At 48.9% G+C, this 71,822-nt stretch overlaps 2 protein-coding genes across 2 annotated transcripts; both read right to left on the bottom strand.

Moving 5' to 3' along the window:
- Positions 1-29,284: 29,284 nt before the first annotated feature.
- On the bottom strand, positions 29,285-38,825 carry LOC147083968 (uncharacterized). Its single transcript, XM_085979984.1, has 2 exons — positions 38,295-38,825; positions 29,285-31,106 (listed from the first exon to the last, which is right to left on the bottom strand). The coding sequence occupies exon 2, from the start codon at positions 31,006-31,008 to the stop codon at positions 29,965-29,967; it is 1,044 nt and encodes a 347-aa protein (XP_085836110.1). The 5' UTR covers positions 31,009-31,106; positions 38,295-38,825; the 3' UTR covers positions 29,285-29,964.
- An 8,901-nt stretch (positions 38,826-47,726) lies between these two features.
- Positions 47,727-56,764, bottom strand: LOC147083967 (uncharacterized). The gene is made up of 2 exons (XM_085979983.1): positions 56,607-56,764; positions 47,727-48,625 (listed from the first exon to the last, which is right to left on the bottom strand). Exon 2 carries the CDS (start codon positions 48,514-48,516, stop codon positions 47,854-47,856), a length of 663 nt encoding a protein of 220 aa, XP_085836109.1. The 5' UTR covers positions 48,517-48,625; positions 56,607-56,764; the 3' UTR covers positions 47,727-47,853.
- Between the last annotated feature and the right edge of the window lie 15,058 nt (positions 56,765-71,822).

Raw genomic sequence — 71,822 nt, 5'->3', positions numbered from 1 at the left:
GCAATCACATACTTCCTATAGTGTGGCGACCAGAACTGCACACAGTATTCAAGCTGTGGCCTAACTAGCGTTTTGTACAGCTCCATCATCACCTCCCTGCTCTTATACTCTATGCCTCGGCTAATGAAGGCAAGTATCCCATAAGCCTTTTTAACCACCTTTTCTGCCTGTCCTGCTGCCTTCAGGGATCTATGTATTCTATCAGGTGTTCCCCTGCACCTGCTGTCCTTGTTCTTCCAGGTAGAAGAGGTTGTCGGTTTGGGAGGTGCTGCCGAAGAAGCCTTGGTGAGTTGCTGCAGTACATCTTGTAGATGGTACACACTGCAGCCATGGTACACCGGTGGTGGAGGGAGTGAATGTTTAAGGTGGTGGATGGGGTGCCAATCAAGTGGGCTGCTTTGTCTTGGGTGGTGTCGAGCTTCTTGAGTGTTGTTGGAGCTGCACTCATCCAGAAAAGTGGAGAGTATTCCATCACACTCTTGACCTGTGCCTTGTAGATGGTGGAAAGGCTTTGGGGAGTCAGGAGGTGAGACACTCGCTGCAGAATACCTAGCCTGTGACCTGCTCTTGTTGCCACAGTATTTATGTGGCTGGTCCAGTTAAGTTTCTGGTCAATGGTGACCCCCAGGAAGTTGATGGTGGGGGATTCAGCGATGGTAATGCCGTTGTATGTCAAGGGGCGGTGGTTAGACGCTTGCTTGTCGGTGTTAGTCATTGCCTGGCACTTGTGTGGTGCGAATGTTACCTGCCACTTATCAGCCCAAGTGTTGTGTCTCAAGGGGTTTTATACCCTTATCTATATAACAATTAAGGAGGACTCCGGGGTGGAGAGTTTAGTTAACGGCCATTTTATTTACAATGTGCTTCTTCACTCTATGCACTACATTTCCCATAGTGCATTGCAAATCACCACTACGGTATCCCATGTGAGACAATTCTAATACACATTCAAAATACACAACATATTTCCTCCCCTTAAAATAGAATGTCCACAAAACAGAGTAACTGAAAATGACTATAACTTTGGAAGAGAGGGTAGACTGCCTCTACATTCCGCTAACCCTGGGGATTATTCTGCCCCATACACACAGGTTAGCACTAACTGTAACTAAGGCACTCTGGAGGCTGCCTTTCTCTTTGGGGGTAACGCCTAGTCTCAGGAGCAGGCTCTGGCTGGCTCTCCCATGACCCTGCAGGCGTGGCTTCCTCCCTCGATGGCACAAGAGTGGATGGTGCCACCATCTCAGGGTCGGACGACCAGTCCCTGCTGGAGCCCCCAGCCGGTCCTTGATCCTCTGTTTCTTGGGTTACCTGTGGCGAGTGTCTTGGCAGTAACTGGTCTACATGCCGTCTCCATGTTCGGTCATCTCTGGGACCCACCACTCCGGGGTGGTGTAGTTATGCGCGAGGACTTTGCCCCCCAACACCACAAAGTGTCGTTCTTTGGACCTCTGAGCTCATCTGCTGACTTGATCCTGCTGATTGGCGTGCACCACTGCTTCTGTGGACGTTGGCCTCAGCAGGTCAAGGCGTGTCCGTAGCTGCCTTCCCATGAGTAGGTAAGCAGGAGATGCTCCAGTCATAGCATGAGGCGTGTTTCGGTATTTCAGCAAGAAAGCATTCAGGCGCTGCTTTAGAGGAGCATCACTTCTTGCAGCTTTCAACGTGCATTTCAGCGTTCTGACAAATCTCTTCGCCAATCCATTCGTGGATGGATGATAAGGCGCGGAGAACATGTGCTGGATTCCATTGCTCTTGAGGAACTCCTCCATCTCCTGAGATGTGAACTGTGTTCCGTTGTCGGTTACGATCTGCTCCGGCAGACCAAATTGCCCGAACATCTCTCTGAGTCTCGATGGTTTTCTCCGTAGTGGTAGTGGACATTACTGCAACCTCCGGCCATTTGGAATGGGAGTCCACCGCGACCAGGAACATCGCTCCTTCCACTGGTCCCGCGAAGTCCAAGTGGATCCGTTGCCATGGTGTCGCCGGCCATTCCCATGGATGCAGTGGCGCTGCTCTTGGCGTATCCCTGGTTGTCTCGCATGATGGGCATGATTTCGCTTCAACTTCAATTTCATGATCCAAACCGGACCACCAGAAGTAGCTTCGTGCCAGCTCCTTCATCTGGACAATACCACAATGTCCTGAGTGCAGCTCGTTGAGGACATGTTTCCACAGCTTTGGTGGTATGATCACTCGCATGCCCCAAAGGAGGCATCCTGACGTGACAGACAACTCCTTCCCTCTTGACAGGTAAGGTAGGAGCTTAGGTGGTGCATCTGACACCCGTGATCTGTCTCCTCGTATCACCCGATCCAGCACCTTGGATAGTGTAGGGTCCACTCTGGTCTCTTTCTTGACCTGCCGGGCCATGACAGGGGCATTGCTCACCATGTCAAAGTAGAAACTCTTCTGCTCACAGCCTTCAGGGGGCACAGGCAATGGAAGTCTTGACAATCCGTCCGCATTGCCATGTGCTGCTGACCTCCGGTATTTGATGTTGTAATTGTGAGCGCTTAACATCAGCGCCCAGCGCTGCATCCTGCACGCTGCCAGGGAGGGTATTCCTGTGTGTGGACCAAAGATTGATGTCAGAGGACGATGATCCATCAGCAAGGTGAATTTCATTCCGAACAAGTAGTGATGGAACTTTTTGATTCCAAAGATGATGCCCAAAGCTTCTTTTTCGATCTGCGGGTATTTCACCTCTGCCTTGCTCAGGGACCTTGACACGAATGCAATCGGCTTCTCTTCGCCTGAGGGAAAGATGTGGGACACGAGTGCGCCGATGCCATAAGGCGACGCGTCACAGGCCAGCTGAATCTGCAACGGTGGGTCAAAGTGCGTCAACACTCTGGGGTCAGTCAAAGCTGCTTTGGCTTTCTTGAATGCAGCTTCGCACTCCTTTGTCCACGCCCAGGCCTTGCCCTGACACAGCAACTCATGTAATGGCTTCAACAGTGATGCCAGCTGTGGAATAAACTTTTCATAATAGTTCAGGAGACCTAAGAATGACCGCAGCTGGCCGACATTTGTAGGTGCAAGAGCATCGGCAATGGCTTTCACTTTCGACGGTGCTGTGTGTAGGCTGTCCGCATCGATGTCATGGCCTAGGTACTCCACTGATGGCTGGAAAAATTCGCATTTTTCCTTGCGAACGCGTAAGCCATATTCTTCAAGTCTTCCCAGTGTCTTCATCAGGTTCTGCAGATGCTCGTTGCCATCCTTTCCTGTGACAAGGATATCGTCAAGATAACAGTGTACCCCTGGAATGCCGCTTAAGATCTGGTCCATAGCCCGCTGAAACAATGCTGGTGCTGACGTTATATCAAAGGGTAGGCGGCAGTACCTGTAGAGGCCCTTGTGGGTGGTGATGATGAGGTACTTCTGTGAGTCCTCTTCTACATGCATCTGCAAGTAGGCTTGGCATAGATCAATCTTGCTAAACTTCTGACCACCTGCTAGACCCACGAAAAGATCTTCAATGTTGGGGAGGGGGTACTGTTCAGCTGAGAGCTCAGGATTCACTGTTACTTTGAAACCTCCACATAAGCGAACCATGCCATCCCTCTTCATCACTGGTACCATGGGCGTGGCCCACTCACTGTGCGAAACCGGCACCAGGACCCCTATCTTGACCAGACGCTCCAGGTCAGCCTCCACGTTTGGTCTGAGGGCGTAGGGAACGTTCCTGGCCTTCAGGAATCGTGGCTGGCTGTCAGGCTTCACCTTGAATTTGACCGTAATCCCCTTCATACTCCCCAATTCTCCATCAAAGACAGCCGCATGCTTAGTCAACACTGCCGCTAGCCCCGCCTCTTCAACTGACACCGCATTCACTTTTTTCCAATCCAGATGAATTTTCTCCAAACATGGCTTGCCCATCAGGGATGGATAGTCACCCTTGACCACGTAAACTGGCAGCATCACGGTTTGTCCATTAAGCTCCACCTTGACCTCCGTCTTACCCAGCATTGGGACTGTTTCCCCAGTGTAGGTCTTTAAGATGAGCTTGGCCGGCGTCAGTGATAGGTGATTCAGTTTTTCTTTGAATAGCTTCTCTGAAATCAAGGAGACAGCGGCCCCCATATCCAGCTCCATTTTGACTGGTATTCCCTCTAGTAGTGGAGTGACTCCATAGCCCGATGAGCCGCCATTCACCGTTAACACATGGAGATTCAGCTCCCCATCAGAGTCTGTGTCACTGTCTCCCTGTTCTTGTTTCACCATGTGTAGGTTTCTCTTTTTAGAATGCCAGTTGGATGTGTTTCCTTGTTTGTTTTTGTGTGTCTCTGTGTAGGATTGTTTGCTTTGCCCTTTACACACACGTTCAATGTGTCCTTTCTTTTCACATTTCCGACAGGTCAGGTCTTTACAGCAGCAGTCAGATGGCTGATGACCTGACCTTCCACATCTGTAACACTCTCTGGCGCCCCTTGCATGCTTATCTGGTGTAGCTGCTACCCTGTGCACTCTTGTTTCAGCCCCCAACAGCTGTGCATCTTTAGCTGCTAACTCCATAGACACAGTGAGCTCCACTGCTGATTTAAGTGACAGTTTGTCAGTCGTGAGCAAGCGCTTCTGTGTTGCTTCACATCTTAATCCACACACAAACCTATCACGGACAGTGTCATTTAGAGTTTCACCAAACTCACAGTGCTCAGTTAGCTTCTTTAGCACTGCAACATATTCGGCTATGGACTCACCCTCCCCTTGGCTTTGTTTGTGAAACCTGAACCTCTCGGCAATCAGCAGCGGCTTGGGTGCGAAATGTGTTTCCAAAACTTCCACAATCTGATCATATGTCTTGGCACCGGGCTTAGCCGGGTGCATCAAACTCCGTAACAAGCCAAATGTTTTTGCTCCGATCACACTGAGGAACGTTGCCACTTTCACGTCATCTTTAATGCAATTTGCAGTCATGAAAAATCCGAAACACTCTGTATAAGCACTCCATTGCTCCGCGGTTTCATCAAATGGTCCAAACGCTCCGCCGGTTAGCATAGCCATTTTTTTTTTTACAGTCCGTTTCCTCCACTTCGTTTCACTGTATCGTTACTCTCCCCCTTCTTATTTGTGTAACACACAAACCGCCACCTTTACGAGGCGATTGCATCAGCACTAAACTGCGGGCACGCCATTAAGGAAAGACAGGAACTTCTTACTTTAAACATCACCGATTCCAGTGCAAAGTGATGCGCAAGTCCGTCGTCCTCGTCGCCAGTTTTGTTGTGTGTCAAGGGGTTTTGTACCCTTATCTATATAACAATTATAAGGAGGACTCAGGGGTGGAGAGTTTAGTTAACAGCCATTTTATTTACAATGTGCTTCTTCACTCTATGCACTACATTTCCCACAGTGCATTGCAAATCACCACTACGGTATCCCATGTGGGACAATTCTAATACACATTCCAAATACACAACACCAAGCCTGAATGTCGTCCAGGTCTTGTTGCATGCGGGCATGGACGGCTTCATTATCTGAGGAGTTGCAAATGGAACTGAATACTGTGCAGTTATCAGCGAACATCCCCACTTCTGACCTTATGTTGGAGGGAAGGTCACTGATGAAGCAGCTGAAGATGGTTGGGCCGAGGACACTGCCCTGAGGAACACCTGCAGTGATATCCTGGGGCTGTGATGATTGACCTCCAACCACCACAACCATCTTCCTTTGTGCTCGGTCTGACTCCAGCCAGTGGAGAGTTTCCCCCGATTGATTAGCATTGAGGTAATAGTGAGAGTAATAAGGGAAGCAAAACAGGACATTAGAACTAAATGAGAGACAAGGAAAGAAAAACTAAAGATCAAAGTAAGAAAGAGACAAACGAAGGAGATGAGAAGAAAAGAATTTGAGGAGAAAGTGAGTGATGATAAGAAACATTGACATTTCAAAAATGAGACAGGAGAGAAGATAAGTACGAAGAAAGAAAGATCTTGACTATGTATCGCACCTTTCACAATTTCAGGACATCTCCAAGCGCTGTGCAGCAATTGCAGGACTTCTGACATGTGGTCATGTAGGAATGTAATGTAGCAGCCAATTAGAGAGAGATGTGGAGAGGAAAGGCAAGAAGAGAAAGAGCAGGAAAGGAAAATATACGGACAAAATCAGGGAGTTTGTATTTTTTTTATTCGTTCATGGGATCTGGGCATCGCTGGTAATGCCAGCATTTATTGTCCATCCCTAATTGCCCTTGAGAAAGTGGTGGTGAGCCGCCTTCTTGAACCGCTGCAGTCCGTGTGGTGAAAGTATTCCCGCAGTGCTGTTCGGGAGGGAGTTCCAGGATTTTGACCCAGCGACGATAAAGGATCGGCCGATATACTTCCAAGTCAGGATGGTGTGTGACTTGGAGGGGAACGTGGAGGTGGTGGTGTTCCCATGCACCTGCTGCCCTTGTCCTTCTAGGTTGGTAGAGTTCATAGAGTCATAATGGCACAGAAGGAGGCCATTCGGCCCATCAAGTTTGTGCCAGCTCTCTGTAGAGCAATCCAGTCAGTCCCATTCCCCCGCTCTATCCCCATAGCCCTGCAAGTTTATTTCCCTCAAGTGCCTATCTAGTCTCCCCTTGAAAACATTGTGTGTCTCCGCTTCCACCACTTCCGTCGGCAGCGAGTTCCAGGTCCTCACCACTCGCTGCGTAAAAAAGTTGTTCCTCACTTCCCTCCTGTATCTCTTGCCCAAAACCTTAAATCTGTGTCCCCTAGTCCTTGTACCATCAACTAGTGGGAACAGCCTTTCCCCATCTAGCCTATCCAAACCCGTCATAATCTTGTACACCTCTATCAAATCACCCCTCTGTGGAGGAGCCACAAGAGACTCGGAGTAACTTAGAATAATCCCCTTAATTGCATTGTAGTGCAGCCGGGGACTGCACCTTTAAACTGATTGTTACCTTTACTGTATGTACTTGCCTGTATCCTGCGTGGTGACATCATGACGCCGATCACATGACCGCCAGTGGCGCGAAGAGCATGATGACGTCATGACGTCAGCCGAGAGAACTTTCCAGCAGTCTTTGACTACCTGGCATCCTGAGCAGACGTATATTGAAATCCTCCTTGTATCTTCCAGTTAACTTTGTTATTATTAAATTCCAGTCTTTTGATTCATCAAGTTGAACTCAGTTATTTAGTTAGGAACCTCCGTTCCTACATTGGTGACCCCGATCTCGTCGAACAACCGTCGAAGAGAATTCAACATGAGCACAAATCCCATCGCCCTCAAATTGCCTCAGTTCTGGGACCAGCAGCCAAAAGCTTGGTTCCTCCAGACGGAAGCACAGTTCACCCTGCGGGATATCTCAGCGGATTCGACCCGTTATTTTTATGTGGTCTCTGCTCTCGACAGCGCCACGGCCTCGAGGGTCATCAGCCTCCTGAGCAATCCACCAGACGAGGGCAAGTATGAAGCTCTTAAAGCTCGTTTGCTGCAAATTTTTGGCCTTAATAAGTCGGAGCGCGCACGCAGGCTTATTGCCATGCCAGGCCTCGGGGACTCAAAACCTTCGGAATTAATGAGCCAAATGCTCACCCTGCTGGGTTTGGAAGCCCAATGTTTTTTATTCTGGGAACTTTTCCTCTGCCAGCTACCTGAAGCTGTTCAGACAGCCTTGGCCAAGTCTGAGATCACTGATTGTGCCGAGCTCGCAGCAGAGGCAGAAAAGATTTTTACGGTTACACAGCAGTGCTGTGCAGCCATGAGGCACCCTCCTCCTGCGCGTGTGAAGCCCAGCCCTCCTCCAGCAGGCTGGTGCACATACCACGCCCGTTTTGGCACCAAAGCTCGATGCTGCCGGCCCCCCTGCAGTTTCTCCCCCCAAAAAAATCCTTCAACAAGCCATCGTTGTTCCAAAGGGACGAAAAGGCCTGAAAAACACATTCAATTTGCCATGGCGGTCGGTTCAACAGGGAAATTACTTTATGTTACTGATTCCACAACGGGAAGACGATTCCTGTGCGACACTGGGTCCCAGTGCAGCATTCTGCCAGCTTCCAAGCTGGATCAACAATCCGGCGGTCGCGGTCCTGCACTCGAGGCAGCCAATGGCGCGGCTATCCGCATTTTTGGAAAGCGGACTGTTAATGTAACCTTCGGCGGTCAGCGGTTCCTCTGGCAATTTATCACTGCCACAGTGTCACAGGCCATACTAGGTGCCGACTTCTTTTGTGCAAACGGCTTTCTTGTCGACGTCAAAAACTGCCACCTCATTCACGCGTCCACTTATCACATGGTGCCCTGCCACCGCAGCACCGCTGTGTCCTGGTCGGTTGCCTGTGCGGTACCAGTGCAAGATGGGTTTACATGCCTATTCGGCGAGTTTCCAGAGCTCACCAGGCCTACCTTCTCGGCAGCAGTCACGAAACATGGTGTGGCACACCATATCACCACAAATAGTTCACCAGTTTACGCCCGGGCGCGTAGGTTAGAGCCCGGCAAACTCGCAGCGGCTAAAGCGGAATTCCAAACAATGGAGCGCCTCGGGATCATCCGACGCTCCGACAGTCCTTGGTCATCTCCACTGCACATCATCCCTAAACCAGGTGGAGGGTGGCAGCCTTGCGGTGATTACAGACGACTGAATGATGCCATGACACCAGACAGGTATCCAATACCTCATATCCAAGATTTCTCGGCCCATTTGGCTGGCAACTCAATATTTTCAAAAGTTGATCTCGTCCGCAGGTATCACCAAGTTCCGGTGCACCCCCAAGACTTTCCCAAGACGGTGGTCATCACACCGTTTGGCCTTTTTGAATTTCTCCGAATGCCTTTCGGGTTAAAAAATGCAGCGCAGGCTTTCCAGCGGCTCATGGACTCTGCTACGGGACTTACCTTTTCTTTTCATGTATCTAGACGATATCCTCATCACTAGCAAAGACTCCAAGGAACACTTGGTGCATTTATGCAAGCTCTTCACCCGGTTAAGCCAACATGGCCTCATCGTCAACCCAGCTAAATGCCAATTCGGTCTTACCAGCATCAACTTCCTGGGGCACAGGATCACCTCGGGCAGCACCGTTCCACTAGCCACCAAGGTAGAGGCCATTACAGCTTTTCCACAACCTCTCATGGTCAAGTCCTTGCAGGAGTTCCTGGGGATGGTTAATTTTTACCATCGTTTTGTCCCCAAGGCAGCTCAGTTGATGCAACCACTCTATGAAGCACTGAAAGGGAAATCAGGCAAAGACCTCATCGACTGGACTCCCCAGATGGACCAAGCTTTCCTGGATACCAAAGCAGCGTTGGCAGACGCAACCATGCTGGCACACCCCATTCCGGGCGTAACCATCGCTCTCACGACAGACGCCTCTGACTATGCCATTGGGGTGGTGCAGGAACAATGGGTCAACGGGACTTGGCAGCTGCTGGCCTTTTTCAGCCGGCAACTGCGCAAGAACGAGCGCAAGTACAGCACGTTCGATAGGGAGTTGCTGGCCTTGTTTTTGGCCATTCGGCATTTTCGGTTTCTGCTAGAAGGACACCCGTTCACCGCGTTCGTGGACCACAAACCACTCACTTTTGCAATGGCCAAAACGTCTGAACCTTAGTCAGCTCGGCAACAGCGTCACCTCACCTTCATATCGGAATTCACAACCGATTTACGACACGTCTCGGGCAAGGACAACCTCGTGGCCAATTGCCTCTCCCGCGCTCCTGTCCTGGCAGTTCACCTGGGTATCGATTTCGCTGGCTTAGCGGAAGAGCAGTTAGCAGACCCTGAGGTGCAAGCATACCGGACCACGCCTTCCAGTTGGCAAGTCGCCGACGTTAAGTTCCAGTCAGCAGGAACCACCCTCTTGTGTGACACGTCCATGGGAGTGCCTAGGCCCATAGTGCCGGTCGAATGGCGCAAGAAAGTCTTTCAGGCAATACATGGGTTGTCGCACCCAGGGATGCGGGCTTCACAGCGTCTAATGTCCCGCAAGTTCGTGTGGAAAGGCATGCACTTAGATGTCCGAGATTGGACAAACAATTGTATTGATTGTCAGAAAGCGAAAGTCAACCGGCATGTTAAAGTCCCATTGGCTGAGTTTCCAGTGCCAGAACGACATTTTGACCACATGCACGTGGACCTAGTGGGTCTTCTCCCCACCTCACGGGATTTTACGCATCTCCTCACAATAGTGGACCGTACCACCAGGTGGCCAGAGGCGATTCCATTTGTCGCTACCACTGCAGCTGATGTCTCCAGGGCATTCCTGTCGTCGTGGGTGGCTCGCTTCGGCGTCCCATCCGACATTTCATCGGACTGAGGTCCACAATTCACTTCCGAATTATGGAATGCCGTTGCACACAGCTTGGGTACCAAGCTGCACCGTACTACCACCTACCATCCGCAGGCGAATGGCCTCTGTGAAAGGTTCCATCGGTCGCTCAAGGCATCCCTTCGTGCCAGCCTGCGCGGATCCAACTGGGTAGACAGATTACCCTGGGTGCTGTTAGGGCTCCGGACGGCCCCCAAGGAGGACCTGCAGTCTTCATCAGCTGAGTTAGTCTACGGGCAGACCTTGCGGGTACCTGGTGACTTCCTACCTCCACACATAGAACCGTGGTCTGCAGCTCAACAGCTTCTCCAGCATCGCGAGGTGGCCAAGAACTTCCTGCCTATTCCGACCTCGCATCATGGCTTACAGAGGCCTCACGTTCCTGCGGACCTCATGTCCGCCGATTATGTCTTCATCAGGCAAGATGCTCACAGAGACCCAGTTAAACCACCATATGCCGGCTCATTTCATGTCATATCTGCTGGAGAGAAATATTTCACGGTTGACGTGGACCAGCTGAAAGCCGCTCATCTTGATCGCACTGAACCAATAGTTCCTGCCCAGCCACCTCGCCGAGGATGACCGCCGTTGAACGCCGAACCAGTGTTACAACAGCCCGCCGTTGAACTGCCTGCAGCTACCTCATCGTTGCCTTCACAGTCAGACACCGTTTTCGACGCACCTGACGCACCGCCACAACCACAGCCAAGCTCCATCTCATCTCCCGATGTTCCACTTCCGCCGCCTGAGGGTCGTCGACGCTTGGACAGAATCATCAAACCTCCTGCTCGTCTGACACTGTCCATTAAAGGGGATTCTGGGGGGGCGCCTGTGGAGGAGCCACAAGAGACTCAGAGTAACTTAGAATAATCCCCTTAATTGCATTGTTGTGCAGCCGGGGACTGCACCTTTAAACTGATTGTTACCTTTACTGTATGTACTTGCCTGTATCCTGCGTGGTGACGTCATGACGCCGATCACGTGACCGCCAGTGGCGCGAAGAGCGTGATGACGTCATGATGTCAGCCGAGAGAACTTTCCAGCGGTCTTCGACTACCTGGAATCCTGAGCAGACGTATATTGAAATCCTCCTTGTATCTTCCAGTTAACTTTGTTATTATTAAATTCCAGTCTTTTGATTCATCGAGTTGAACTCAGTTATTTAGTTAGGAACCTCCGTTCCTACACCTCAACCTCCTTTGCTCTAATGAAAACAAATCCAGCTTCTCCAACCTGTCCTTGTAGCTAAGATCCCCCATCCCCGGAACCATTCTGGTAAATCTACTCTGCACCAACTCAAGGGCCTTCACATCCTTCCTAAAGTGTGGTGACCAGAACTGGATGCAATACTCCAGTTGTGGCCTAACCAGCGCTTTATAAAGTTTCAGCATAACCTCTCTACTTTTGTATTCAATACCTCTATTTATGAAGCCCAAGATCCCAAATGCTTTGCTAACCACTCTCTCAATATGTCCTGCCACCTTCAGGAACCTACGCACATTAACTCCCAGGTCCCTCTGTCCCTGCACACTCTTTAAAACTGTGCCATTAAGTGTATATTGCCTCTCCCTGTTCCTTCTGTCAAAATGCATCACCTCACACTTCTCTGTATTAAATTCCATCTGCCACTTGTCTGCCCATTCTGCTAGCCTTTCTATGTCCTGTTGCAGTCGATTGGTACCATCCTCACTGTTTGCCACACCCCCAAGTTTGGTGTCATCAGCAAATTTAGAAATTCTACTCTGTATTCCAATATCCAGGTCATTTATATATATCAAAAAAAGCAGTGGTCCCAGCACTGACCCTTGGGGAACACCACTGTCTACAATCCTCCAGTTTGAAAAACAGCCATTTACCACAACTCACTGTTTTCTGTCCTTAAGCCAATTCCTTATCCAAGCTGCCGCTGACCCACCTATTCCATGAGCCTCAATTTTGATATCCAGCCTTCTATGTGGTACAATAGGAACTTTCAAAGGCAATTGGACATGTACTTGAAGAGGACAAGTTTGGAGGTTATGGGGATAAAGCCGGGGAGTGGGACTAAATTCAACAGCTCTTTCAAAGAGCCGACACATCACAATGGGCCCAAGAACCTTCTGTGCTGTAAGATTCTAGGAACAGTGTGAACTCGCTGGTGTCTCTTCAGGCTCTTAGAGCTTTTAAAGCTCTTCCCACAGTCAGAACATTTAAACAGTCTCTCATCAGAGTGAGCTCGCTGGTGTGTCAGCAGGTGGGACGGATAAACAAATCCCTTCCCACACACGGAGCAGGTGAACGGACTGTCCCCGGTGTGACTGCGCCGATGAACTTCTGATGGACGGGGAACTGAATCCCTTCCCACCAACCCCGCCTTTACCCGGTTTCTCCCCGGTGTGATGGTGAACGTGTCTCACCAGGTCAGGCGATCGGCTGAAACCGAGTCCACACACGGAACACGTGCAGTTTGTCCGCGCTGTGATCGCTGCTCTCTCCTTCCATGTGCAAAGGCCGATGATATTCAGGTCCCGATGAATCGAGCGATCTGTCAGATCTTAATGTCAATTCTGCACCTGCCCTGGGAGTGTTTGATGGGACAGTGTAGAGGGAGCTTTACTCTGTATCTAACCCGTGCTGTACCTGCCCTGGGAGTGTTTGATGGGACAGTATAGAGGGAGCTTTACTCTGTGTCTAACCCATGATGTACCTGCCCTGGGAGTATTTGATGGGACAGTTTAGAGGGAGCTTTACTCTGTATCTAACTTGTGCAGTACCTGCCCTGGGAGTGTTTGATGGGACACTGTAGACGGAGCTTTACTCTGTATCTAACCTGTGCTGTACCTGTCCTGAGATTGTTTGATGGGGCAGTGTAGAGGGGGCTTTACTCTGTATCTAACCCGTGCTGCACCCACCCTGGGAGTGTTTAATGGGACAGTGTAGAGGGAGCTTTACTCTGTATCTAACCCGTGCTGTACCTGCCCTCGGAGTGTTTGATGTTGACACCAGGTGCTGAGAATGTTAAAATGTTCCTTTCCCCATAATGACATCCAGAATCTCGATGAGCACAAAAATTCACCCCACGAAAGTAGCAGAAGCCACTCAGCTTCTCTCCTGGACACAGTTATTGAGGACAGGGAATGTCTGTAACAAGTCATCAATTGGCTCTCAACTTACCTTAGAAACAAGGACTCAATCGACTGTGTTTCTAACAAAACTGATTTATTGATACAGAATATAAAAATCCAGCCCAGTTATTGGGGGCTCTTAACATTAACAAGCCCCAGTTGCCTGAATTAACATGGTTCAGTTCTGGATGTGATTAAAGGCATCGGAAACAGTGGAATTGACCCACCGCAGTCACACTGTGGACACTCTGGTGTGTCAGCGGGTGGGATACACCAGGGAATCCCTTTCCACACACTGAGGTTGACTCTAATGATCGGGAGTCCCAGGGTTTCGGATACCAGATAATCGAGCTCACAAGAACACAAATTGTCTCTCCAGACTTTATTAAGAGCGCTGCATAACACAGATCAGGTGATAATTCCCTCAATCTGGAGAATAGAAGTACAGTGGATTCACGCGCGATCTTCTCGAGTCTGTTCCAACTGACAACGGCTTAAGTGGCCTGTTCTTATACACAAGCTTGGTTACTGCTCAGGAAATGGGATTGTTTGGACCCGTCTGTTGACCGCCTCCTGAACTCCTGCTAACTCAGGGAATTTAGTCCATCTGTGACCAGACTATAACCACAAGCCCGTCTGGTTATCACACCTATACGGTCCGTGAGGTTATTATTAGATTCACACCCAGACGTTGTGCCTTCACTTGTCTGGCACTTCATCCCATAACACGGGTACAGGGGCTCAGTAATGTTTCATTCATCAGAAAAAGACAAAGTACAACAACATACTGGTCAGCTTAACAGAATCTCATCATATTTATGTGGCTATAAATTTAAAAGTCACCAATAAATCCAGTAGTGAATTCAGGAGAAATGTCTTTACCCAGAGAATGGTGACAATGGGGAACTTGCTACCACAGGGAGTGGTTGAGGTGAACAGCACAGATGGATTTATGGGGAAGCCACACAAGGGAGAAAGGAATGGGAGGAGATGTTGATCGGGTTAATTGAAGTAGAGTGGGTGTGGGACATAAACACCGGCATGGACCAGTTGGGCCGAATGGCCTGTTTCTGTGCTGTACATTCTATGTAACACCATGAACAGTCAATCGAAGAGAATCATCAGCACAACAATCTTAAAGATTAAACAGCAGTACAAGATTTATAAAACATTCATCCATTCCATGTTCATGTCACCCCAGCTTTCTACAGGGCCCTGCGCTACAGAACAGTGTGAACTCGCTGGTGTCTCAGCAGATTCGAGGACAGAGTGAATCCCTTCCCACACACGGAGCAGGTGAACGGCCTCTCCCCAGTGTGAACTCGCTGGTGTCCGTTCAGATTCCTGGAGCTTTTAAAGCTCTTCCCACAGACAGAACATGTAAATGGTCTCTGATCGGAGTGAACTCACTGGTGTTGCTTCAGTTCCACGGAGCTTTTAAAGCTCTTCCCACAGACAGAACATGTAAATGGTCTCTGATCGGAGTGAACTCGCTGGTGTTGCTTCAGTTCCATGGAGCTTTTAAAGCTCTTCCCACAGACAGGACATGTAAATGGTCTCTCATCAGTGTGAACTCGCTGGTGTCTCAGTAGGTGGAATGACCGAGTGAATCCCTTCCCACACACGGAGCAGGTGAATGGCCTCTTTCCTGCTTTCTCCAGCTGGTGTCCCTTCAGCTCCTGGGACACTTGAAAGCTTGTCCCACAGTCGGAATGTTTCACCGGTCTCTCTCTAGTGTGAACTCGCTGGTGTGCCAGCAGATTCGAGGACCGAGTGAATCTCTTCCCACACACGGAGCAGGTGAACAGAATCTCTCCTGCTCTCTCCAGCTGGTGTCTCTTCAGATCCTGGGACCTTTTAAATCTCTTCCCACAGTCAGAACATTTAATCGGTCTCTCATCACTGTGAACAAGCTGGTGTCGCAGGAGGGTGGCAGAATGAGAGAATCGCTTCAAAAACACGGAGCAGTTCAACGGTCTCTCATCGGCGTGGACAAGTTGCTGTCTCAGCAGCACGGAGGGTGCAATTAATCCCATCCCACACACGGAGCGGGTTAAAGGTCTCTCCCTAGTGTGATCTTGCTGGTGTATCATCGGAGCCGATAGCTGAGTGAATCCCTTCTGGAACACGGGGCCGGTGAACGGGCTCTCCCCAATGTGTAGCCACTGGTGTCGCTTCAGGTGCTTGTAGATCTCGAAGCGCTTCCCACACTCAGAACATTTAAAAGGTCTCTCATCAGTGTGAACTCTCTGGTTCACTGGTGTGCCAGCAGATTGGAGGAGCGATTGCATCAGGTCCTGAGGAATCCTGTAACTCTGTCAGATCTTGACGTGATGTTAGGTCTCAGCCTCCTGTCTGTAAAGGTTCCACTTCTAAAACCCTGTGAAAGGAGTGTAGAAAGGGGTAAGAGGGAGAATGTGGTCTCCATTTTTTTAATATAATCATTCATAGAAACATAGAAGATAGGAGCAGGAGTCGGCCATTCGGCCCCTCGAGCCTGCTCCGCCATTCAATTGATCCCTTTAGCCTTCACGGGATGTGGGCGTCGCTGGCAACACCAGCATTTATTGCCCATCTCTAGTTGCCCTTGAGAAGGTGGTGACGAGCCGCCGCCTTGAACCGCTGCAGTCCGTGTGGTGAAGGTGCTCCCACAGTGCGGTTACACTTCTTTGTAGTGGTTTGGTACAACTGAGGGGCTTGCTAGGCCGCTTCAGAGGGCAGTTAAGAGACAACCACATTGCTGTGAGTCTGAAGTCACATCTAAGCCAGTCAGATTAGTGAACCAGATGGGTTTTTAACGACGGTTTCATGGTCACCATTACTAGCCTTTTAATTCCAGATTTATTTAATTAACTGAATTTAAGTTCTGCAGCTGCCGTGCTGGGATTACATGGAAACTTAGAATATAGGAGCTGGAGTAGGCCATTCGGCCCCTCGAGCCTGCTCTGCCATTCAATGAGATCATGGCTGATCATCCAAATTCAGTACCCTGTCCCTGCCTTCTCCCCATATCCCTTGATCCCTTTAGCCTTAAGAAATATATCTAAGTCCTTCTTGAATATATTTAATGAATTGTTAAATATATTCAAGAAGGAGTTAGATATAGTTTTCACTTGAACTCAATTCTCCAGATCACTAGTCCAGGCCTCTGGAGAACTAGTCCAGTAACATAACCACTATGGTACGGTACCTGTACTCATGTCCCCCTTTTCCCAGCCCAGGGGCAGTGAAGCTGATTTTCAGGCCCCAGCTGCTGCACAGGTTGGTTGAAAGGATCAGCAGTAATGGCGGCTACAATACCCACAAACCCCCGCGCTCCAGAAAGCGCTCCGGCTGCCGCGCTGAGTTGTGGCTGACCCCACGCATGCGCCACATGGCCCCGCCCTCTCCTGCTCCACAGGCGCCCGGCCCACACCGCGCATGCTCAGCACACACCCGGGGCCCCTGTCAATCATCCTCCCCCGCGCCTGTGCGCTGGGCCCGAGCTCCAGGCTGCCGCTCGGGGCTTTCTTTGTAAAGTCGGTGTTGGTGAAGAGTTGCAATCAGTGAGGGAAAGTGAGTTTTCCCCCAGATCTGATTGAGATCAGAGGAGGGGAGAGAATAAAGGGGAATCCAAACCTGAGAGTCCGCGGATCCGGGCCCCGAGCGGAGCTTCTTCAGTTTGACGGAGCGCACCCGTAAGACAAAGGTCCTCTACCAACCTGCCCCCACCACGCAGTGCTGCCCCCCGATTATCAAAATCCACGACAAGGCCTTGGACAACGTGGACCACTTTCCATACCTCGGGCGCCTACTGTAAACAAGGGCAGACATCGACAACAAAGTCCAACACCGCCTTCAGTGTGCCAGTGCAGCCTTCGGTCGCCTGAGGAAGAGAGTGTTTGAAGACCAGGACCTCAAACCCGGCACTAAGCTCATGGTCTACAGAGCAGCAGTGATACCCGCCCTCCTGTATGCCTCAGAGACATGGACCATGTACAGCAGGCACCTCAAAGCAAAAAATAAACCCTTTCCAATTTAATTTAAAATAAGACAATACTTTAGAAAATATGATTAAATATAAAATAAATATTCACAACCTCCGCCTTTTTACTTCAGACACACCCCTCCTCCAGCATTCATCTGTGTGAAAGGCTCAGAGGGTGCGGAATTCTTAAAGTGCATCCAGGAGAGCTTTTTGAGCCAGCATGTAGAAAGTCCTACAAGAGAGGGGGCGGTACTGGACCTAATTCTAGGGAATGTAGCCGGGCAAGTGGTAGAAGTGTCAGTAGGAGAGCATTTTGGTGACAGTGACCATAATTCGGTGTGATTTAAGGTAGTCATGGAAAAGGACAAAGATGGACCAGAAATAAAGGTTCTAAATTGGGGGAAGGCCGATTTTAATATGATAAGGCAGGATCTGGCCAAAGTGGACTGGGATCAGCTACTTGTAGGAAAATCCACATCGGGGCAATGGGAGTCTTTCAGAAAGAAAATAGAGAGAGTACAATGGCAACATGTTCCCGTAAAGGTCAAGGGTGGGACCAACAAGCCCAGGGAACCCTGGATGTCAAGGGACATACAAGAATGGTTTAGGAAAAAAAGGGAGGCTTTTGGCAGATACAAAGGACTAAAAACAGTGGAAGCCCTAGAGGAGTATAGAAAGTGGAGGGGGGTACTTAAAAAAGCAATTAGGAGAGCGAAGAGGGGGCATGAAAAATCACTGGCGAGCAAAATAAAGTTTAAGTATATTAAGGGCAAGAGGATAACCAGGGAAAGAGTAGGGCTCATTAGGGACCAAAGTGGCAATCTGTGTGTAGAGCCAGAAGATGTGGGTGAGGTTTTAAATGAATATTTTGCATCTGTGTTCACTATGGAGAAGGACGATGTAGGCATAGAAATCAGGCAGGGGGATTGTGATATACTTAAACAAATTAGTATTGCGAGAGAGGAGGTACTAGTGGTTTTAGTGGGCTTAAAGTGGATAAATCCCCAGGCCCAGACAAGATGTATCCCAGGCTGCTGTGTGAGGCAAGGGAGGAGATTGCAGGGGCTCTGACACAAATTTTCAGAACCTCTCTGGCCACAGTGGAGGTGCCGGAGGACTGGAGGACAGCTAACGTAGTATCATTATTCAACAAGGGTAGTAGGGATAAACCAGGAAATTATAAGCCAGTGAGCCTAACATCAGTGGTAGGAAAATTATTGGAAAAAATTCTGAGAGACAGAATTAGTCTCCACTTGGAGAGGCAAGGGTTAATCAAGGATAGTCAGCATGGCTTTGTCAGGGAGAGATCATGTCTAACCAATTTGATTGAATTTTTCGAGGGGGTGACTAGGTGTGTGGATGAGGGTCGTGCAGTTGATGTAGTCTACATGGACTTCAGTAAGGCTATTGACAAAGTCCCACATGGGAGATTGGTCAAGAAGGTAAGAGCCCATGGGATCCAGGGCAATTTGGCACATTGGATCCAAAATTGGCTTAGTGGCAGGAAGCAGAGGGTGATGGTCGAAGGTTGTTTTTGTGACTGGAAGCCTGTGTCCAGTGGTGTACCGCAGGGATCGGTGCTGGGTCCCTTGCTGTTTGTAGTGTACATTAATGGTTTAGATATGAATGTAGGAGGTATGATCAGTAAGTTCGCAGATGACACAAAAATTGGTGGATTGGTAAATAGCGAGGAGGGAAGCCTCAGGCCACAGGCCGATATAGACGGATTGGTCAGATGGGCAGAACAGTGGCAAATGGAATTTAACCCTAAAAAGTGTGAGATGATGCATTTTGGGAGGACTAACAAGGGAATACACGATGAATGGTAGGACCCCAGGAAGGACAGAGGATCAGAGGGACCTTGGTGTGCATGTACATAGATCCCTGAAGGCAGCAGGACAGGTAGATAAGGTGGTTAAAAAGGCATATGGGATACTTGCCTTCCTTAGCCGAGGCATAGAATATAAGAGCAGGGAAGTTATGATGAAGGTGTACAGAATGCTAGTTAGGCCACAGCTGGAATACTGTGTGCAGTTCTGGTCGCCACAATATAGGAAGGATGTGATTGCATTGGAGAGGGTGCAGAGGAGATTCACCAGGATGTTTCCTGGGCTGGAGCGCTTCAGCTATGAGGAGAGACTGGACAGGCTGGGGTTGTTTTCCTTAGAGCAGAGAAGGCTGAGGGGGAACCTGATTGAGGTGTACAAAATTATGAGGGGCATAGATAGGGTAGATAGAAAGGAACTTTTCCCCTTAGTAGAGGGGTCAATAACCAGGGGGCATAGTTTCAAGGTAGGGGGCAGGAGGTTTAGAGGGGATTTGAGGAAAAACTTTTTCACCCAGAGGGTGGTTGGAATCTGGAACTCACTGCCTGAAAGGGTGGTAGAGGCAGGAACCCTCACAACATTCAAGAAGCATTTAGATGAGCACTTGAAACGCCATAGCATACAAGGCTACGGCGCAAGTGCTGGAAAATGGGATTAGAATAGACAGGGCTTGATGGCCGGCGTGGACACGATGGGCCGAAGGGCCTCTTTCTGTGCTGTATAACTCTACGACTCTAACTCTGAGCCAAAGTTCCTCGAGTTCCAGACACTTCTGGTCACCACACTTTAGGAAGGATGTGAAGGCCCTTGAGAGGGTGCAGAGGAGATTTACCAGAATGGTTCCGGGGATGGGGGATCTTAGCTACAAGGACAGGTTGGAGAAGCTGGATTTGTTTTCATTAGGGCAAAGGAGGTTGAGGGGTGATTTGACAGAGGTGTACAAGATTATGACGGGTTTGGATAGGCTAGATGGGGAAAGGCTGTTCCCACTAGTTGATGGTACAAGGACTAGGGGACACAGATTTAAGGTTTTGGGCAAGAGATACAGGGGGGATGGGAGGGAAAACTTTTTTACGCAGTGAGTGGTGAGGACCTGGAACTCGCTGCCGACGGAAGTGGTGGAAGCGGAGACACTCAATGTTTTCAAGGGGAGACTGGATAGGCACTTGGGGGAAATAAACTTGCAGGGCTACGGGGATAGAGCGGGGGAATGGGACTGACTGGATTGCTCTACAGAGAGCCGGCACGGACTCGATGGGCCGAATGGCCTCCTTCTGTGCCTCTATGACTCTCTGCGGTTGCTGTGGATCACACTGGAGTCCACCAGCTCCCACATGCTACAGCTGCAACACATCACCTGCCCGGCCATCTCTATTGTATTTTATTTAACTAATTAGGTTTTCAAGTTTTGAAATACCCAACTGTCCATTAATAGTTTTTAATCTAGGTAATAACCTTGTTTAATTTATTACATTTAGTTATATGCTTTAGATCTTTACTGTAACTTAGCCCACAGCCCTAATTAAACCCGAGTTGTTTATATTTTTTCACGTATCAAGCAGCCCCTCTTACCCCCACCTCATCGAATTCGCTCACTCACCCAATTCCCGAGTTAAGTACTCTGTAGAAGCCGTACTCTGTAGAACTGGACTCCATGCTACTTACCTCCCAAACATTTCCCCTTCCGCACTCAAAAGGCCGATGAATTTCAGGTCCTGATGAATGGAGTGACTCTCTGAGATCTCGATGTGAAGTTTGGTTTGAGTTTCCCCGTCTGTCAATCCTGCCCTTCTCACAGCCTGTGAAAGGAGTTTCCAAAAGCCATCACTGAGAGTCCAGGACAGAAATTGACAACATTCTCCCCCAGCAACAATTCTCTTGTCCTCACCCAATCACGTTCCCTTAGCAACAAGGTATTGAAACTTCTTTTATACATTATAGCAAAATATTACACACAGGTGTCTTCAACCAATCTCGCTCCCCCAGCAACAACTCCCCGGTCCTCACAGGATACTAGTTTGGCAATATAAAATGATATGGAACCTTCCAGAACTTTGGGCACTTTTTAATGGTTAATTACAAAATGGGCAGTTTTGCAGCTACCAATTACTGTAACTCATCAATACTCACAATTCTGATTCATCGACTTTGCATCATAGAATAGTAGAATTACATTAATACATCCAAAGGGCTTCCAGCAAATAGTTTGCAGAAGGCTGCACCACTGAATAAATGTGAAATATTTAGTGTTTCCCACATTCAATAACTGTTCATTTTATTTTGCCTCATTTGAATACATTAATCTGACTGGCTGAAGGGCACTGATGTAATTTGATTGGAGGCCTTCTATCAATTATCTTGCCTACCCTCAATCTGGCAAGAAACTACTTAAAAATGTCGACTATTCCTCAATTCAATTAATGTCAAGCACAATGGTTTTAATGGGAACAGTCACAAACAGTTAATTCCTGCCCCTTGCCCACCACAACAGCACTTAGACACACTATGGGGAATCCTCATGGGACAAAGATGGAAGCTTTGTGAATTTAACACAAAATGGGGGCAGCGAATGTTGTAAAGCCTAAGGGGGAATTACAGGTTGTGTCCCGAGCTGAGCCGCCCCGTCTTAAGCTGAGTTTATTTTGTCTTGTTTCTTATTTACAAGTTCACTTCTTACAATACATTCTTTAATTCTTTATGTTGCTGCTTTAAGCAATATAATTTTCACCCGAACAGATATGTACTTGAAGTGCCGTAACCTACAAGGCTGCGGACCAAGTGCTGGAAAGTGGGATTAGGGAGGATAGCTCTTTGTCGGCCGGCACGGACAAGATGGGCCGAATGGCCTCCTTCTGTGCTGTAAATTTCTATGATTCTATGATTCATTGATCATCCCATTCCCAAGCTGACTCTGTGTTAACACCTCAGACGAGCCGTCCCACGTAGGGTGACTCCCTCAATCTGTTCTCCCGGTTACAGGACCAGTTTGTGTCTCTCAGGAATGCCCAAGGCTCTGTTGTCTGGGCACCAACTCACTCGTGACCTCACATGTTGCAACAAGTCTGCTGCCTGAGCAGTTTGCAGTGTTATTAGGTCTGTGGGTCTCTTTGCAACCACCTCCCTTATCTAGGCAAAGTGCTCATCTCCTGACTTTGGGTGTTATCATTCCAAACTTCAGCATTCTCTGTCTTTTAGCTTCAATCTGTCTGTGTCCACCCAGTGACAACACTGAGCTCCTCCCTCCAACCACTGACACTCGCCCTCTTGCTGAGAAAGAAAGACTTGCATTTATATAGCACCTTTCACAACCTCAGGACGTCCCAGAGCGCTTTACAGCCAATGAAGAACTTCTGAAGTGTAGTCACTGTTGTAATGTAGGAAACGCAGCAGCCAATTGGCGCACAGCAAGCTCCCACAAACAGCAATGTGACAATGACCAGATAATCTATTTCAGTGATGTTGATTGAGGGATAAATATTGGCCCCAGGACACCGGGGAGAACTCCCCTGCTCTTCTTCAATGTAGTACCATGGGATCTTTTACATCCACCTGAAAGAGCAGACGGGGGCCTCGGTTTAACATCTCATCCGAAAGACGGCACCTCTGACAGCGCAGCACTCTCTCAGTACTGGAGTGTCAGCCTAGATTTTTATGCTCAAGTCAGCTGGGATACTTGACATAGGATTACATCGGATATACGGCACAGAAACAGGCCATTCGGCCCAACCAGTCCATGCCGGTGTTTATGCTCCACTCGAGCCTCCTCCCGTCTTTCCTCATCTAAATCTATCAGCATAACCCTCGATTCCCTTCTCCCTCATATGCTTGTCTAGCCTCCCCTTAAATGCATCGATACTATTCGCTTCAACCACTCCCTGTGGCAGCGAGTTCCACATTCTCACCACTCTCTGGGTAAAGAAGTTTCTTCTCAATTCCCCATTGGATTTCTTGGTGACTATCTTATATTGAGGCCTCTAGTTATGCTCTTCCCCACAAGTGGAAACATTCTCTCTGTATCCACTCTATCAACATTTTTCATAATTTTAAAGACCTCTATTAGGTCACCCCTCAGCCTTCTGTTTTCAAGAGAAAAGAGACCCAGCCTGTTCATCCTTTCCTGATATGTATACCCTCGCATTTCTGGTATCATCCTTGTAAATCTTCTCTGCACCCTCTCCAGTGCCTCTATATCCTTTTTATAATATGGCGACCAGAACTGTACGCAGTACTCTAAGTGTGGTCTAACCAAGGTTCGATACAGGTTTAGCATAACTTCACTACTTTTCAATTCTATCCCTCTAGAAATAAACCCTAGTGCTTGGTTTGCTTTTTTTATGGCCTTGCTAACCTGTGTCGCAACTTTTGGTAATTTGTGTATTTGTACTCCGAGATCCCTTTGTTCCTCTACCCCACCTAGACTCGCACCCTCCAAGTGATAAGTGACCGCCCCATTCTTCCTACGAAAATGTAAACCTCACATTTATCTGTTCAGCCTTGGTCACTCTGCAAAAACTCTGAAATGTTTAATAATGAAATCAGGGAGTCAAAAAGCTCAGGTGAGGCAGTTTAAAAAGACAGTCCCTGACCAGAGATTGCTGGATGCTGACACTCGGCGCTCACGAGGATAGAATGTCCCATTCCCCAGGCACGGACATCCAGCACCTCGATCACAGCAACAATTCACAAAACGTTGGCAATGTAACTTGGAGCAGAGACGGTTAAGTGGAGCTGTGATCGAGGTGCTCAAAATTATGAGAGGTTTTGATCGAGCAAACAAGGAGAAGCTGTTGTCACTGGCAGGAGGGTCGGTAACGAGAGGACACAGATTTCAGATCATTGGCAAAAGAATCGAGAAAGGAAATGAGGAGACTTTTTTTACACAGCGAATTGTGATGATCTGGAATGCACTGCCTGAATGGGAGGTGGAAGCAGATTCAATAGTAACTTTCAAAAGGGAATTGGATATATACTAAAAGCAGAAATTTGCAGGGCTGTGGGGAAAGAGCAGGGCAGTGGGACTAATTGCATCGCTCTTTCAGAGAGCTGGCACCAGCACGATGGGCCGAAAGGCATCCTACTGTGCTCTATGATTCTATAACATCAGCTTCTCTCTGCACGCTAGTACTGAGAGAACAGGGAATAATCTTTAAATCCAGCCCCGTTATTGGGGTTTTAACATTAACAAGCCCCAGTTGCCTGAATTAACATGGTTCAGTCCTGGATGTGATTAAAGGCATCGGAAACAGTGGAATCGACCCACCGCAGTCACACTGTGGACACTCTGGTGTGTCAGCGGGTGGGATACACCAGGGAATCCCTTTCCACACACTGAGGTTGACTCTAATGATCGGGAGTCCCAGGGTTTCGGATACTGTGGTAAACCACTGTCATACCTGTCTGTGTCTGTATGTGTATTCCACTAGGTACAGGTCTGGACATGCCTCGGCTGACTCCTCCCACTATTCCAGGTATATAAGTGACTACCTCCCAGTCCCTTAGTATTCTGGACGGGTCGACCACTCGAGACAAGACCTTCATTCTTTAGTTAATAAAAGCCTGATTGTTACTCGCTCAACTTCAGTCTTTTGAGTAATTGATGGCGCATCAATTTTATTAACTAAATTTTTTATAATGGAGAAGATCCTCACACCAGCATGCCTGGACCTGGACAGTCGGGAAGCGGACGCTTCCACCAAGTTTGCTCACTGGCTTACGTGCTTCGAGACATTCCTGACTGCCTCCACTGCGGTCGAAACGGATGCGGACAAACTGTCTGTCCTGATCTCCAAGGTGAACCACCGAGTGTACTCAGTCATCCGGGATGCGACCTCGTACACAGCCGCCCTCCAGCTCCTCAAGACCCAGTACACGCGCCCTGTGAACGAAGTATACGCTAGGCACCTTCTGGGGAGTCGCAAGCAACAACCTGGGGAATCGACTGAGGAATACCTCCAAGCACTGTCCGTGCTTGGCCGGGCCTGTGGGTGTAAGGCGGTAACGCCCACTAAGTACACGGAGGAACTGATCCGGGATGCCTTCGTAGCGGGCCACAGGTCCAACTACACCCGACAGCGACTGCTGGAGCAGAGTGACCTCACCCTCGACAAAGCCTCCGACATCGCACTAACGCTGGACGCAGCCTTCCGGGGCATGGATGCCTACTCCTCTGCACCGTGGACGCCGCGGGGAACGACAACCTGGGACACGGTAGGACAGCCCCATAGCACCGTGCCACCCCAGCCACAGCCCAACAACGGCCCAACTACCGCAGCAGTATCCCAAGGCCAGAAATGCTACTTCTGTGGCCAGGCCAAACACCCCAGAGCGCGCTGCCCGGCGAAGAATGCAACCTGCTCGGGCTGCGGGAAAAAGGGACACTACGCCAGCGTCTGCAAGGCCAAAGCCACCCCGAACGCCAGCAGCGCCGCGTGTGGGCCGTGCGAGCCGCCATCTTGGGCCTCCCCAGCCATGTGCGAACCACCGCAGCAGCAGCCATCTTGGACGACTCCAGCCACATGGGAATCATGGGCGCCGCCATCTTGGACACCAGCCGGGACGCAGCAGACCGCCAACCCCCACCCATCTGATACTCGCAGCGACACACCGACCCCTACGCTGGCCTCTGTGACGCTGGACCAAACGAGACCGCACCAGTTAGCTCGGTCCAAAATGGACGTTAAGGTAAACGGCCATGCAATAAACTGCCTTTTTGACTCCGGGAGCACAGAGAGCTTCATCCACCCCGACACGGTGCGGCGTTGCTCTCTCCCAGTCCTGCCTGCGCACCAGCGGATTTCTATGGCCTCCGAGTCCCAGTCAGCGGACATTGGCGGCTACTGCGTGGTGACACTAGTAGTAGACGGGACTGTGTTCAATAATTTTAAACTCCTGGTCCTGCCCGACCTCTGCGCTGCCGTTCTACTGGGGTTGGATTTCCAGTGCCACCTCAAAAGCGTTACGATGGCGTACGGTGGCCCCCTCCCCCCACTCACAGTCCGCAGCCAGCAGCCTCCAAATTGCCCGCCGCGCACTAGATGCAACCTCTCCACACTCAGAGTCCCACCCCCCCCACTGTTTGCTAACCTCACCCCTGACTGTAAGCCCATCGCCACAAAGAGCAGGCGATACAGTGCCGGGGACAGGGTTTTCATCAAAACCGAAGTGGAACGGCTCCTGAAGGAGGGGATTATTGAGGGCAGCTCCAGCCCCTGGCGAGCCCAGGTTGTGGTCGTTAAGACCGGCGAGAAACAACGCCTGGTCATCGACTACAGCCAAACAATAAACCGCTACACCCTGCTGGACGCCTACCCACTCCCCCGCATAGCTGACATGGTCAACCAGATCGCGCAGTACCGCGTCTTTTCGACCATTGACCTGAAATCAGCGTACCACCAGCTCCCCATCAGCCCTGAAGACCGCCAGTATACTGCTTTTGAGGCAAACGGCCGCCTCTATCACTTCCTTAGGGTTCCCTTCGGCGTTACCAACAGGGTCTCCGTCTTCCAAAGGGAGATGGACCGGATGGTCGATCAAAACGAGCTGCAGGCCACTTTCCCTTACCTAGATAATGTGACCATCTGCGGCCATGACTTGCAGGACCATGACGCAAACCTCGAGAAATTCCTCCGCACCGCCCAACTCCTGAACCTGACATATAACAAGGAGAAGTGCATATTCCGCACAGACCGCCTCGCCATCCTTGGCTGTGTTGTAGAACACGGGGTCATCGGTCCCGACCCGGACCGGATGCGTCCCCTTATGGAACTCCCACTGCCCCACTGCCTAAAAGCTCTGAAGAGGTGCCTAGGGTTTTTTTCCTACTACGCTCAGTGGGTCCCCTACTATGCAGACAAAGCCCGTCCGCTGATCAAGTCCACCTCTTTTCCCGTGACGGCAGAGGCCCGCTTAGCCTTCCACCGTATCAAGGAAGACATTGCCAAAGCCACCATGCACGCAGTGGACGAATCCATCCCCTTCCAGGTGGAAAGCGATGCGTCCGACTTCGCTCTGGCCGCCACCCTTAATCAGGCGGGGAGACCTGTGGCATTCTTCTCACGAACCCTCCAGGGCCCGGAGACCAGACACTCCGCGGTCGAGAAGGAGGCCCAGGCTATCGTGGAGGCTGTGCGTCATTGGAGGCACTACCTGGCCGGAAAACGATTTACCCTGCTCACTGACCAGCGTTCAGTTGCTTTTATGTTCAACAACAAGCAGAGGGGCAAAATCAAAAATGACAAGATCTTGAGGTGGAGAATCGAACTTTCCACCTACAATTACGAGATCTTGTACCGGCCTGGGAAGCTCAATGAACCCCCAGATGCCCTATCGCGTGGCACCTGCGCCAGCGCGCAGATCGATAGGCTGAGGGCCCTCCACAATGACCTCTGCCACCCGGGGGTCACCAGGTTCTTCCACTTCATCAAGGCCCGCAACCTGCCTTACTCCATTGAGCAGGTCAGGACCATGACCAAGAACTGCCAAGTCTGCGCTGAGTGCAAACCGCACTTTTATAGACCAGACAGAGCCCACCTGATAAAAGCCACTCGCCCTTTCGAACGCCTGAGCGTCGATTTTAAAGGGCCTCTCCCCTCCTCCGACCGCAATGTGTACTTCCTCAACATCATTGACGAGTACTCCCGGTTCCCGTTCGCTTTCCCCTGCCCGGACATGACCAGTGCCACGGTCATTAAATGTCTGAACAGCCTCTTCACCCTGTTCGGTTTCCCCAGCTATATCCATAGCGACCGGGGCTCATCGTTTATGAGCGACGAACTCCGCCAGTACCTGCTCGCTAGGGGTATTGCCACAAGCAGGACCACCAGTTACAACCCCCGGGGGAACGGACAGGTGGAAAGAGAGAATGCAACTGTTTGGAAGGCTGCCCTACTAGCCTTAAAGTCTAGGGGCCTTCCGACCTCCCGCTGGCAGGAGGTGCTCCCCGACGCGCTCCACTCGATTCGGTCACTTCTCTGCACTGCCACCAATGCCACCCCTCACGAGAAAATGTTTGTCTTCCCAAGGAAGTCCACATCGGGGACATCGTTACCGCCATGGCTGACGTCCCCAGGGCCGGTACTACTGAGAAGACACGTGAGGGCCAATAAAACGGACCCCCTGGTCGAGAGGGTCGACCTCCTCCACGCCAACCCCCAGTACGCTTACATTGCGTACCCGGACGGGCGGGAGGACACAGTCTCCATACGAGACCTCGCACCCTCGGGGACCGCTGTAACCCACTACCCATTACCACCCCCCCCCACGACCCGATATCCAACCCCAGCAGCCGGCTCGCCTTGGACCGTCACCCATGAGGACTACACTCCAGGGCCCCAGCCTACACGGGACGCGACGCCGGAAGCTCCACCACCCCTGCCGTCGCCACGTCGATCACAGCGGCAGACAAGACCTCCGGAGAGACTCCAATACACGAACTTTTAAATACACTTCACCCCGCCGGACTCATTTTTAAACAAGGGGTGAATGTGGTAAACCACTGTCATACCTGTCTGTGTCTGTATGTGTATTCCACTAGGTACAGGTCTGGACATGCCTCGGCTGACTCCTCCCACTATTCCAGGTATATAAGTGACTACCTCCCAGTCCCTTAGTATTCTGGACGGGTCGACCACTCGAGACAAGACCTTCATTCTTTAGTTAATAAAAGCCTGATTGTTACTCGCTCAACTTCAGTCTTTTGAGTAATTGATGGCGCATCAATTGGCGCATCAGATACCAGATAATCAAGCTCACAAAAACACAAATTGTCTCTCCAGCCTTTATTAAGAGCGCTGCATAACACAGATCGGGTGATAATTCCCTCAATCTGGAGAATAGAAGTACAGTGGATTGACGCGCAATCTTCTCGAGTCTGTTCCAACTGACAACGATTTAAGTGGCCTGTTCTTATACACAAGCTTGGTTACCGCTCAGGAAATGGGACTGTTTGGACTCGTCTGTTGGCCGCCTCCTGAACTCCTGCTAATTCAGGGAATTTAGTCCATCTGTGACCAGACTATAACCACAAGCCCGTCTGGTTATCACACCTATACGGTCCGTGAGGTTATCAGATTCACACCCAGACGTTGTGCCTTCACTTGTCTGGCACTTCATCCCATAACACGGGTACAGGGGCTCAGTAATGTTTCATTCATCAGAAAAAGACAAAGTACAACAACATACTGGGCAGCTTAACAGAATCTCATCATATTTATGGGGCCATAAATATAATAGTCACTGATAAATCCAGGAGGGAATTTAGGAGAAACTTCTTTACCCAGAGAGTGATGAGAATGGGGAACTCGCTCCCACAAGGAGTAGTTGAGACCAATGGTATAGATGTATTTAAGGAGAAGCCAGATAAACATAGGAGGATATGTCGGAGGAGGCTCGTGTGGAGCATAAACCCCGGCATGGACCAGTTGGGCCGAATGGCCTGTTTCTGTGCTGTACATTCAATGTAATAACATGAACAGTCCACCGGCGCGCTCGAGGCCTTCCGTGACTGGTGGGTACCGGAGGGACTGGCGTGCATCATCACCACCGAAAATAGAATTTTAATTTAATTTAAGTTTCCTTTAAACTTTTTGTGTTATGTTGCAGGTTTTATTGGTTGAGATGGTTGACTTTTAATAGGCAATTGCCTGTGATAAGGAGAAAAACAAAAATAACATTAACAGTCAAATCAAGGGAATCATCAGCACAACAGATTGAAAGATTAAACAATAGTACAAGAATTTATAAAACATTCATCCATTCCACGTTCATGTCACCCCAGCTGTCTACAGGGCCCTGCGCTACAGAACAGTCTGAACTCGCTGGTGTCTCAGCAGGTGATTGGAGCATTTAAAGCTCTTCCCACAGTCAGAACATGTAAACACTCTCTCATCAGTGTGAACAAGCTGGTGTCTCAGCAAGTTGGATGAATTAGAGAATCGCTTCCCACACACAGAGCAGGGAAATGGCCTCTCCCCGGTGTGAACTCGCTGGTGTCTGGTCAGAACCCCGGGGCTTTTAAAGCTCTCCCCACAGTCAGAACATTTAAATGGTTTCACATCAGTGTGAACAAGCTGGTGTCTGGTCAGAGCCCCGGAGCATTTAAAGCTCTTCCCACAGTCAGAACATTTAAATGGTTTCACATCATTGTGAACAAGATGGTGTCGCTTCAGGGCACTGGAGCTTTTGAAACTCTTTTCACACACAGAACATTTAAACACTCTCTCATCAGTGTGAACAAGCTGGTGTGTCAGCAGGGTAGATGAATCAGAGAATCCCTTCCCACACACAGAGCAGGGAAATGGCCTCTCCCCAGTGTGAACTCGCTGGTGTCTGGTCAGAACCCCGGAGCTTTTAAAACTCTTCCCACAGTCGGAACATGTAAACGGTTTCCCATCGGTGTGAACAAGCTGGTGATCCTTCAGATGCCCAGGGCATTTGAAGCTCTTCCCGCAGTCAGAACATGTAAACGGTCTCTCATCGGTGTGAACAAGCTGGTGTTGCTTCAGGACCCTGGAGTATTTGAAGCTCTTCCCGCAGTCAGAACATTTAAATGGTTTCTCATCAGAGTGAACAAGCTGGTGTGTCAGCAGGTGGGATGAATAAACAAATCCCTTCCCACACATGGAGCAGGTGAATGGACTGTCCCCAGTGTGATTGCGCCGATGAATTTCTGATGTAGACGGGGAACTGAATCTCTTCCCGCCGTCCCCACCTTTACCCGGTTTCTCCCCGGTGTGACGGTGCATGTGTCTCGCCAGGTCAGGCGATCGGCTGAAGGCGAGTCCACACACGGAACACGTGAGCGGTTTGTCAGTGCTGCGATCGCTGCTCTCTCCTTCCATGTGCAAAGGCCGATGATATTCAGGTCCTGATGAATCGAGCGACTCTGTCAAATCTTGTGATGTTTGGTTTGAGCTTCCTGTCTGTAAATGCTCCACTTCTAAAACCCAGTAAAAGGAGTGTAGAAAGGGGTAAGAGGGAGAATGTTGTCTCATGTCCCCCTTTCCCAGCCCAGGGACAGTGAAGCTGCATTTCAGGCCCCAGCTGCTGCACAGGTTGGTTGAAAGGATTAACAGTAATGGCGGCTGCAATCCCCACAAGCCCCCGCGCTCCAGAAAGCGCTCCGGCCGCCGCACTGAGTTGTGGCTGACCCCCCGCATGCACCCCATGGCCCCGCCCTCTCCTGCTCCACAGGCGCCCGGCCCACACCGCGCATGCTCAGCACACACCCTGGGCCCCTGTCAATCATCCTCCCCCGCGCCTGCGCGCTGGGCCCGAGCTCCAGGCTGCCGCACGGGGCTTTCTTTGTAAAGTCGGTGTTGGTGAAGAGCCACGATCAGTGAGGGAAACATAGAAGATAGGAGCAGGAGTAGGCCATTCGGCCCCTCGAGCCTGCTCCACCATTCAATGAGATCATGGCTGATCATCCAAATTCAGTACCCGGTCCCTGCCTTCTCCCCATATCCCTTGATCCCTTTAGCCTTAAGAAATATATCCAACTCCTTCTTGAATATATTTAATGAACTGTCCTCCACCGCCCTCTGTGGTAGAGAATTCCACAGGTTCACCACTCTCTGGGTGAAGAAATTCCTCCTCATCTCTGTCCTAAATGGCTTACCCCTTATCCTTAGACTGTGACCCCTGGTTCTGGAATCTACGGCCATCGGGAACGTCCTTCCCGCATCTAGTCTGTCTAGTCCTGTTAGAATTTTATAAGTTTCAATGAGTTCCCCTCTCATTCTTCTAAACTCCAGCGAGTACAAGCCCAATCGACCCAACCTCTCCTCATACGTCATTCCTGCCATCCCAAGTATCAGTCTGGTGAATCTTCGCTGCACTCCCTCCATGGCAAGAACATCCTTCCTCAGATAAGGTGACCAAAACTGCACACAGTACTCAAGGTGTGGTCTCACCAAGGCCCTGTACAACTGCAGCAAGACATCCTTGTTCCTGTACTCGAACCCTCTCGCTACGAAGGCCAACATACCATTTGCCTTCTTAACCGCCTGCTGCACCTGCATGCTTACCTTCAGCAACTGGTGCACAAGGACACCCAGGTCTCGTTGCACTTCCCCTTCTCCCAATCTATTACCATTCAGATAATAATCTGCCTTCCTGTTTTTGACACCAAAGTGGATAACCTCACATTTATCCACGTTATATTGCATCTGCCATGCTTCTGCCCAATCACCCAACTTGTCCAAATCATACTGGAGTTTCTCGGCATCCTCCTCACAGCACACACGCCCACCCAGCTTTGTCTCATCTGCAAACTTGGAGATATCACATCTAGTTCCCTCGTCTAGATCATTAATATATATTGTGAATAGCTGGGGTCCAAGGACCGATCCCTTCGGTACCCCACTAGTCACTGCCTGCCACTCGGAAAAAGAGCCATTTATTCCAACTCTGCTTTCTGTCTGCCAACCAGTTCTCTATCCAATTCAATACCTTGCCCCCAATCCCATGTGCCTTAATTTAGCATGCTAATCTCTTATGTGGGACCTTATCGAAAGCCTTCTGAAAGTCCAAATACACCACATCCACTGGTTCTCCCTTATCTATTTTAGCAGTTACATCCTCAAAAAATTCCAGTAGATTAGTCAAGCACGATTTACCTTTTGTAAATCTATGTTGACTTTGTCCAATCCTGTCACTGTTTTCCAAGTGCTCTATTACATCTTTTATAATGGATTCTAGCATTTTCCCCACTACCGATGTCTAGCTTACCGGTCTGTAATTCCCCGTTTTCTCTCTACCACCTTTTTTGAATAGTGGGGTAAAATTAGCTACCCTCCAATCCATGGGTACTGTTCCAGAGTCTATCGAATGTTGGAAGATGATCAGCAATGCATCTACTATTTCTAGGGCCACTTCCCTGGTGATTGTAATTTTCTTCAGTTCCTCCCTCCCTTCCATTTCCTGATTTACAGTTATTTCTGGGATGTTACTTGAATCCTCTATAGTGAAGACCGATGCAAAATACCTGTTCAATTCAACTGCCATCTCCTTATTTTCCATTATTAATTCCCCAGACTCACTTTCTATAGGACCAATGCTCACTTTGTTAACGCTTTTCTTTTTTAAATATCTATAGGAACTCTTACTATCAGTTTTTATATTTCTAGCTAGCTTTCTCTGGTACTCTCATTTTTCTCTCATTAATCTTATAGTCATTCTTTGCTGTTTTTTATATTCTGTCCAATCTTCTGACCTGCCAGCCATCTTTGCACAATTATATGCTTTTTCTTTAAGTTTGATACTATCTTTAACTTTTTTAGTTAACCACGGATGGTGGGTCCTCCCCTTGGAATTTTTCTTTCTCGTTGGAATGTATCTATTCTGTGTATTCTGAAATATCCCCTTAAATGTCTGCCACTGCAACTCCATTGACCTCTCCCTTAACCTAATTTGCCTGTTCACTTTAGCTAGCTCTGCTTTCATGCCCTCATAATTGCCCTTATTTAAGTTTAAAATACTAGTCTTGGACCCACTCGTCTCTCCCTCAAACTGAATGTAAAATTCAATCATATTATGATCGCTGCTACCTACAGGCGCCTTCACTATGAGGTCATTAATTAATCCTATCTCATTGCACAATACCAGGTCTAGTATAGCCTGCTCTCTGGTTGGCTCCAGAACGTGCTGTTCTAAGAAACTATCCCAAAAAGATTCTATGAACTCCTCATCTAGGCTACCTTTGCCCATCTGATTTTTCCAGTCTATATGTAGATTAAAATCCCCCATGATTATTGCCATACCTTTCTGACAAGCTCCCATTATTTCTTCCTTTATACTCCATCCTACCGTGTGGTTACTGTCAGGGGGCCTGTACACCACTCCCACAAGTGACTTCTTGCCTTTATCATTTCTCATCTTAACACGCAGGTGCAGCAAGCAATTAGGAAAGCAAATGGTACGTTAGTCTTTATTACAAAAGGATTGGAGTATAAGAGTAAAGTCTTACCGCAATTATATAGGGCCTTGGTGAGACCACACCTGGAGTATTGTGTACAGTTTTGGTCTCCTTACCTAAGGAACGATATACTTGCCTTAGAGGGAGAGCAACAAAGGTTCACCAGACTGATTCCTGGGATGGGGGGATTGTCCTATGAGGAGAGATTGAGTAGACTGGGCCTATATTCCCATGAATTTTGAAGAATGAGAAGTGATCTCATTGAAACACCTAAAATTCTTACAAGGTTTGACAGGGTAGATGCTGAGAGACTGTTTCCCCTGGCTGGGGAGTCTAGAACCAGGGGTCACAGTCTCAGAATAAGGGGTCGGCCATTTAGGACTGAGATGAGGAGAAATTTCTTCACTCAGAGGGTGGTGAATCTTTGGAATTCTCTGCCCCAGAGGGCTGTGGAGGCTCAGTCATTGAGTATAATCAAGGCTGAGATCGATAGATTTTTGGACTCATGGGGAATCAAGGGATATGGGGATCGGGCGGGAAGGTGGAGATGAGGTAGAAGATCAGCCATGATCTTATTGAATGGCGGAGCAGGCTCAAAGGGCCGAATGGCCTGCTCCTGCTCCTATTTCTTATGTTCTTAAGAAAGCTGTTTGCTATAGCCTGCTGCCCCACGACAAATACACAGAGGATTTCAGTTACGTGGAGAGACTGGAGAAGCTGGGATTGTTCTCCTTGGAGCAGAGAAGGTGCAGCGGAGATTTAATAGAGGTGTTCAAAACAGGAAGGGTTTTGAAAGAGTAAATAGGAGCATGGGAACAGGAGGAGGCCATTCAGCCCCTCCAGCCTGTTCCACCATTCAATGAGATCATGGCCGATCTGTGTCTTAACTCCACCCACCTGCCTTGGCTCCATATCCCTTTGCTCCCTTGTCTAGCAAGAATCTATCGCTCTGGGATTTAAAATGATTAATTGAGCTGGCATCGACTGCTTTCTGTGGGAGAGGGTTCCACACTTCTACCACCCTTTGTGTGAAGAAGTGTTTCCCAACTTCTCTCCTGAATGGCCTGGCTCTGATTTTAAGGTGATGTCCTTGTCCTCGACTGCCCCACTGGCGGAAAAAGTTTCTCTCTATCTACTCTACCAATTCCTTTCAAAATCCTAAAATCCTCAATCACTCCTTAACCTTCTAGATTCCAGGGAACACAAGCCTAGTTTATGTAATCTCTCCCTCATAATCTAACCCTTGGAGCCCGGGTAACATTCTGGTGAATCTGTGCTGCACTCCTTCCAAGGCCAGTATATCCTTTCTGAGGTGCGGTGCCCAGAACTGTACACAGTGCTCCAGGGAGTTCCTGGGAGTTACTGTGCGTAGGTCCCTGAAGGTGGCGGGACATATTGAGAGAGTGGTTAACAAAGCATATGGGATCTTGGGCTTCATAAATAGAGGTATTGAGTACAAAAGTAGAGAAGTTATGCTGAACCTTTATAAAGCGCTGGTTAGGCCACAACTGGAGTATTGCGTCCAGTTCTGGTCACCACACTTTAGGAAGGATGTGAGGGCCCTTGAGAGGGTGCAGAGGAGATTTACCAGAATGGTTCTGGGGATGGGGGATCTTAGCTACAAGGACAGGTTGGAGAAGCTGGATTTGTTTTTATTAGAGCAAAGGAAGTTGAGGGGTGATTTGATAGAGGTGTACAAGATTATGACGGGTTTGGATAGGCTAGACGGGGAAAGGCTGTTCCCACTAGTTGATGGTACAAGGACTAGGGGACACAGATTTAAGGTTTTGGGCAAGAGATACAGGTTGGACGCGAGGAAAAATATTTTTATGCAGCGAGTGGTGAGGACCTGGAACTCGCTGCCGACGGAAGTGGTGGAAGCGGAGACACTCAATGTTTTCAAGGGGAGTCTGGATAGGCACTTGAGGGAAATAAACTTGCAGGGCTACGGGGATAGAGCGGGGGAGTGGGACTGACTGGATTGCTCTAGAGAGCCGGCACGGACTCGATGGGCTGAATGGCCTCCTTCTGTGCCATTATGACTCTATCACTCTCTGGGGTCTAACCAGGGCTTTATATAGCTGTAGCTTATAAGGAGAAACTGTTTCCAGTGGCAGGAGGGTCGGTAACTAGAGGACACAGATTTAAGGTCATTGACAAAAGAACCAGAAGCGAGGTGAGGAGAATTTTATTGACGCAGCGAGTTGTTGTGACCTGGAATGCGCTGCCTGAAAGGGCGGTGGAAGCAGAGTCAATAATAACGTTCACTGGGGAATTGGATAAATACTTGAAGGGGAAACATTTTCAGGGCTATGGGGAAAGAGCAGGGGGAGTGGGACTAAATGGAGAGCTCTTTCAAAGAGCCGGCACAGGCACAATGGGCTGAATGGCCTCCTTCTGTGCTGTCTGATTCTAGGAGCCACTCCTAGAGTGGAGTGGTGCCCGCAGGGATCGCTTGGCAGGAAATTGGGAGGAGGTGGTTCACACGCAGACAGCACCTGATTTCGAGACGCTGTCCTTTTAAAATTGGTCCTCCACAGGCAAGGAGGGACTCGGACCCTTTAATGAAAATCACATTGAAAAGGAGAGTCCCTGTCCCTTTAAGAGCCCTCCGCCCACCACTCCCACCTTTTTCTTAAAGTCTTTGAAATTCATAATAAAAGTTCATGCAGAAAAAATCTGTGTGTCTGACTGTATTTTTGTGAGTATCTGTGTGTCTGTCTGACTGTATGTGTGTGTGTGTCTGTGTAGTGGGGAAAGAGTTAAACTGACATCGCTGGCAGTTTCACTGACTAGTGTAATAAAGACCATTCTTTGCAGTAGTAAGCTTTTTCTAAGTTGCTGAATTGGCAGTGGAGATAACATTGCCGGACATGGAACCATAAGAGTCCTAAGAGGATGTAAGTTCTGTTCTGGCAGGAAAGTAAAACAATGAGTTGGAAGTAAAAGAGGCCTCGAGAGGCAGGAAAGGAGGACAGAGAGAGGCAGGAAAGGAGGACAATGAGTCAGAAGTACAATGAGACCCATCTGGCATAAACAAAGGTCATAGGTGAAACAAAAGCTTGGGGATAACGGCCAATAATAAAGGCGGTACTTTAATGTAACGCAGCATAGGCAACCAATCGGTGAAGATGCATGCGGGCCAAGGTCCAATCAGGTGGCAGCAATGAATTTTGACGTGTGTTGTAATGTATAAAAATGTCGTGTTTGCTGTACCAATTTGGAAAGGTCTGGCTAAGACAGAGCAGACTGTTTCCCCACCGGTGCAATAAAGACAACTTGACTATCGATCTAAAACCTTGTGTCGAGGGTTGGTTTAAAATACTCCACAACAGCTGAATCCAGTGCGCTCAGCCGTTTCTTGATATCACGTGGAGTGAATCGAATTGGCTAAAGACTGGCTTCTGTGATGGTGGGGACTGCAGGAGGAGGCCGACATGGATCATCCACTCGGCACTTCTGGCTGAAGATGGTTGCAAACGCTTCAGCCTTGTCTTTTGCACTCACGTGCTGGGCTCTCAGCATCCACCCTGTTAAGCCCCCTCAGAATCTTGCATGTTTCAATAAGATCCCCTCTCATTCTTCGAAACTCCAATGAGTATAGGCCCAACCTGCTCAACCTTTCCTCATAAGACAACCCCTTCATCCCAGGAATCAACCTAGGATGCAGGCCATCAGGTCCAGGGGACTTGTCAGCCTGTAGTCCCATTAGTTTGCCTAGTACTTTTTCTCTAGTGATAGTTTTAAGTTCCTCCCTCCCTTTTGCCCCTTGATTTTCCACTATTATTGGGATGCTTTTAGTGTCTTGTCCCATGAAGGCAGATACAAAATATTTGTTCAACGTCTCCGCCATTTCCTTGTTTCCCATTATTAATTCCCTAGTCTCATCCTCTAAGGGACCAACGTTTACTTTAGCTACTCTCTTCCTTTTTATATACTTGTAGAAGCTCTTACTGTCTGTTTTTATATTTCTTGCCAGTTTACTCTCATAATTCATCTTCTCTCTCTATTATTTTTTGTCATCCTTTCCAAGTTTTTTAAAATCTCCCAATCTTCTGGCCTACCACTAATCTTCACAACATTGTATGCCTTTTCCTTCAATTTGATAACCTCCTTAACTTCCTTAGTTCATCCTTCTCATTGGAATATATCTTTGCTGAGAGTTATGAAATATCTCCTTAAATGTCTGCCACTGCTTATCTACCGTCTTACCTTTTAATCTCCGTGGCTGACGTGAGCAAGACTTTTAAGAGAGTGAACACCCACAAAGCACCCGGTCCAGATGGAATCCCTGGGCGTGTCCTTAGAGCATGCGCTGACCAGCTGACAGCCGTGTTTATGGATATATTCAACCGTTCACTGTACCAGTCTGTAGTCCCCACCTGCTTCAAGATGACATCGGTTATTCCAGTCCCCCAAAAAACAAGTTACCTGTTTAAACGACTACCGCCCCATAGCACTCACTTCTGTCATCATGAAGTGCTTTGAGAGGCTGGTCAAAACCCACATCAACTCCTTACTAACTGACACACTGGACCCACTCCAATTTGCCTACCGCCCAAACAGATCTAGGGATGATGCCATCGCCACTGTACTGCACACTGCCTTATCACACCTGGATAAGAGGAACACCTATGTGAGAATGTTGTTCATTGATTATAGTTCAGCATTCAATACCATTATCCCCTCCAGGCTTGTCAACAAGCTCAGTGAGCTAGGACTTAACACCTCCCTATGCGACTGGATCCTGGACTTCCTGACGGGCAGACCCCAGGTGGTGAAAATAGGCAGTAACACCTCCTCAACACTGATCCTGAACACGGGAGCTCCCCAGGGTTGTGTGCTCAGCCCCCTTCTGTACTCCCTGTTTACTCACGATTGCGTGGCCACGCACAACTCCAACTCCATCATCAAGTTTGCTGATGACACTACCGTTGTAGGCCTGATCACAGATGGCGACGAGAAAGGCTACAGGGAGGAGGCAAGAGCTCTAGCAGAATGGTGCAAGTACAACAACCTCTCCCTCAACATCAGCAAAACAAAGGAGATGATCGTGGATTACAGGAAGTGGCAGGGCGAGGGACACACCCCAATCTACATCGAAGGGGCTGAGGTGGAGAGGGTCAGCAGCTTCAAATTCCTGGGTGTATTCATTACGGAGGACTTAATGTGGTCACATCACATCAACGTCGTAATGAAGAAGGCATGCCAACGCCTGTTCTTCCTCAGGAGACTGAAGAAATTTGGAATGGCCCCCCAGATTCTCACCAACTTCTACCGGTGCACCATCGAAAGTATCCTGTCCGGCTGCATCACTACCTGGTATGGCAACTGCACCGCCACAGACCGCAAGGCTCTACAGATGGTAGTGAAAGCTGCACAACACACTATAGGAATTAAACTACCTGCTGTCCAGGATATCTACCCCGAGAGGTGCCGGGGGAAGGCCCTGAGAATCATTAAAGACGCAAGCCACCCCAGCCACAACCTCTTTGCCCTGCTCCTGTCCGGTAAGAGATACCGAAGCATACGGTCTCGTACCAGCAGGTTTCGAAACAGCTTCTACCCCCAGGCCATAAGACTCATGAACGAATAATTTATTATTTATTACTGTTGTTTTATTTATTATTACTGTATTTCTATTAGTATTTTTATCATTGTTATGCCATATTTATTCCAATGTTGGGAGAACTCGTAAAAATCAACAATTCATTGTGCAGTACACACGTCTGCTGCATATATGACAAATAAAATTGAATTGAATTGAATTGAATTAATCTATTTTCCCAGTCCACTTTAGCCAACTCTGTCTTCATACCCTTGTAATGGCCTTTATTTAAGTTTAAGACACTAGTTTCAGACTCAAGTTTCTCACCCTCAAACTGATTGTGAAATTCGATCATGTAATGAGCAGGTTCCCGAGAGGATCCTTTACTGCGAGATCATTAATTAATCCTGTCTCATTACACATTACCAGATCTAAAATAGCCTGATCCCTGGTGGGTTCCACAACATATTGTTCCAAGAATTTGTCCTGAATACACTCTATGAACTCGTCCTCAAGGCTACCTTTGCCAATTTGATTCGAAGATTAAAATCACCCACGATTATTGCAGTACCTTTCTTACAAGCCCCCATTATTTCTTGATTTATACTCTGTCCCACAGTGTAGCTACTGTTAGGGGGGCCTATAGACCACTCCCACCAGTGACTTCTTTCCCTTATTATTTCTTATTATCTCCACCCAAACCGATTCTACATCTTGATCTTCCGAGCCAAGATCATTTCTCACCACTGTACTGATCTCATCCTTTATTAACAGAGCTACCCCACCTCCTTTTCCTTTCTGCCTATCCTTCCGAAATGTCAAATACTCCTGAATATTCAGTTCCCAGCCTTGGTCACCTTGTAACCACGTCTTTGTAATGGCGATCAGATCATAACCATTTATTTCTATTTGTGCCGTCAACTCATCTATCTTGTTACGAATGCTGCGTGCATTCAGATAAAGAGCCTTTAATTTTATCTTTTTACCATTTTTCCTGCTCTGATCTTATTTGCTGGTACACTCTTATGCTTGTACACTCTGTCCCTTCCTGTCACACTCTGGTTATCATTACCCCTATCGCTACCCTGCACTATTGCCTTGTCCTTTCTCTTTAAATTACTAGGTTCCCCCTCACCTGAACCCTCCCCCCCCCCCCCACTATTTAGTTTAAAGCCCTATCTACAGCCCTAGTTATTCGATTCACCGGGACACTGGTCCCCGCACGCTTCAAGTGAAGCCCGTCCCAACGGAACAGCTCCCTCTTTCCCCAATACTGCTGCCAGTGCCCCATGAATCGAAACCCATTTGTCCCACACCAATCCCTGAGCCACGCATTCAACTCTCTCATCTTATTGACCCTATGCCAATTTGCTCGTGGCTCACTTTGTAATCCAGAGATTACTTTGTGGTTCTGCTTTTTAATTTAGCCCCGAGCTGCTCGTACTCCCCCAGTAGAACCTCTTTCTTAGCCCTACCTATGTCATTGGTACCTGTGTGGACCACAACAACTGGATCCTTCCCCTCCCACTCCAGGTTCCTCTCCAGCCCAGAGGAGATGTCCTTAACCCTGGCACCGGGCAGGCAACATAGCCTTCGGGACTCACGCTCTCGGCTACAGAGAACAGTATCTATCCCCCGAACGATACTGTCCCCTACCACTACTACATTCCTTTTTACTCCCCCAACTTGAATGACCCCTGTACCACGGTGCTGTGGTCAGTTTGCTCATCCTCCCTGCAGTCCCTGCTCTCGTCCACACAGGCTGCAAGAACCTCGTACCTGTTGACAAGTGCAAGGGCTGATGCTCCTCCAATGCTAACTTCTGGATCCCCACTCCTGCCTCACTCATAGTCACAGCCTCCTGTCCCTGACCACGGACCAAATCTGAAGGATTTAACCTAAGGGGTGTGACTGCCTCCTGGAACAAAGTGTCCAGGTAACTTTCTCCCTCCCTGATGTATCGCAGTGTCCGAAGCTCGGACTCCAGCTCATCAACTCTGAGCCGAAGTTCCTCGAGCTGCAGACACTTCTGGTCGCCACACTTTAGGAAGGATGTGAAGGCCCTTGAGAGGGTGCAGAGGAGATTTACCAGAATGGTTCCGGGGATGGGGGATCTTAGCTACAAGGACAGGTTGGAGAAGCTGGATTTGTTTTCATTAGAGCAAAGGAGGTTGAGGGTTGATTTGACAGAGGTGTACAGGATTATGACTAGTTTGGATTGGCTAGACGGGGAAAGGCTGTTCCCACTAGTTGATGGTACAAGGACTAGGGGACACAGAGTTAAGGTTTTGGGCAAGAGATACAGGGGGGATGTGAAGAAAAACTTTTTTACGCAGCCAGTGATGAGGACCTGGAACTCACTGCCGACGGAAGTGGTGGAAGCGGAGACACTCAATGTTTTCAAGGGGAGACTGGATAGGCACTTGAGGGAAATAAACTTGCAGGGCTACGGGGATAAGAGAGGAAATAGCAGAGGCTCTGACCATCATTTTCCAATCCTCTCTGGTTACAGGGTTGGTGCCGGAGGACTGCTAACGTGGTAATATTGATTAAAAAGGGAGAAAGGGATAGACGGAGTAATTACAGGCCAGTCAGCCTAACCTCAGTGGTGGGAAAATTATTGGAATTATAAGAAACAGGATAAATCTTCATTTAGATTAATCAGGGACAGACAGCATGGATTTGTTCAGGGAAGGTCGTGTCTGGTTAACTTGGTTGCATTTTTTGAGGAGGTAAGAAGGAGGGTCGATGAGGGTAGTGCATTTGATGTAGTCTATATGGATTTTAGCAAGGTTTTTGATAAGGTCCCACATGACAGACTGGTCACGACAGTAAAAGCCCGTGGGATCCAAGGCAAAGTGACAAGTTGGATCCAAAATTGGCTCAGAGGCAGGAAACAAAGGGTAAAGGTCGAAGGGTGTTTGTGACTGGAAGGCTGTTTCCAGTGGGGTTCCGCAGGGCTCAGTACTGGGCCCTTCGCTTTTTGTGGTATAAATCAATGATTTGGACTTGAATGTGGGAAGAATGATTAAGAAGTTTGCAGATGATGCAAAAGTTGGCCGTGTGGTTGATAATGAAGAAGAAAGCTGCAGACTGCAGGAAGATATCAATGGACTGGTCAGGTGGGCAGAACAGTGGCAAATGGAATTCAATCTGGAGAAGTGTGAGGTAATGTATTTGGGGAGGGCTAACAAGGCAAGGGAATAGACTATAAATGGTAGGACACTGAGAAGTGTAGAGGATCAGAGGGACCTTGGAGTGCATGTCCACAGATCCCTGAAGGTAGCAGGACAGGTAGATAAGGAGATTAAGAAGGCACACGGGATACTTGCCTTTATTAGCCGAGGCATAGAATATAAGAGCAGGGAGGTTATGCTTGAACTGTATAAAACACTAGTTAGGTCGCAGCTAGAACACTGCGTGCAGTTCTGGTCACATTACAGGAAGGATGTGATTGCACTAGAGGGGGTGCAGAGGAGATTTACGAGGATGTTGCCTGGGCTGGGGAATTTTAGCTATGAGGAAAGGTTGGATAGGCTGGGGTTGTTTTCTTTGGAACAGAGGAGGCTGAGGGGAGACTTAATTGAGGTGTCTAAAATTATGTGGGGCCTAGATAGAGTGGATAGGAAGGATCTATTTCCCTTAGCAGAAGGGTCAATAACCAGGGGGCACAGATTTAAAGTAATTGGTCGGAAGTTTAGAGGGGATTTGAGGAGAAATTCTTTCACCCAGAGGGTGGTGGGGGTCTGGAACTCACTGCCTGAAAGGGTGGTAGAGGCAGAAACCCTCATCACATTTAAAAAGTACTTGGATATGCACTTGAAGTGCCGTAACCTACAAGGCTACGGACCAAATGCTGGAAAGTGGGATTAGGGTGGATAGCTCTTTGTCGGTCGGCACGGACAAGATGGGCCGAATGGCCTCCTTCTGTGCTGTAAATTTCTATGATTCTATGATTCCTTGATCATCCCATTCCCAAGCTGCCTCTGTGTTAATACCTCAGACGAGCCGTCCCACGTAGGGTGACTCCCTCAACCTGTTCTCCCGGTTACAGAACCAGTTTGTCTCTCAGGAATGCCCAAGGCTCTGTTGTCTGGGCACCAACTCACTCGTGACCTCACATGTTGCAACAAGTCTGCTGCCTGAGCAGTTTGCAGTGTTATTAGGTCTGTGGGTCTCTTAGCAACCACCTCCCTTATCTAGGCAAAGGGCTCATCTCCTGACTTTGGGTGTTATCATTCCAAACTTCAGCATTCTCTGTCTTTTAGCTTCAATCTATCTGTGTCCACCCAGTGACAACACTGAGCTCCTCCCTCCAACCACTGACACTCGCCCTCTTGCTGAGAAAGAAAGACTTGCATTTATATAGCGCCTTTCACAACCTCAGGATGTCCCAGAGCGCTTTACAGCCAATGAAGAACTTCTGAAGTGTAGTCACTGTTGTAATGTAGGAAACGCGGCAGCCAATTGGCAAACAGCAAGCTCCCACAAACAGCAATGTGACAATGACCAGATAATCTATTTCAGTGATGTTGATTGAGGGATAAATATTGGCCCCAGGACACCGGGGAGAACTCCCCTGCTCTTCTTCAATGTAGTGCCACGGGATCTTTTACATCCACCTGAAAGAGCAGACGGGGTCCTCGGTTTAACATCTCATCCGAAAGACGGCACCTCTGACAGCGCAGCACTCTCTCAGTACTGGAGTGTCAACTTAGATTTTTATGCTCAAGTCTCTGGACTGGGACTTGAACCCACGACCTTCTGACTCAGAGGTGAGAGTGCTGCCCACTGAGCTAAAGTGCCTGGAGCTAAGCCAGCTGGGATACTTGACATAGGATTACATCGGATATACGGCACAGAAACAGGCCATTCGGCCCAACCAGTCCATGCCGGTGTTTATGCTCCACTCGAGGCTGCTCCCGTCTTTCCTCATCTAAATCTATCAGCATAACCCTCGATTCCCTTCTCCCTCATATGCTTGTCTAGCCTCCCCTTAAATGCATCGATACTATTCGCTTCAACCACTCCCTGTGGCAGCGAGTTCCACATTCTCACCACTCTCTGGGTAAAGAAGTTTCTGCTGAATTCCCTATTGGATTTCTTGGTGACTATCTTATATTGATGGCCTCTAGTTATGCTCTTCCCCACAAGTGGAAACATTCTCTCTGTATCCACTCTATCAACATTTTTCATAATTTTAAAGACCTCTATTAGGTCACCCCTCAGCCTTCTGTTTTCAAGAGAAAAGAGACCCAGCCTGTTCATCCTTTCCTGATATGTATACCCTCGCATTGCTGGTATCATCCTTGTAAATCTTCTCTGCACCCTCTCCAGTGCCTCTATATCCTTTTTATAATATGGTGACCAGAACTGTACGCAGTACTCTAAGTGTGGTCTAACCAAGGTTCGATGCAGGTTTAGCATAACTTCACTACTTTTCAATTCTATCCCTCTAGAAATAAACCCTAGTGCTTGGTTTGCTTTTTTTATGGCCTTGCTAACCTGTGTCGCAACTTTTAGTGATTTGTGTATTTGTACTCCGAGATCCCTTTGTTCCTCTACCCCACCTAGACTCGCACCCTCCCAGTGACAAGGTACAGACTTAGCGAACATAGCCTAGCGATCGAAAAAGGCAGACACAGGCAGACCAGGCTGCCAAGAGAAGACAGGATATGCTCTCACTGCAGTCAGGGAGTAGTTGAGACAGAGATGCACTTCCTCACAGCCTGTGGAAAATATCAGGGCATCAGAGAGAATTTCTATCAAAAATTCTCACAAATATGCCCTGAATTCAGAAATCTGACTGACAACCAAAAACTCCCATTCCTACTGGGGGAGGAGAGAAGCTGTGTAACACTGGCGGCACACTATGTTACAGCTTGCCATGAACAGAGGGACAACCAGTAAACTAAGACAAGAGTATATATAAACAAGGCGAAAATATATTTATAAACTCAGGGATATACCTGTTTATACACTGTATGAATGGAACCGCGTTTATGTGTTCAACCATAAATGTATTTTGATGCTTTGGCAACATAAGATGTACCTTATCATGCCAATAAAGCGATTTGTATTGTATTGTATTATTGATAAGTGACCTCCCCATTCTTCCTACCAAAATGTAATACCTCACATTTATCTGTTCAGCCTTGGTCACTCTGCAAAAACTCTGAAATGTTTAATAATGAAATCAGGGAGTCAAAAAGCTCAGGTGAGGCAGTTTAAAAAGACAGTCCCTGACCAGAGATTGCTGGATGCTGACACTCGGTGCTCACGAGGATAGAATGTCCCATTCCCCAGGCACGGACATCCAGCACCTCGATCACAGCAACAATTCACAAAACACTGGCAATATAACTTGGAGCAGAGACGGTTAAGTGGAGCTGTGATTGAGGTGCTCAAAATTATGAGGGGATTTGATCGAGCAAACAAGGAGAAGCTGTTGTCACTGGCAGGAGGGTCGGTAACGAGAGGACACAGATTTCAGATCATTGGCAAAAGAATCGAGAGAGGAAATGAGGAGACTTTTTTTATACAGCGAATTGTGGTGATCTGGAATGCACTGCCTGAATGGGAGGTGGAAGCAGATTCAATAGTAACTTTCAAAAGGGAATTGGATATATACTAAAAGCAGAAATTTGCAGGGCTGTGGGGAAAGAGCAGGGCAGTGGGACTAATTGCATCGCTCTTTCAAAGAGCCGGCACCAGAACGATGGGCCGAAAGGCATCCTACTGTGCTCTATGATTCTATAACATCAGCTTCTCTCTGCTCACTAGTACTGAGAACAGGGAATAATCTTTAAATCCAGCCCAGTTATTGGGGTTTTAACATTAACAAGCCCCAGTTGCCTGAATTAACATGGTTCAGTCCTGGATGTGATTAAAGGCATCGGAAACAGTGGAATCGACCCACCGCAGTCACACTGTGGACACTCTGGTGTGTCAGCGGGTGGGATACACCAGGGAATCCCTTTCCACACACTGAGGTTGACTCTAATGATCGGGAGTCCCAGGGTTTCGGACACCAGATAATCAAGCTCACAAGAACACAAATTGTCTCTCCAGACTTTATTAAGAGCGCTGAATAACACAGATCGGGTGATAATTCCCTCAATCTGGAGAATACAAGTACAGTGGATTCGCGCGCGATCTTCTCGAGTCTGTTCCAATTGACAATGGCTTAAGTGGCCTGTTCTTATACACAAGCTTGGTTACCGCTCAGGAAATGGGATTGTTTGGACCTGTCTGTTGACCGCCTCCTGAACTCCTGCTAATTCAGGGAATTTAGTCCATCTGTGACCAGACTATAACCACAAGCCCGTCTGGTTATCACACCTACACGGTCCGTGAGGTTATTATTAGATTCACACCCAGACGTTGTGCCTTCACTTGTCTGGCACTTCATCCTATAACACGGGTACAGGGGCTCAGTAATGTTTCATTCATCAGAAAAAGACAAAGTACAACAACATACTGGGCAGCTTAACAGAATCTCATCATATTTATGGGGCCATAAATATAAGTCATTAATAAATCCAGGAGGGAATTCAGGAGAAACTTCTTTACCCAGAGAGTGATGAGAATGGGGAACTCGCTACCACAGGGAGTAGTTGAGGTGAACAACATCGATGTATTTAAGGAGAAGCCAGATAAACATCGGAGGATATGTTGGAGGATGCTAGTGTGGAGCATAAACCCCGGCATGGACCAGTTGGGCCGAATGGCCTGTTTCTGTGCTGTACATTCGATGTAATAACATGAACTGTCCACCGGTGCGCTCGAGGCCTTCCGTGACCGGTGGGTACCGGAGGGACTGGCGTGCATCATCACCACCGAAAATAGAATTTTAATTTAATTTAAGTTTCCTTTAAACTTTTTTTTGTTATGTTACAGGTTTTATTGGTTGTGATGGTTGACTTTTAATAGGCAATTGCCTGTGATAAGGAGAAAAACAAAAATAACATTAACAGTCAAATCAAGGGAATCATCAGCACAACAGATTGAAAGTTTAAACAATAGCACAAGAATTTATAAAACATTCATCCATTCCACGTTCCTGTCACCCCAGCTGTCTACAGGGCCCTGCGCTAAACAGTGTGAACTCGCTGGTGTCTCAGCAGGTCATTGGAGCTTTTAAAGCTCTCCCCACAGTCAGAACATGTAAACGCTCTCTCGTCAGTGTGAACAAGCTGGTGTCGCTTAAGGACCCTGGAGCTTTTAAAGCTCTTTTGGCACAGAACATTTAAACACTCTCTCATCAGTGTGAACAAGCTGGTGTCTCAGCAGGTGGGATGTGTAAGTGAATCCCTTCCCACACACTGAGCAGGGGCAGGGAAATGGCCTCTCCCCGGTGTGAAGTCGCTGGTGTCTGGTCAGAGTCCCAGAGCATTTAAAACTCTTCCCACAGTCAGAACATGTAAATGGTCTCTCATCGGTGTGAGCAAGTTGGTGTTCCTTCAGATCCCTGGAGTATTTGAAGCTCTTCCCGCAGTCGGAACATTTAAATGGTTTCTCATCGGTGTGAACATGCTGGTGTTCCTTCACATGCCCGGAGTATTTGAAGCTCTTCCCGCAGTCAGAACATTTAAATGGTTTCTCATCAGAGTGAACAAGCTTGTGTCTCAGCAGGTGGGATGAATAAATAAATCCCTTCCCACACACGGAGCAGGTGAACGGACTGTCTCCGGGGTGACTGCGCCAATGAACTTCTGACGTAGACGGGGAACTGAATCCCTTCCCACCATCCCCACCTTTACCCGGTTTCTCCCCGGTGTGACGGAGCACGTGTCTCGCCAAGGCAGGCAATCGGCTGAAGGCGAGTCCACACAGGGAACATGTGTGCAGTTTGTCTGCACTGCGATCACTGCTCTCTCCTTCCATGTGTAAAGGCCGATGATATTCAGGTCCTGATGAATTGAGCAACTCTGTCAGATCTTGTGGTGATGTTTGGTTTGAGCTTCCTGTCTGTAAATGCTCCACTTCTAAAACTCTGTAAAAGGAGTTTAGAAAGGGGGTAAGAGGGAGAATGTTGTCTCATGTCCCCCTTTCCCAGCCCAGGGGCAGTGAAGCTGATTTTCAGGCCCCAGCTGCTGCACAAGTTGGTTGAAAAGATCAACAGTAACGGCGGCTGCAATCCCGACAAGGCCCCGCGCTCCAGAAAGCACTCCGGCCGCCGCACTGAGTTGTGGCTGACCCCGCGCATGCGCCCCATGGCCCCGCCCTCAGCTGCTCCACAGGCGCCCGGCCCGCACCGCGCATGCTCAGCACACACCCTGGGCCCGTCAATCATCCTCCCCCGCGCCTGTGCGCTGGGCCCGAGCTCCAGGCTGCCGCACGGGGCTTTCTTTGTAAAGTCGGTGTTGGTGAAGAGCCGCAATCAGTGAGGGAAACATAGAAACATAGAGTAGGAGTAGGTCATTCGGCCCCTTGAGCCTGCTCCGCCATTCAACGAGATCATGGCTGATCATCCAAACTCAGTATCCTGTCCCTGCCTTCTCCCCATATCCCTTGATCCCTTTAGCCTTAAGAAATATATCGAACTCCTTCTTGAATATATTTAATGAATTGGCCTCCACTGCCTTCTGTGGCAGAGAATTCCACAGGTTCACCACTCTCTGGGTGAAGAAATTCCTCCTCATCTCTGTCCTAAATGGCTTACCCCTTATCCTTAGACTGTGACCCCTGGTCCTGGACACCCCGACCATCGGGAACATCCTTCCTGCATCTAGTCTGTCTAGTCCTGTTAGAATTTTATAAGTTTCAATGAGCTCCCCTCTCATTCTTCTAAACTCCAGCGAGTATAAGCCCAATCGACCCAATCTCTCCTCACACGTCATTCCTGCCACCCCAGATATCAGTCTGGTGAATCTTCGCTGCACTCCTTCCATGGCAAGAACATCCCTCCTCAGATAAGGCGACCAAAACTGCACACAATACTCAAGATGTGGCCTCACCAAGGCCCTGTACAACTGCAGCAAGACATCCTTGTTCCTGTACTCGAACCCTCTCGCTACGAAGGCCAACATACCATTTGCCTTCTTAACCGCCTGCTGCACCTGCATGCTTACCTTCAACGACTGGTGCACAAGGACACCCAGGTCTCGTTGCACTTCCCCTTCTCCCAATCTATTGCCATTCAGATAATAATCTGCCTTCCTGTTTTTGACACCAAAGTGGATAACCTCGCATTTATCCACATTATATTACATCTGCCATGCTTCTGCCCGATCACCCAACCTGTCCAAATCATCCTGGAGTTTCTCAGCATCCTCCTCACAGCACACACGCCCACCCAGCTTTGTGTCGTCTGCAAACTTGGAGATATTACATCTAGTTCCCTCGTCTAGATCATTAATATATATTGTGAACAGCTGGGGTCCTAGGACCGATCCCTGCGGTACCCCACTAGTCACTGCCTGCCACTCGGAAAAAGACCCGTTTATTCGAACTCTTTGCTTTCTGTCTGCCAACCAGTTCTCTATCCAATTCAATACCTTGCCCCCAATCCCATGAGCCTTAACTTTACACGCTAATCTCTTATGTGGGACCTTATCGAAAGCCTTCTGAAAGTCCAAATACACCACATCCACTGGTTCTCCCATATCTATTTTACCAGCTACATCCTCAAAAAATTCCAGTAGATTAGTCAAGCACAATTTACCTTTTGTAAATCCATGTTGACTTTGTCCAATCCTGTCACTGTTTTCCAACTGCTCTGCTGTTACATCTTTTATAATGGATTCTGGCATTTTCCCCACTACCGATGTCAGGCTTACTGGTCTGTAATTCCCCGTTTTCTCTCTACCACCTTTTTTGAATAGTGGGGTAAAATTAGCTACCCTCCAATCCATGGGTACTGTTCCAGAGTCTATCGAATGTTGGAAGATGACCAGCAATGCATCTACTATTTCTAGGGCCACTTCCCTGGTGATTGTAATTTTCTGGAGTTCCTCCCTCCCTTCCATTTCCTGATTTACAGCTATTTCTGGGATGTTACTTGAATCCTCTATAGTGAAGACCGATGCAAAATACCTGTTCAATTCAACTGCCATCTCCTTATTTTCCATTATTAATTCCCCAGACTCACTTTCTATAGGACCAACGCTCACTTTGTTAACTCTTTTATTTTTTAAATATCTATAGAAACTTTTACTATCAGTGTTTATATTTCTAGCTAGCTTTCTCTGGTACTCTCATTTTTCTCTCCTTATTAATCTTTTAGTCATTCTTTGCTGTTTTTTATATTCTGTCCAATCTTCTGACCTGCCAGCCATCTTTGCACAATTATATGCTTTTTCTTTAAGTCTGATACTATCTTTAGCTTTTTTAGTTAACCACGGATGGTGGGTCCTCCCCTTGGAATTTTTCTTTCTCGTTGGAATGTATATATTCTGTGTATTCTGAAATATCCCCTTAAATGTCTGCCACTGCAACTCTATTGACCTCTCCCTTAACCTAATTTGCCAGTTCACTTTAGCTCGCTCTGCTTTCATGCCCTCATAATTGCCCTTATTTAAGTTTAAAATACTAGTCTTGGACCCACTCGTCTCTCCCTCAAACTGAATGTAAAATTCAATCATATTATGATCGCTGCTACCTAGGGGCACCTTCACTATGAGGTAATTCATTAATCCTATCTCATTGCACAATACCAGGTCTAGTATAGCCTGCTCTCTGGTTGGCTCCAGAACGTGCTGTTCAAAGAAACTATCCTGAAAACATTCTATGAACTCCTCATCTAGGCTACCTTTGCCCATCTGATTTTTCCAGTCTATATGTAGATTAAAATCCCCCATGATTATTGCCATACCTTTCTGACAAGCTCCCATTATTTCTTCCTTTATACTCCATCCTACCGTGTGGTTACTGTCAGGGGGCCTGTACACCACTCCCACAAGTGACTTCTTGCCTTTATCATTTCTCATCTTAACACACAGGTGCAGCAAGCAATTAGGAAAGCAAATGGTACGTTAGTCTTTATTACAAAAGGATTGGAGTATAAGAGTAAAGTCTTACCGCAATTATATAGGGCCTTGGTGAGACCACACCTGGAGTATTGTGTACAGTCTTGGTCTCCTTACCTAAGGAAGGATATACTTGCCTTAGAGGGAGTGCAACAAAGGTTCACCAGACTGATTCCTGGGATGGGGGGATTGTCCTATGAGGAGAGATTGAGGAGACTGGGCCTATATTCCCATGAATTTTGAAGAATGAGAGGTGATGTCATTAAAACATCTACAATTCTTACAGGGCTTGACAGGGTAGATGCTGGGAGACTGTTTCCCCTGGCTGGGGAGTCTAGAACCAGGGGTCACAGTCTCAGAATAAGGGGTCGGCCATTTAGGACTGAGATGAGGAGAAATTTCTTCACTCAGAAGGTGGTGAATCTTTGGAATTCTCTGCCCCAGAGGGCTGTGGAGGCTCAGTCATTGAGTATAATCAAGACTGAGAGATAGATTTTTGGACTCATGGGGAATCAAGGGATATGGGGATCGGGCGGGAAGGTGGAGATGAGGTAGAAGATCAGCCATGATCTTACTGAATGGCAGAGCAGGCTCGAAGGGCCGAATGGCCTGCTCCTGCTCCTATTTCTTATGTTCTTAAGAAAGCTGTTTGCTATAGCCTGCTGCACCACGACAAATACACAGAGGATTTCAGTCACATGGAGAGACTGGAGAAGCTGGGATTGTTCTCCTTGGAGCAGAGAAGGTGCAGCGGAGATTTAATAGAGGTGTTCAACACATGAAGGGTTTTGATAGAGTAAATAGGAGCATGGGAAAAGGAGGAGGCCATTCAGCCCCTCCAGCCTGTTCCACCATTCAATGAGATCATGGCCGATCTGTGTCTTAACTCCACCCACCTGCCTTGGCTCCATATCCCTTTGCTCCCTTGTCTAGCAAAAATCTATCGCTCTGGGATTTAAAATGATTAATTGAGCTGGCATCGACTGCTTTCTGTGGGAGAGGGTTCCACACTTCTACCACCCTTTGTGTGAAGAAGTGTTTCCCAACTTCTCTCCTGAATGGCCTGGCTCTGATTTTAAGGTGATGTCCCCTTGTCCTCGACTCCCCCACCGGCGGAAAAAGTTTCTCTCTATCTACTCTACCAATTCCTTTCAAAATCCTAAAATCCTCAATCACTCCTTAACCATCTAGATTCCAGGGAACACAAGCCTAGTTTATGTAATCTCTCCCTCATAATCTAACCCTTGGAGCCCGGGTAACATTCTGGTGAATCTGTGCTGCACTCCTTCCAAGGCCAGTATATCCTTTCTGAGGTGCGGTGCCCAGAACTGTACACAGTGCTCCAGGGAGTTCCTGGGAGTTAATGTGCATAGGTCGCTGAAGGTGGCGGGACATATTGAGAGAGTGGTTAACAAAGCATATGGGATCTTGGGCTTCATAAATAGAGGAAATAACAACAGAAAATGCTGGAAATACTCAGCAGGCCAGGCAGCATCCGTGGAGAGAGAAACAGAGTTAACGTTTCAGGTCTGGGACCCTTCCTCAGAACTGGAAAAAGCTGGAGATGTAACAGATATTAAGCAGGTGCAGAGTCGGGGGGGGTGGGGGGTGGTTAGGAGGGAGGAAGGAATTGAAAGAACATCCTGTACTTTTGTAAGAGGCAGGAAAGATAAAATGTTGCAAATGGGAATGGCAAAAATCATACTGCATGAAAAATGAGGTCAGGGATAATTATCTGAAATTGTTGAACTCAATGTTGAGTCCGGCAGGCTGCAAAGTGCCCAATCGAAAGATGAGGTGATGTTCATCGAGCTTACATTGAGCTTCATTGCAGCAATGCAATAGCCCGAGGACAGAGAGATCAGAGTGGGAGTGAAGCGGTGAATTAAAGTGACAGGCGACCGGAAGCTCAGGGTCACCCGTACGGACTGAACGGAGGTGTTCCGCAAAGCGGTCACCCAATCTGAATTTGGTCTCGCCAATGTAGAGGAGACCGCATCGTGAGCAGCGAATACAGTATATTAAATTGCAAGAAGTACAAGTAAATCGCTGTTACACCTGGAAGGGGTGTTTGGGGCCCTGGACAGTGGGAAGGGAGGAGGTAAAAGGGCATGTGTTGCATCTCCTGCACTTGCACGGGAAGGTGCCAGGTGAAGGAGGTGGTATTGAGTACAAAAGTAGAGAAGTTATGCTGAACCTTTATAAAGTGCTGGTTAGGCCACAACTGGAGTATTGCATCCAGTTCTGGTCACCACGCTTTAGGAAGGATGTGAAGGCCCTCGAGAGGGTGCAGAGGTGATTTACCAGAATGGTTCCGGGGATGGAGGATCTTAGCTACAAGGACAGGTTGGAGAAGCTGGATTTGTTTTCATTAGAGCAAAGGAGGTTGAGTGCTGATTTGATAAGAGGTGTACAAGATTATGACGGGTTTGGATAGGCTAGACGAGGAAAGGCTGTTCCCACTAGTTGATGGTACAAGGACTAGGGGACACAGAGTTAAGGTTTTGGGCAAGAGATACAGGGGGGATGTGAGGGAAAACTTTTTTACGCAGCGAGTGGCGAGGACCTGGAACTCGCTGCCGACGGAAGTGGTGGAAGCGGAGACACTCAATGTTTTCAAGGGGAGACTGGATAGGCACTTGAGGGAAATAAACTTGCAGGGCTACGGGGATAGAGCGGGGGAGTGGGACTGACTGGATTGCCCTACAGAGAGCCGGCACGGACTCGATGGGCCGAATGGCCTCCTTCTGTGCCGTTATGACTCTGTGACTCTCTGGGGTCTAACCAGGGCTTTGTATAGCTGTAGCTTATAAGGAGAAACTGTTTCCAGTGGCAGGAGGGTCGGTAACCAGAGGACACAGATATAAGGTCATTGACAAAAGAACCAGAGGCGAGGTGAGGAGAATTTTATTGACGCAGCGAGTTGTTGTGATCTGGAATGCGCTGCCTGAAAGGGCGGTGGAAGCAGAGTCAATAATAACCTTCACTGGGGAATTGGATAAATACTTGAAGGGGAAACATTTTCAGGGCTATGGGGAAAGAGCAGGGGAGTGGGACTAAATGGAGAGCTCGTTCAAAGAGCCGGCACAGGCACGATGGGCTGAATGGCCTCCTTCTGTGCTGTATGATTCTAGGAGCCACTCCTAGAGTGGAGTGGTGCCCACAGGGATCGCTTGGCAGGAAATTGGGAGGAGGTGGTTCACACGCAGACAGCACCTGATTTCGAGACGCTGTCCTTTTAAAATTGGTCCTCCACAGGCAAGGAGGGACTCAGTCCCTTTAATGAAAATCACATTGAAAAGAAGTGTCCCTGTCCCTTTAAGAGCCCTCCGCCCACCATTCCCACCTTTTTCGCAAAGTCTTTGAAATTAATAATAAAACTTCATGCAGAAAAAATGTGAGTGTGTGTCTGACTGTATTTTAGTGAGTATCTGTGTCTGTCTGACTGTATGTGTGTGTGTCTGTGTAGAATAGCATCATAGAATGATACAGTACTGAAGGAGGCCATTCGGCCCATCGTGCCTGTGCCGGCTCTTTGAAAGAGCGATCCAATTAATCCCACTCCCCCTGCTCTTTCCCCAAAGCCCTGTAAATGTTTTCCCTTCAAGTATTTATCTCAATCTCTTTTGAATTATAATATTGAATCTGCTTCCACCGCCCTTTCAGGCAGCGCATTCCAGATCACAACAACTTGGTGTAAAAATCTGTTTCCTCATGTCACCTCTGGTTCTTTTGCCAATCACCTTAAATCTGGTTTCTGTCCCTTCAGCCATTGGAAACGGTTTCTCCCTATTTACTCTCTCAAAATCCATCCTGATTTTGAACAACTCTATCAAATCTCCTCTTAATCTTCTTTGCTTAAGGAGAACAACCCCAGCTTCTCCCGTCTCTCCACGTAACTCAAGTCCCTCATCCCTGGTCCCATTCTCGTCAATTTCTTCTGCACCCTCTCTAAGGCCTTGACATCCTTCCTAAAGTGTGGTGCCCAGCGGAAGCCTAGCCAGTGTTTTATAAAGGCTTAGCATAACCTGCTTGCTTTTGTACTCTATTCCTCTATTAATAAAGTCAAGGATCCTGTATGCTTTTTTAACAGCCTTCTCAACTTGTCCTGCCACCTTCTAAGATTTGTGTACATACACCCCGAGGCCTCTCTGTTCCTGCACCCTCTTTAAAACTGGACCATTTAGTTTATATTGCCTCTCCTCATTCTTCCTACCAAAATGAATCACTTCACACTTCTCTACATTAAATTTAATCTGCCACGTTTCTGCCCATTTCACCAGTCTGGCTACATCCTCCTGAATTCTGTTACTATCCTCATTGTTTGCTACATTTCCGAGTATCGTGTCATCTGTAAATTTTGAAATTTTGCCCTGGATCCCCAAGTCCAGGTCATTAATATATATCAAAAAAAAGCAGTGGTCCGAATCAATGTTCACGTTAAGTTGCGCGGCCACGCAGCGGTCTGGAGGTCCCGCGCAGCCGGCTCACCGCACTATAAATGGATTAAACGCGCATGCGCGGAAATTTGAATGGGCCGTGCAGCTCGTTAAAGGGGCCATGCACCTCAAAAGAAATTAGAGGGGACATTGGTCCTAATACCGACGCCTGGGGAACATCACTGTTTACCTCCCTCCAGTCTGAAAAGCAACCGTTCACCACTACTCTCTGCTTTCTGTCCCTTGGCAGAAAATTGGGAGGGGGCGAGAGCAAACAGCACCTGATTTCTCGCTAAGCACTCATGGGAGCAGGGGATTAGCCCTACTTTAAATGTCAGTCTCTTACATATATACATTATATAAAAAGGGAGACGCTGTCCCTTTAAAATCGGTCATCCATGGGGACGCGGTCCCTTTAATGAAAACCTCAGAAAAAGAGAGCGCCTGTCCCTTTAAGAGAACCCCCACCACTCCCATATTTCTCTTAATAAAGTGAAATGAATAATTAAAAACCCAGAAAATTAATATTTAAAAAATTAATTAAGGGAGAAGAAGTATTTTTACTCACATTTGCTCCACAGGGTTTCTTGTTTCTGTTTCATCAATTTAAAAACAAACTGCTTTTTTTATGATCAGCCATGATCGCATTGAATGGCGGAGCAGGCTCGAGGGGCCGAATGGCCTACTCCTGCTCCTATCTTCAATGTTTCTATGTTTAAAACAAATATCTTCTGTAAAATAAAATTAGTTTGAGCTGTAAAATGTGAAAGGAACATTAAAAACAAACTTTCCCAGGATCACAGATTCTGACCAGGCCGCTTTACAAAATGGCGGCGGGCCGATCCCAGGTCCCGCCTCCCCCTTCGCCGCGATTGGTTGGAGGACCAAAGCACCTCGGTCGGTCCTCCAGACTCCGCCTCCCCTCGCTCATTGGTGGAGAGCTCAGTGTCAGTCAGTGCACGCCGGCGACGTCGTGACGTTGCAGGGTGGGCGGTTGGAGCAGGCGGGAAATTAAATTCATTTAAATTAAATCTCCCGTCAGCCTCCTCTGTCCCAATCAGCCGGCGCAAGTCCCGCCCCTCGGGCTCCCCGATTGGTTGGAGGACCCGCCGCCGGCTCGCTCCTCCAGCCCCGCTCCGCTCGCTCCCTATTGGTCGGAAGCTCCCGTCAATCAGGCCCTGGGCCCGGGTCCTATCTTCTATGTACTTTCAGTGATGACTTTTATAAACTGGTTTTACAGGGTATTAGAAGAGGAGGGGAGAGATTTGAAGACACTCGGTCTCTTTGTGACTCTAAAGCTGCAGCTGACCCCGCGCATGCGCCCCATGGCCCCGCCCTCTCCTGCTCCACAGGCGCCCGGCCCGCACCGCGCATGCTCAGCACACCCCCTGGGCCCCTGTCAATCATCCTCCCCCTCTGAACAGGCCCCGCCCCCTTCCCCTACTCCGCATGCACCGCCGGGCCTCGCTCCCGAGGATGAGCCGCTCCGCGCCTGCGCAAGACCTCGCATTCTGGGTCGGCCCGGGCAACCGCGAGAGTCCGGATCACCGGCGGAAAGTGAGTTTTATCCGGGTTTTTTATATATAGCGGAGAGAAGCGCGGGCGGGGAGATAAATAAAAAGAAAATACAAACCGCACCGTCCCAGCGCCATCCCGGCACCGAGCGGAGCGGATTGCGCGGCCGCAGCCCCCTGTCTTCTGCAGGGAGCGGGACTGGGACACGTCATCAACTCCAGGGCGGTGACTGACGGGAGCTCTAACCAATAGGGGAGAGCGGGCGGAGCTTGGGGGACTGAGGTGGCGGCGGGTCCTCCAACCAATCGGGGTGCCCGAGGGGCGGGACTTCCGCCGCCTGCTTCTCCCGCTGCTGAGACAAGTGGAATGCAGCAGAGGGCGCTGTTCTGAGTTTGGGGCTCAGGCCTGTTAGTGGAGCAGTGCAGAGGGAACTTTACTCTGCACTGGGCTTTACACCCTCAGCACTGCACTGGAGGGGCAGCACAGAGTTTTAGACTCCAGTCTCTGGAGTGGGACTTCAACCCACAACCTTCTGACTCAGAGGAGAGAGTGCTGCCGCCTGAGCCACGGCTGGCACTCTGTATCTAACCCGTGCTGCACCTGCCTTGGGAGTGTTTGATGGGACAGTATATAGAGGGAGCTTTACTCTGTATCTAACCCGTGCTGTACCTGCCCTGGGAGTGTTTGATGGCATAGTGTAGAGGGAGCTTTACTCTGTATCTAACCTGTGCTGTACCTGCCCTGGGAGTGTTTGATGGGACAGTGTAGAGGGAGCTTTACTCTGTATCTAACCCGTGCTGTCCCTGCCCTGGGAGGGTTTGATGGGACAGTGTAGAGGGAGCTTTACTCTGTATCTGACCCATGCTGTACCTGCCCTGGGAATGTTTGATGGGACAGTGTAGAGGAAGCTTTACTCTGTATCTAACCCGTGCTGTACCTGCCCTGGGAGTGTTTGATGGGACAGTATACAGGAAGCTTGATATACCTATCAATTCATTCCATGAGAAGCGACGAGTTAAGATAGTAACTATAGGTTTTTATTGGCTAAATAACAGAGCCCACCCTCGTGGGTGATCGGTTCCAACAAGGAAGAATACTATCCAATCAGTCACCTTTATACCTGGGCAAGCAGGCGGAGCCATGGGCGGAGTCAGCTGAGGTATGCCTAGGTATAACAGCGTGCGTGGCAAGAGGTAACCGTGTGTAGTGATAACAACAGTGTAAACAGTGATAACAACAGTGTAACAATAGTGAACGGTTGTGAACGATAACAGTGGTTTACCACATTCACCCCTTGTTTAAAATTGAGTCCGGCGGGGTGAAGTGTACTACCAGTTCATGTATGTCAGTCTATCAGGAGGCCTCGTAAGCCTTTCTGATCGGCACAGCAGCGGTGGCGGTGGTGCAGTATCCGATGTTAATGCTGGTGTCTGCGTGGTCGACGAAGGCTCCTGGGGTTCCGGTGGATTTGGGGGAGTGGTGGGGGATAACGGTGGTATCTCAGGGGTGCCCGAGGGTGCGAGGTCTCGCAAGGAGGCTGTGTCCTCCCACCCGTCTGGGTATGCCACATAGGCATACTGGGGGTTGGCGTGCAGGAGGTTCACCCTCTCGACCAGGGGGTCCATTTTATGGGTCCTCACGTGCTTCCGCAGCAGGACGGGCCCCGGAGAAGTCAGCCATGTTGGTAGCGAGGTTCCCGTAGTCGACTTCCTGGGGAAAACAAACATTTGCTCATGGGGGGTGGCGTTAATGGCAGTACAAAGCAGTGACCGGATGGAATGGAGCGCTGCCGGGAGGACTTCCTGCCAGCGAGAGGTTGGGAGGCCCTTAGACTTTAGGGCTAAGAGGACGGCCTTCCAAACTGTCGTGTTCTCTCTTTCCACCTGGCCGTTCCCCCGGGGGTTGTAGCTGGTGGTCCTGCTCGCAGCAATACCTCTCGCGAGCAGGAACTGGCGAAGTTCCTCGCTCATGAAGGATGAGCCCCGGTCGCTATGTATGTAGTTCGGGAACCCGAACAAGGCGAATAGGTCATTCAGGCATTTGATGACCGTGGTACTGGTCATGTCTGGGCAGGGGATGGCAAAGGGGAAACGGGAGTACTCGTCAACAATGTTGAGGAAGTACACATTACGGTCAGAGGACAGGAGGGGCCCCTTAAAATCGATGCTCAAGCGCTCGAAGGGGCGGGTGGCCTTGATCAGGCTTGCTCTGTCCAGCCTATAGAAATGCGGTTTGCATTCGGCACAGGCTTGGCAGTTCCTGGTCATGGTCCTGACCTCCTCGATGGAGTAGGGCAGGTTGCGGGCCTTAATGAAGTGGTAAAGTCTAGTGACCCCGGGGTGGCAGAGGTCGTTGTGGAGGGTCTGCAGTCTATCAACTTGCGCGTTGGCGCATGTACCTCGTGATAGAGCATCTGGGGGCTCGTTGAGTTTACCAGGCCGGTACAAGATATCGTAATCGTAGGTGGAGAGCTCAATTCTCCACCTCAAGATCTTGTCGTTCTTGATTTTGCCCCTCAGCTTGTTATTAAACATAAAAGCAACCGAACGCTGGTCGGTGAGGAGGGTAAATCGTTTGCCTGCCAGGTAATGCCTCCAGCATCGTACCGCTTCCACAATCGCCTGGGCCTCCTTCTCGACAGAAGAGTGTCGGATCTCAGGGCCCTGGAGGGTCCTTGAGAAGAAGGCCACAGGTCTCCCCGCCTGGTTAAGGGTTGCAGCTAGGGCAAAGTCGGATGCATCACTCTCCACTTGGAAAGGGATGGACTCATCCACTGCGTGCATTGTGGCCTTCGCAATGTCTCCTTTTATGAGGGAGAAGGCTGCGCATGCTTCTGCTGTCAGGGGGAAGGAGGTGGACTTCATGAGGGGTCTGGCTTTGTCCGCATAATTGGGCACCCATTGGGCATAGTAAGCGAAGAGCCCCAGGGTTCTCTTCAGTGCCTTTTGACAGTGGGGAAGGGGAAGCTCCATGAGGGGGCGCATTCTTTCGGGGTCGGGGCCGATGACTCCGTTCTCTACTACGCAGCCGAGGATGGCAAGGCGCGAGGTGTTAAACATACATTTCTCCTTATTGTAAGTGAGATTCAGCCGTTGGGCCGTACGGAGGAATTTCTCCAGATTAACATCATGGTCCTGCTGGTCGTGGCCGCAGATGGTGACGTTATCTAGATAAGGAAACGTGGCCTGCAGCACGTTCTGGTCAACCATCCGGTCCATCTCCCTTTGGAAGACCGAAACCCCGTTGGTGACGCCGAAGGGAACCCTAAGGAAGTGGTAGAGGCAGCCATTCGCCTCGAAGGCGGTATACTGGCGGTCCTCAGGGCGGATAGGGAGTTGGTGATAGGCCGACTTGAGGTCGATGGTGGAGAATACCCGGTACTGTGCAATCTGGTTGACCATATCAGATATGCGGGGAAGGGGGTATGCGTCCAGCTGGGTGTACCGGTTTATGGTTTGGCTGTAGTCGATGACCAGGCGGTGTTTATTGCCGGTCTTAACGACTACGACCTGGGCACGCCAGGGGCTGGTGCTCCCCTCGATGATGCCCTCCTTCAGGAGTCGCTGCACCTCAGAGCTAATAAAAGCTCTGTCCCCGGCACTGTACCGCCTGCTCTTGGTAGCGACGGTTTTACAGTCGCGGGTGAGGTTAGCGAACAAGGAGGGGGGCGGGACTTTGAGAGTGGAGAGGCTGCAGGTGGTACGCGGCGGGCGGTTTAAAAACTGCTGGTTGTAGACTGTGAGTGGGGGGAGGGATCCACCGTATGCCAAAGTGACACTTTGAAGGTGGCATTGGAAATCCAGCCCTAGTAGCACGGCAGCGCAGAGCTGGGGCAGGACGAGAAGTTTAAAATTTTTATATTCCGTGCCCCTAACCGACAGGGTCACCACACAGTAGCCGCTGACGTCTGTTGAATGGGACTTCGACGCCATCGAGATCCGATGGCGCGTTGGCCGGACAGTGAGGGAGTAGTAGCGCACCGTGTCTGGGTGAATAAAACTCTCCGAGCTCCCGCTGTCGAACAGGCAAGTCGTGGCGTGGCCGTTTACTTCGATGTCTATCATGGACCTGGACAGATGATGCGGGAGAGCTTGGTCAAGCGTGACGGAGGCCAGTGTATGGCTGAGTGAGCTGCTGTAGTCGGCAGGTGAGGCGGTGGTCGGGTCTGGAGACAAAATGGCGGCCGAGTGCGGCGAACAAAATGGCGGCGCCCATGACGCGGATCCCCATGAGGTCGAAGTTGAACAAAATGGCGGAGAAGATGGCCACCCCCATGACTCACATGAGGCACTGCTGGCGTCTGTGGCCTTGATCAAAGATGGCCGCCCCCACGACTCACATGAGGCACTGCTGGCGTCTGTGGTCTTGATCAAAGATGGCCGCCCCCACGACTCACATGAGGCACTGCTGGCGTCTGTGGCTTTCCCCCTGCAGACGTTTGCGAAGTGGCCTTTTTTTTTGCATCCGGAGCAAGTCGCGTTCCTTGCAGGGCAGCGCGCCCTTTGATGTCTCGTCTGGCCACAGAAATAGCAGCTGGCGGCCCGATCGCGGGGCTCCGCTGCCGCAGCAGGTCCCGAGGGTGGCGGTCCCGATCGATTCCGGGACTCCGACGCCGTAATAGGTCCCAGGGGCGGTGGTGCGAGGGGTATTGCGGCCGAAGTCGGGCCCGAGTCCCAGGGTCGCGCAGCACTGTACCCGGAGTACGCCTCGAGGTCCCGATGGGCCACTTCCAGGGAGCGAGCGAGGGCTGCAGCTGCTTTCAAGCCGAGGTCCTTTGATTCGAGCAGTCTTTGCCGTGAGTAGTCGGACCGAAGGCCTTTCACGAAGGCATCACGGATATTTCCTTCAGCATGTTGTGCAGCCGATACAGCTTTAAAGTCACAGTCCCTGCCGAGTGTTTGTAGCGCCCGTAAAAATTCATCTACAGACTCTCCTGGCTGTTGCGAGCGGGATCTTAGGAGATGTCTGGCATACATTGAATTTACTGGGCTCCGGTACTGCTCTTTTAGCAGGTCGAGGGCCTCCTCGTATGTAGCAAGGTCCCGGATGAGTGCAAATACTTTAGGGCTCACCTGGGCGGTCAGAACTCTTAGTTTGTCGGCTTCCGATGGCACGCCGGAGGCTACCAGGTAGGATTCAAAGCAGCTCAGCCAGTGATCGAAGTCGAGGGCTGAATTCGCTGCCTGTGGATTTAGATCCAGGTACGGCGGTCGGAGGGCTCGCAGCCAAGTCGGCTGCTGGGGCTGTTGTAGCTGGCCGTTTGGCTGGTCGTTTGGCTGCTCCAGTCCATTCATTTCAAAATTTAGCCAATAAAATTGATATACCTATCAATTCATTCCATGAAAAGCGACAAGTTAAGATAGTAACTATAGGTTTTTATTGGCTAAATAACAGAGCCCGCCATCGTGGGTGATCGGTTCCAACAAGGAAGAATACTAGCCAATCAGTCACCTTTATACCTGGGCAAGCAGGCGGAGCCATGGGTGGAGTCAGCTGAGGTATGCCTAGGTATAACAGCGTGCGTGGCAAGAGGTAACCTTGTGTAGTGATAACAACAGTGTAAACAGTGATAACAACAGTGTAACAATAGTGAACGGTTGTGAACGATAACAGTGGTTTACCACAAAGCTTTACTGTGTATCTAACCCGTGCTGTACCTGCCCTGGGAGTGTTTGATGGGACAGTGTAGAGGGAGCTTTACTCTGTATTTAACCCGTGCTGTACCTGCCCTGGGAGTGTTTGATGGGACAGTGTAGAGGGAGCTTTACTCTGTATCTAACCCGTGCTGTACGTGCCCGGGGAGTGTTTGATGGGACAGTGTAGAGGGAGCTTTACTCTGTATCTAACCCGTGCTGTACCTGCCCTGGGATTGTTTGATGGGACAGTGTAGAGGGAGCTTTACTCTGTATCTAACCCATGCTGTAACCTGCCCTGGGAGTGTTTGATGGGACAGTGTAGAGGGAGCTTTACTCTGTATCTAACCCATGCTGTAACCTGCCCTGGGAGTGTTTGATGGGACAGTGTACAAGGAGCTTTACTCTGTATCTAACCCGTGCTGTACCTGCCCTGGGAGTGTTTGATGGGACAGTGTAGAGGGAGCTTTACTCTGTATCTAACCCATGCTGTACCTGCCCTGGGAGTATTTGGTGGGACAGTGTAGAGGGAGCTTTACTCTGTATCTAACCCGCGCTGTACCTGCCCTGGGAGTGTTTGGTGGGACAGTGTAGAGGGAGCTTTACTCTGTATCTAACCCGTGCTGTACCTGCCCTGGGAGTGTTTGATGGGACACTGTAGAGGGAGCTTTACTCTGTATCTAAACCGTGCTGTAGCTGCCCTGGGAGTGTTTGATGGACAGTGTCGAGGGAGCTTTACTCTGTATCTAACCCGTGCTGCACCTGCCCTCACGAGCAAACTTGGCTAGGGTAAATAAAATCAGAGAGTTAAATGCGTGGCTCAAAGACTGGTGTGGGAGATATGGGTTTTGCTTCTTGGGACACTGGCATCAGTACTGGGACAGGAGAGAGCTGTTCCGTTGGGACGGGCTTCACGTGGCCAGTGCTGGGACTAGAATCCTGGCGAATTGAATAACTAGGGCTCTGGAGAGGGCTTTAAACTAATTAGTGGTGGGGAGGTTTCAAGAGAGCGAAAAATTAAAATGTCAGCAGAGAAGGCAATAGAGCAAGGTAGCAGTGGGGGAATTAAAAACCAGAGCGTGTCAGGAAGGGACAGAATATATAAAGATAAAAGTAAAGTAGTAAAGCGGGTAAAAGCAGGAATAAATTGTCACAAAACATATTTAAAAGTTCTTTATCTGAATGTACGCAGCATTCGTAACAAAATAGACGAGTTGACGGAACAAATAAATACACATGGGTATGATCTGGTGACCATTACGGAGACATGGCTGCAGGGTGACCATGACTGGGAACTAAACATCCAGGGGTATTTGACTATTAGGAAGGACAGACAGGAAGGAAAAGGAGGTGGGGTGGCTGTGTTAATAAAGGATGGAATCACTGCAATAGTAAGAAATGATATTCGGTCAAAGGATCAGGACAGTGAAACGGTTTGGGTGGAAATAAGGAATAATAAGTGGAAAAAGTCACTAGTGGGCGTAGTCTATAGGCCTCCTAGCAGTTGCAACTGTGTTGGTCGGAGTATAAATCAGGAAATAGTTGAGGCTTGTAATAAGGGAACAGCTATAATCATGGGAGATTTTAACTTTCATATTGACTGGACAAATCAAATTGGGCAGGGCAGCCTTGCGGAAGAGTTCATAAAGTGCATTAGGGACGGGTTCCTTGAGCAGTATGTTACTGAACCAACCAGGGGACAGGCAATCTTAGATCTGGTCCTGTGTAATGAGACAGGATTAATAAAAAATGTCCTAGTAAAGGATCCCCTTGGAATGAGTGACCATAACATGGTTGAATTCCAAATTCAGTTGGAGGGTGAGAGAGTTGGATCTCAAACCAGCGTACTAAGCTTAAATAAAGGAGGCTATGAAGGTATGAGAGCAGAGTTGACTAAAGTGGACTGGGGAAATAGATTAAGGTGTAAGACGGTACATGAGCAGTGGTGTACATTCAAGGAGATATTTCACAACTTTCAAGAAAAATATATTCCACTGAGGAAAAAGGGGCGTAAAAGAAAAGACAGCCATCCGTGGCTAAGTAAAGTAAAAAAGGATAGTTTCCGACTGAAAACAAGGGCATATAAAGTAGCCAAATCTAGTGGGAGGATAGAAGATTGGGAAGCATTTAAAAGCCAGCAAAGAATAATTAAAAGATTAATTAAGAAAGGGAAGATAAATTATGAAAGTAAACTAGCAAAAAATATAAAAACAGATAGCAAGAGTTTCTACAGTTATATGAAAAGAAAAAGGGTGGCTAAAGTGAATGTTGGTCCCTTAGAGGACGAGACCGGGAAATTAGTAGTGGGGAACACGGAGATGGCAAAAACGCTGAACAAATATTTTGTATCAGTCTTTACAGTAGAGGACACTAAAAATATCCCAACACTGGACAAACAGGGGGCTATGGGGGGGGGGGGAGGAGCTAAACACAATTAAAATCACTAAGGAGATGGTACTCGGTAAGATAATGGGACTTAAGGCGGATAAATCCCCTGGACCTGATGGCTTACATCCTAGGGTCTTGAGAGAGGTAGCGGTGGGGATTGCGGATGCATTGGTGGTAATTTTCCAAAACTCCCTGGATTCAGGCAAGGTCCCAGCAGATTGGAAAACTGCTAATGTAACGCCCTTATTTAAAAAGGGAGGTAGACAAAAGGCTGGAAACAATAGACCAGTTAGCCTAACATCTGTGGTTGGTAAAATGTTGGAGTCCATTATTAAGGAAGCAGTAACAGGACATTTGGATAAGCATAATTTAATCTGACAGAGTCAGCATGGTTTTATAAAGGGGAAGTCATGTTTGACAAATTTGCTCGAATTCTATGAGGGTGTAACAAACAGGGTGGATAAAGGGGAACCAGTGGATGTGGTGTATTTGGACTTCCAAAAGGCATTTGACAAGGTGCCACACAAAAGATCACTGCACAAGATAAAAAATCACGGGATTGGGGGTAATATACTGGCATGGGTGGAAGATTGGCCATCTAACAGAAAACCGAGAGTTGGAATAAATGGTTCATTCTCGGGTTGGCACTCAGTAACTAGTGGTGTTCCGCAGGGGTCAGTGCTGGGACCCCAACTCTTTACAATCTATGTTAATGATTTGGAGGAGGGGACCGAGTGCAACATATCCAAGTTTGCCGACGATACAAAGATGAGAGTGAGGAGGACATAAAAAACCTGCAAAAGGACATAGACAGGCTAAGTGAGTGGGCAGAACTTTGGCAGATGGAATATAATGTTGGAAAGTGTGAAGTTATGCACTTTGGCAGAAAAAATCAAAGAGCAAGTTATTATCTAAATGGAGAGAAACTGCAAAGTGCTACAGTACAAAGGGATCTGGGGGTCCTGGTGCATGAAACGCAGAAGGTTAGTATGCAGGTACAGCAGGTGATCAGGAAGGCCAATGGAATCTTGGCTTTTATTGCAAGGGGGATGGAGTATAAAAGCAGGGAAGTCTTGCTTCAGTTATACAGGGTACTGGCGAGGCCACACCTGGAATACTGCGTACAGTTTTGGTTTCCATATTTAAGAAAAGATATACTTGCTCTCATGGCAGTTCAGAGAAGGTTCACTCGGTTGATTCCAGAGATGAGGGGGTTGACTTATGAGGAAAGGTTGAGTAGGTTGGGCCTCTACTCATTGGAATTCAGAAGAATGAGAAGCGATCTTATCGAAACATATAAGATTGTGAGGGGGCTTGATCGGGTGGATGCGGGGAGAATGTTTCCACTGATGGGTGAGACTAGAACTAGGGGGCATAATCTTAGAATGTGGGGCTGCCATTTCAAAACTGAGATGAGGAGAAACTTCTTCATTCAGAGGGTGGTAAATCTATGGAATTTGCTACCTCAGATAGCTGTGGAAGCTGCAACATTAAATAAATTTAAAGCGGAGATAGACAGTTTCCTAGCTGATAAGGGAATTAAGGGTTACGGGGAGCAGGCAGGGAAGTGGACGTGAGTCTAGGTTCGGATCAGCCATGATCCTATTGAATGGCGGAGCAGGCCCGAGGGGCCCTATGGCCTACTTCTGCTCCTACTTCTTATGTTCTTATGTTCTTTTTCTCTTCACATATCTATAAAAGCTTTTACAGTCAGTTTTTATGATCCCTGAAAGCTTACGCTCATATTCTATTTTCCCCTTCTTAATTAATCCCTTTGTCCTCCTTTGTTGAATACTAAACTGCTCCCAATCCACAGGTTTACTGCTTTTTCTGGCCAATTTATATGTCCTCTCCTTGGATCTTATGCTATCCCTAATTTCCCTTGTTAGCCACGGTTGAGTCACCTTTTTTGTTTTATTTTTATACCAAACTGGGATGAACAAATTCTGTAGTTCATCCATGCGGTCTTTGAATGTTTGCCATTGCCTATCCACCGTCAACGCTTTGAGTGACATTGCCCAATCAATCCTACCCAACTCGCTCCTCAGACCATCGTAGTTTCCTTTATTTAAATTTAGGACCCTAGTCTCTGAGTCAACAACTTCATTCTCCATCTTAATGAAGAATTCGATCATATTATGATCACTCCGACCCAAGGGGCCTCGTACAACAAGACTGCTAATTAATCCTTTCTCGTTACATAATACCCAGTCTAAGATGGCCTGATCTCTGGTTGGTTCCTCGACATATTGGTCCAGGAAACCATCCCGTAAACACTCTAGGAATTCCTCCTCCACAGTAGAGGACATGAGAGGGGGGGAGGGGAGTCCCTTTAAATGTGGAGGAGATGGGTGTCCCTTTAAATGTGGAGGTGGTGGATATCCCTTTAAATGTGGAGGCGGTAGGTATCCCTTTAAATGTGGAGGGGGTGGGTGTCCCTTTAAATGTGCAGGGTGTGGGTGTCCCTTTAAATGTGCAGGGTGTGGGTGTCCCTTTAAATGTGGAGGTGGTGGATATCCCTTTAAATGTGGAGGGGGTGGGTGTCCCTTCAAATGTGGAGGGGTGGGTGTCCCTTTAAATGTGGAGAGGCGGGGCCGCGCATGCTTATTGGGCCCCTCACCACAACACGAGGCTGGTAGTGCGCCTGCGCGTGGCCTCCGGGGAGCAGACGTCAGGCCGGGGTAAAGTGTTTGGGAATCGATTTAAATCGAGGTGAGGGGGAGAGCGACATTATAAGGTAAAATATGAGAAAACCCAAACCTGAGAGTCGGGCGGGCGGGCGGGACCTCCGCGGACCGAACGGAGCGGCCTGAGCTGCGCGGGGTGGCGGAGTGAGCCGGAACAATGTGATTCTGACTGACGGGAGCGCTGACCAATAGGAAGAGGGCTGAGCTGGGAGGATTGAACTAGGCGGCCTGGTCCTCCAATCAATGGCGGCGCGGATAGGGGGCGGGACCTTCCTCCCTCGCGCTGAGGCTGGGGCCCGATTGTGACGTCATCACAGGAAGAGGCCATTCAAGGATGGAGGCCGGCCCGGGCCTGTGACTGACGGGAGCTCTGTCCAATAGGACGAGGGCTGAGGTGGGAGGACTGAACTGGGCGGCCTGGTCCGCCAACCAATGGCGGCGCGGCAAGGGGGAGTCAAAGGCTGGCTGGAGCGCATGCGCAGCCCGCCTCGCAACGTTCGGAACCTTTTCAAATATTTCTTTTTGCGAAACAAATTGAAAACACTCATTAATTCCCCCAACCACCTCCCCTCTAAAGTGCGATTATTATTATTTTTGTTTTTCCTAATTTGTGTGGGGTGTCTTTTTTTTACCTTGCGGTGGCGTGCGCCGATCCAACCGACCCCTGGGCGTTGCGTGCTGGCGTCAGCGCGTAATCGGTGGGGGGGTTTGATTGACGCGAGGGGCCCGCCAATCAGGAGCGCGGAAAACGCTGGGAGGACCGGGCGGGCTGACGGTCCTCCAACCAATGGCGGCGCGGGAGGGAGGGGGCGGGACCTCGGTGGGCTGCAGGCCGCTTTCCTGCTTTCATTGTCTGCTGGAGCTGTTAAAGGGAAGGGGAGGCGAGGGTGGAAAAAACCCAGCTTGTGAGTGTTTATTCCTTTGCATTACCTTTATTGCAAGGCTATTCATCAACTGCATTCATTTAAAAATAAGTGAACCTTTTCTCTTTTTGACTTTTATCCAGAACAAAGAGCCCTGGTGCTGTGAACATTTTGGTGGGCAGCCATTTTTAAAGGGACAAAGACCAGCATTCTTCCTCCTCTCTCTCTCTCTCTCTCTTGAGTATTTGTGGTGGGTGAGGGCGCGGGGGGCGGGGGGGGTGGCGGTGTGAGTCAAAGGGGACTGCGGCCCCTTTTCAACAAAAACAATTGCTTGGCCATTTAAAGGGGCAGTGCCTCTTTCTTTCTGTATCATGTAAGAGCAGGGAGGTTCTGCTTGAACTGTACAAAAACAGCAGTTAGGCCACCGCGTGCAGTTCTGGTTGTCCCCACTGCAGGAAAGATGTGACTGCTCCAGACGGGAGATTTACAAGGGTGTTGCCAGGACTAGAGAATTTCAGCTACAAGGAAAGATAGAATACATAGAAACATAGAAGATAGGAGCAGGAGTAGGCCATTCAGCCCCTCGAGCCTGTTCCGCCATTCAATGAGATCACGGCTGATCATCCAACTTCAGTACCCTGTACCTGCCTCCTCCCCATATCCCTTTAGCCTTAAGAAATATATAAGTACAGGAGTAAAGAAGTCTTACTCCAATTATATAGGGCCTTGGTGAGACCACACCTGGAGTACTGTGTACAATTTTGGTCTCCTTACCTAAGGAAGGATATACTTGCCATAGAGGGAGTGCAATGAAGGTTCACGAGATTGATTCCTGGGATGGCGGGACTGTCGTATGAGAAGAGATTGCGTAATCTAGGCCTGTATTCTCTGGAATTCAGAAGAATGAGAGAGGATCTCCTTGAAACTTATAAAATTCTAATAGGACTAGACAGACTAGATGCAGGAAGGATGTTCCCGATGGCGGGGGAGTCCAAAACCAGGGGTCACAGTCTAAGGATAAGGGGTAAGCCATTTAGGACAGAAATGAGCAGGAATTTCTTCACCCAGAGAGTGGTGAACCTATAGAATTCTCTACCACAGAAGGCAGTGGAGGCCAATTCATTAAATATATTCAAGAAGGAGTTAGATATATTTCTTAAGGCTAAAGGGATCAAGGGATATGGGGAGAAGGCAGGGACAGGGTACTGAGTTTGGATGATCAGCCATGATCTCACTGAATGGCAGAGCAGGCTCGAGGGGCTGAATGGCCTACTCCTGCTCCTATCTTCTATGTTTCTATGTCTTAAAGAAGGATAGCGAGGCGGAGAGGTTCAGGGAGGGAATTCCAGAGCTTACGGCCGAGGCAACAGAAGACACGGCCACTGATGGTGCAGCGATTATAATCAGGGATATTCAAGAGGGCAGAATTGGAGGAGCGCAGATGTCTCGTGGGGGGGAGGAGGTTGTTTTCTTTGGAACTGGGGAGGCTGAGGGGAGACCTGATTGAGGTGTATACAATTCTGAGGGGCCGAGATAGGAAGGACCTATTTCCCTTGGCAGGGAGGTCCACAACCAGGGGGCATAGATTTAAAGTAATTAGTCGGAGCTTTAGAGGGGAGTTGAGGAGAAATGTTTTCACCCAGTGGGTGGTGGGGGTCTGGAACTCACTGCCTGACAGGGTGGTAGAGGCAGAAACTCTCATCACATTTTAAAAAGTACTTGGATGTGCACTTGAAGTGCCGTAACCTACAAGGCCATGGACCAAGTGCTGGAAAGTGGGATTAGTGTGGAGAGCACTTAATTGGCCGGCACGGACAAGATGGGCTGAATGGCCTCCTTCTGTGCCGTAATTTTTCTGTGATTCTATCGCGGGGGGCGGGTGGTTGTGAGGCTGAAGGGAATAACTAAGATAGGGAGGGGCGAGGCCATGGAGGGATTTGAAAACAAGGATGAGAATTTTGAAATCGAAGCATTGCTTAACCGGGAGCCAATGTAGGTCAGCGAGCACAGGGGTGATGGGTGAACGGGACTTGGCGTTGAGTTACGACACGGGTAGTTTTGGATCACCTGAAGTTTACATAGGGTAGAATGTGGGAGGCCAGCCAGGAGTGCGTTGGAATAGTCGAGTCTAGAGGTAACAAAGGGCTGGGGGAGGGTTTCAGCAGCGGATGAGCGGAGGCAGGGGCGGAGACGGGCGATGTTACCGAGGTGGAAGTAGGCGGTCTTTGTTATGCTGCGGATATGTGTTCGGAAGCTCATTTCAGGGTCAAATATGACACCAAGGTTGTGAACAGTGTGGTTCAGCCTCAGACAGATGTTAGGGAGAGGGATGGAGCCAGTGGCTAGGGACCGAAAACAATTGCTTCAGTCTTCCCAATATTTAATTGGAGAAAATTTCTGCTCACCCAGAACTGGATTAGAGATCGTGGAGCGGTCGAGAGAAGTGGTGGTGAGGTAGAGCTGGGTGTCGTCAGCGTACATGTGGAAACTGACGCTGTGTTTTCAGATGTCGCCAAGGGGCAGCATTTAGATGAGAAATAGGAGGGGCCCAAGGATAGATCCTTGGGGGACACCAGAGGTAACGATGTGGGAGTGGGAAGAGAAGCCATTGCAGGTGATTCTGTGGCTATGATTAGATAGATAAGAATGGAACCAGGCGAGTGCAGTCCCACCCAGCTGGATGATGGTGGAGAGGCAT

This window comes from Somniosus microcephalus, unplaced genomic scaffold (assembly GCF_052327205.1).
Source record: "Somniosus microcephalus isolate GS21.2 unplaced genomic scaffold, FLI_Smic_1.0 scaffold10, whole genome shotgun sequence".
Classification (NCBI taxonomy): Eukaryota; Metazoa; Chordata; class Chondrichthyes; order Squaliformes; family Somniosidae; genus Somniosus; species Somniosus microcephalus.
The sequence above is the reverse complement of the archived record's forward strand: the minus strand, read 5'-3'. Positions and strand labels throughout refer to the sequence as shown.

Excerpts from the sequence above, each read along its gene's own strand:
- LOC147083968 (XM_085979984.1), bottom strand. The coding sequence starts at position 31,008 with ATGGAAGGAGAGAGCAGCGATCGCAGCACTGACAAACCGCTCACGTGT.
- LOC147083967 (XM_085979983.1), bottom strand. The coding sequence starts at position 48,516 with ATGGAAGGAGAGAGCAGTGATCGCAGTGCAGACAAACTGCACACATGT.